Source organism: Otolemur garnettii, unplaced genomic scaffold, assembly GCF_000181295.1.
Source record: "Otolemur garnettii isolate 467f Iridium unplaced genomic scaffold, OtoGar3 scaffold00005, whole genome shotgun sequence".
Lineage (NCBI taxonomy): Eukaryota > Metazoa > Chordata > Mammalia > Primates > Galagidae > Otolemur > Otolemur garnettii.
The window spans coordinates 29,855,423-29,927,511 of NW_003852400.1; the positions used below are offsets into that span (position 1 = coordinate 29,855,423).

The 72,089-nt window shown below is 35.1% G+C and overlaps 1 protein-coding gene and 1 pseudogene across 1 annotated transcript; both read left to right on the forward strand.

Moving 5' to 3' along the window:
• The first annotated feature begins 1,142 nt into the window (after window positions 1-1,142).
• On the forward strand, window positions 1,143-1,603 carry LOC100942346 (annotated as a pseudogene).
• Window positions 1,604-20,153: 18,550 nt separating this feature from the next.
• On the forward strand, window positions 20,154-40,635 carry TMEM106B (transmembrane protein 106B). The gene is made up of 8 exons (XM_003782711.2): window positions 20,154-20,371; window positions 22,809-23,030; window positions 27,562-27,625; window positions 33,358-33,517; window positions 37,595-37,735; window positions 37,985-38,034; window positions 38,784-38,837; window positions 39,566-40,635. The coding sequence occupies exons 2-8, from the start codon at window positions 22,811-22,813 to the stop codon at window positions 39,702-39,704; spliced, it is 828 nt and encodes a 275-aa protein (XP_003782759.1). The 5' UTR covers window positions 20,154-20,371; window positions 22,809-22,810; the 3' UTR covers window positions 39,705-40,635.
• The last annotated feature ends 31,454 nt before the right edge of the window (window positions 40,636-72,089 follow it).

Consider the following 72,089-nt stretch of genomic DNA (forward strand, 5'->3'; position numbering starts at 1 on the left):
AATATACTATGTACTTAAAAGTACTAGGTAAAGAATGATTAAGCAGTAAAAACACATAAAATATCAGTAAGAAGGTAATGAGTACATTCCAAGAAGAAAGCAGAGCAGAATGAACCCCAGAGACAGGAAAAACAAGCCAGGAAAGCAAAAGAACAGGGACTGAAGAATCATGGCCTAGTGTTTGCAGTTGGCTTCCCTAGCCTCGTAGCAAACACTCTGGCCCATATCCCTAAGGTTATATATACACTGTGGGGCTAAAAGCTGCAACAGTGATCACCTGAACAAAAGGGCACACTTAAGCAGAATGAATCCACCCACTCTGCAGGAAACAATTCTCTTTTCTTTTTCCTGGTAGCTGACAGCATTCTCTAACTCCGTCTTTCGATTAAGGTGCAAATGTCACATTGCCATTATCATGTGATATCAATTTTTTTTTTAATTGAGACAGAATCTCACGTTGTGGCACTCTGATTGCTGTGGCGCCATGGCTTACACAACCTCCATCTCTTGGGCTCGAGCTATTCTTTTGCCTCAGCCTCCCCAGTAGCTGGGACTACAGGTACCCGCCACAAGATCCAGCTATCTTTTTGTTGTTGTTTAAGCAGGCCCAGGGCCATGTTCAAACCCACCAGCCCTGGTGCCTGTGGCTGGCACCCTAACCACTGAGCTACAGGTGCCCAGCCTTGTGATGTCTACTCTTTAAGGCTACTGTCAACATTGCCCTTTGGTTCATAGTATGCAGTCTGTGCCTACTGCTTCAACATCTTGCATGTCACATAGACCTATTAACTTTCTTCGTAGTCTCTTTGTCTAACTAGAACTTAAAAATAAATTAGAAAACATGTCTATTGCCCACTTCTTGATGGAGTTGTTTGATTTTTTTTTTCCTTGCTGATTTTCTGAGTTCTTGCAGATTCTGGTTATTAGCCCTTCCCCAGACATATAGCTTGCAAACATTCTATAGCAGTGGTTCTCAACCTTCCCAATGCCGCAATGTATTTTCATTGTTAAAAAGGGGTCGTGGGCATTTCGTGGACGCTGGGTAAGAAGGAGCAAGTGTGGGAGTCCGGCTAGAGGGGAGCCAGAAGCAGGATGATCCATCTGAGCGTGAGGACTTGAGCCTCTGCACTTTAGATTTCGAAATGCATCATGATTCCTGTCCGTTGGACTGTAAGGTTTATGTAGATAATCTTGGAAACAATGGCAATAAGACTGAATTGGAATGGGCTATTATGAACCACTCCAGGCTTTGCTTTTGTTGAAGTTGAAGATCCTCAAGATGCAGCTGATGCTGTCCGAGAGCTAGATGGAAGGACATTGTGCACTGTGTGGCTGCCATGTGAGAGTGGAACTGTCCAATGGTGAAAAGAGAAGTAGAAATCGTGGCCCACCTCCCTCTTGAGGTCATTGCCCTTGAGATGATTATTGTAGGAGTCCTCCACCTTGTCACAGATCTCCAAGGAGAAGCTTCTCTCACAGCCTGAGCAGGTCCCTTTCCAGAGATAGGAGAAGAGAGAGATCACTGTCTTGGGAGAGAAATCATAAGCCCTCCCAATCCTTCTCTAGGTCTCGAAGCCTATCTAGGTCAAATGAAAAGAAATAGAAGATCAGTTTGCAAGAGAAGTGGTGCACAGGAGATAACTTCATTTGACAGGAGTATATACAGAAATTTCAAGTTTTGTTTGAGACTTCATAAGCTTGGTGCATTTTTAAGATGTTTTAGTTGCTCAAATTCGTTTGTCTCTTGAACAGTGACACAAAATGTATAATTCTCTATGGTTTGAAATGGATCATATGAGGCATGTAACGCCAAGAATTGTTACTTTACAATGTTCCCTTAAGCAAAATTGAATTTGCTTTGAATTTTAGTTTTGCATAGACTGATAATAAACCTCTAAATCCTGCCCAGCTAAAGTGTGATTTTTTTTTTTAATACATAGAAACAAAACTGGCAAAAATTCAATGAAGATTTACCTTTCCCCCATGTCTGGGATATTGTATGCAACTTTAGTTGAACAAGCAGTCTTTATAAAGCTGCTGTGAAACAAGCCAGCAGCTACATCATTGTACTAAATTAGAGGTTTATGAAAAATCAACTAGTTTTCACCCTGGGCAGAGATCTAAAGAATCTGATAAATTCTAAGAAAGCTTACCTTTGCTTTAGGTTCATAAGTTCCTTTGTAATAGTTATATATCAAAAACCAATGTCCTCCAAGTTTAAGGGTTCACTATAGAGCCGAACTTTGAGTTACTGTGCAATTTTTTTTTTAATGCTGTCATTTGTAATGTTTTGTGAGAATCCTTCGGATTAAAGTTTTGGTTACAAAAAAAGGGGGGGCTCGTGACCCACAGGTTGAGAACTGCTATTCTATAGGTTGTCTTCTTGTTCTGCTTATTATTTCCTTGGCTGTGTGAAAGATTTTTTAATTTAATCGAGTCCCATTTATTTATTTATTTTTGTTCTTGCTGTGATGACCATTGGGGTCATCATAAATTCTTTGCCTAGGCTGAAGACTTTTTCCAACATCTTCTCCTAGAATTTTTGTGGCTTTATGCCTTATTTTTATGTGTTTTATCTACCTTGAATCGATTTTTGTGAGAAGTAAAAAAAAAAAAAACTAATAGTAAATATAAAAAGAGAATGTAAGTTACAATTGATAACATGCAATTTATAACAAAGGATAACATCCTTTTCCTGAAATTTATTATAAGTATTGGATTTAAGTTTTATCAAAATTATTTATGATTAGATAAGACCAGGTGCTGATGAGGAAATGCATCTATTCAAATATAAGACCAAAGCCTCAAATCCTATTTTTTACTCACCCTCCTTATATTTCATTTACTTTTCATAAAAGTAATTTAAGTCAAATTTATAGAATGCAATATTAACATTTATTACAAAACCAACGTTATCATTCCCGTACTTCATGGAAGAACATTGTGGAGATAGTGCAATTTGTGATAGGGATATATAGACACAAGGAAGTATTTTAAAGTTCACACAGGTACTGAAGGTCAGAAAAGGAAATAGTGCAAAACTTAGGAAAACAATTTGGGCAACAGAGATAAGGGGAAAGAAAGCAGAAAGGCTGGGCAACACAGGCCAAAGGCAAACCTGGTGTACAACAGGATTTTAGAGCCCAACTCTAATCATTAATGGTAATTATAGGAAATCAACAACTAACAGAACCCTGAACTAAAGAACTGGACTTACTTATTATTTGAGAGAAAAAAAGTTTTGACATTTGGAGCCTCAGAAATGAAAAGCCAATACAAATCAGAACCTCCAGCTAGAAGATGATATATATGATGAAGAGATAAAAGCTATTTCTACATAGTACTTTTTCTAAAATTTTTTTAATTTGTATTGAAAATTTTTTTATATAATAAACTACATATCTTAACTGTTAAGTTCAATGAGTTTAGGTAATTGCATAAAACCTGAGAACTAACACCTAAACAAAACAAAGAACATTTACACAATCCTAGAAAGTTCCCACATGTCTGTTGTCAATTTTTACTTAAAATGTGGCGAGTTATTCTCCACCTCCTTGAGGGTGTTATATCCTCATAAATTATCCAGATTTCTTCTATATAGGAAATGGGTCTATTTTTTCTATTTATTTCCTCAGCCATTCATTTATATCTGTATGGACTGAGGAATGCATATAATTTGAGTTATCATTCAATATCTACTATACATAATTGTTCAACATCTACCAGCTTTGGCCACTGGTATCTCTTTTCATTAGCTCCTGCATCCCTTTGACATTCCCTATATCATACTGAGTTTCTGAGATTTGTATGTATGAAATTAGATAACATTTGGTTTTAAAATTTTGTATGTATGATCATGAGGAATATTAGCCTCTAATTTTATTTTCTGATAATGTATTCGTAAAATTTTGATTTCAGGATTATGCTGTGTCATAGAATGAATTGGGATATGTTCCATCCTCTATTTCCAAAAGATTTATTTATTTGAGATTGGTTTTATTTTTCATTTAAAAATATAATTTGATATAATTCATTGGTAAAGCCACCTGAGATTTTTTCTTTGTGAAAAGGTTATGACAAACTCAATATCCTTAATAGATACAGGGTGATAGAAATTTTTCAATTCCTTGTCTACTTCATAAGTTATAACTTTCAAAGAATTCAATCATTTTATTTAAGTTAATGAACTAACAAAAGGGAGTGCATGTCAATGTTGAAATTATTGACATTGGGGCCAGATAGGTCTTTGTTAGGAGGGAATAGTGTGTATTATAGAATGCTTAGCAATATCCTTAGCCTATATCCACAAGATGCTAGTGTTATCACTTCCTTCTGGTTATGGCAACCAAAGCAACCCACATATTGCCAAATATCCCCTGTGGGAAAACTGTCCTCACGTGAGAACCACTGGCATAAAGTTATTCATGACAGCTCCTTATGGCCTTTAATATGTCTGCAATGATATATCATCTTTTATAAATGTATTAGCAATTTGAATATTTTTCCTTATTTAGTTTATCAATATTTTCAAAAAACTTACTTTCAACTTTCTCTGTTTTTACTTCATTAATTTGTGCTATTAGTTATTATTTCCTTTTTTCCTTATAAGTTGGTTTTGTCTTCTCTTTAGATACTTAATATAGTAGCTTAGCTAGTTCACTGCACACCATTCTTCTAGTCATTAACGTTATAAATTTCAATTCTGCTGTGTTTTATCTGAAAATTTTCATACACTGTTTTCTCATTATAGATTTGAAAATATTTCTTAATATATATGTGATTTCTATGACTCAGAGGAATTTAGAAGGAATTATTTAATTTATTTATATTTTAGAATTTTCTAGATTTTTTTGTTATTGATTTCTATTTATGGTAAATAGAATATACAATTCTGATACATGAAATTCATTAAGACTTTATATAATTTCAAAATATTAAGAGGATAGAAATTTTTTGGTTAAATGGATAATTTTTTCTATGTTTAAATCAAGGCTAAAATGGGCCTATCACCTGAATAATGTTCATGGGAGCTGCTAGATACATTTTTAACCCTCCCTTTCTCTCCACCTCCATTTTGATTTCCAATGACTTACTTCTCTCTGGGCCTATGTGTGCCCATCTATTAGTTGCAAATTATTAGAGAATAAATGTGATGTTTGTTTTTCCATTCTTCCATAATGGCCTCCAATTCCATCCATATTGCAGTGGAAAAATTAAATTCATTTATTTTTGTGTCTGAGTAGTATCACATGGTATGTATATATATGTATACACACACACACACACACACACACACACATATATACCATATTTTGTTAATGCATTCAAGAATTGATAGTCACTCGGTTTGATTGCATATTTTGGAATCGTGAATTATGCTTTAATAAACATTTCGGTGCAGATGTCTTTTTGATAAAAGGACTTCTATTCCTTTGGATGAATACCAGTTGTCATGCTGTTGGATCAAATGGTAGGTATACTTTTAGTTCTTTGAGAAATCTCCATGCTATATTCCATAGAGGTTGTGCTAATATGAAGTCCCATCTACAGTGTATAAGCGTTTTTTTCTCTCTGCATCCATTTCATCATTTATTCTTTTGGAACTTTTCAATAATGTCATTCTGCCATGGGTGAGATAACTATGGTTTTAATTTTAATTTACCTGATGATTAGTGACATTGTATATTTTTTCATATGTTTGTTGGCCATTTGTCTGTCTTCATTTCAAAAGCTTCTGTTCATGTTTTTCACCAACTTTTCAACAGGATTCTTTGTTTTATTCTTCTTGATTTGTACGAGTTCTTTCAAGGTTATAGATATTAACCTTTTAAAGGATGCATAGCTTGTGAACACTTTTCCCCATTCTGTAGGTTTTCTATCTGCTCTATTAATTATTTCAATTACTGTTCAGAAACATTTTAATTTAATCAAGGCCCACTTATTTATTTTTGTTTTTGCTGTAATTGACTTTCAGGTCTTAGTCATAAATTATTTGCTTAGGCCAATATCTAGAGGAGTTTTTCTAGATTTTGACAGCTTCATGCTTAAATCTTTTATCTATTATGATTTAATTTTTATGTGTAGTAAGAGATAGAAGTCCTGTTTCCTTCCTCTGCACATGGCTATCCAATTTTCCCCACCCATTTATTGAATATGTCTTCCTTTCACCAGTATATGCTATTGTCTACTTTGACAAAGATTCATTGGTTCTAGGAGTACATACTCTTTGGAACCTATGAGATCATTTCCCTGAGCATGCAGTCCTTGCATGTCTTTGCTTAGTAATCTTTCTGCCCATTATGTATCTTCTCAATAAAAGGACTCTGCGAGAAATGCTCGGGGCTATCCTGAACCTATGGGTAGCCTCACCTCTTGCAGTGTGTACTGTCAATCCGAGTCTCACGTGATCATTTATACAGTGACAACATGGCTTTATATCTGAATCTCTGCTCTATTTCATTAGACTATATCACTATTTTTATACCCATACTTCTTGCTTTGGTTGCTATATCCTTGTACTATACTTTGAAGTCTGGTAATATAATACCTCCAGATTTGCTCATTTTATTTAATATTGCTTTGGCTACTCAGGCTCTTTTTTGGTTTAAACAAACCACAGAATTATTCTTTCTAGATCTGTAAAATATGAGGTTATTATGTTTATAGGGATTTTTTTAAGTCTGTAAGTCCCTTTTGCAGTGTGGACATTTTAACAATGTTGATTCTACCAATCCATGAGCATGATAATCTTTTCTATTCATTTGTGTCACCTTTGTAGTATCTTTTATTAGTGTTTCATAGATCTCCTGGTAGAGATCTTTTACCTCTTTGTTTAGTATATTCCTAAATATTCTATTTTCTTTGCATCTATTATAAATAGAGTCTCTGATTTGACTCTGAGCTTGATTCTTATAGGTACATAGAAATGCTACTGATTTGTGGACATTAATTTTTTAACCTGAACTTTGCTGAATTTATCAATTCTAGGAATCTTCTTTGGAATATTTGGGATTTTCTAGATATAAGCAAAATGCTATTAATCCTGTTTCCCAATATGGATACTTTTCCTTTGTTTCTCTTGTTTGATTGCTCTAGTTGGGACTTCCACCACTATGATGAAGATAAGTGGTGAAGTGGTGACAATGAGAACCTTTGTTTTATTCTAGTCTTTTTGTTTTTTATTAAATCATAAGCACATAGATCACGTATACATTAATGCATTTAAGGGGTACAATGTGCTGATTTCATATAGAATTAGGAATGCTTACATCACTGGTTAATATATCCCTCACCTAATTTACTTAATTATTGTGTTAAGACATTTATACTCTACACTTAATAGATCTGACATGTACCCTTGCATTATGTACCATAGGTGTGATCCCACCATTCACTCTCCCTCAATCCAACCTCACCCTTCCTTCCACAGCCCCCCTCTTTCTTCCTTCATCCTGGGCCATAGTTGTGATCTATTCTTCATAATAGATACTTTAATAATATCTATTAGTACTTTAATAATAGTACTGAATGCAATGGATATTTTTTCTTCCATTCTTGAGATAATTTACCAAGTAGGATATGTTCCAGCTCCATCCATGTAAATGTAAAAGAGATAAAGTCTCCATCTTTTTTAAGGCTACATAATGTTCCATGGTATACATATGGCACAATTTATTAATCCATTCATGGTTCAATGGGCACTTGGGCTTCTTCCATGATTTGGCTATTATGAATTGAGCTGCAATGAATAGTCTGGTACAAATATCTTTGTTACAAAGTGATTTTTGGTCTTTTGGATATACACCTAGCAGATGAATTATAGCATCAAACAGCAGGTCTACTTTTAGATATCTGAGTATTTTCCATACTTCTTTCCAAAAGAGACATATTAGCTTGCATTCCCATCAGCAGTGCAAAAGTGTTCCCTTTTCTCCACATCCACACCAACATCTGTAGTTTTGGGATTTTGTTATGTGACCCACTCTTACTGGAGTTACATGATATCTCAAAGTGGTTTTGATTTGCATTTCTCTGATGATTAAAGATGATGAGCATTTTTTCATGTGTCTGTAGGCCACACGCCTATCTTCTTCAGAGAAGCTTCTGTTCAAGTCCCTTGCCCACAATGAAATCTTAGCCATCTCAATCAGGTAAGAGAAGGTGACCAAGGGTATTCAAATAGGACCAGAGGAAACTTTCACTCTTCACAGATGATATGATTTTATACCTGGAAAATCCCAGGGTCTCAATTACAAAACTCTTAGAAGTGATCAAGGAATACAGTAGCATCTCAGGATACAAAATCAATACTCACAAATCAGTAGCTTTATATATACCAATAACTGTTAAGCTGAAAAAACAGTCAAGGACTCTATTCCTTTTACAGTAGTGCCCAACAAGAGGAAATATTTGGGAATTTACCTACCAAAGGATATGAAAGATCTATATAAACAGATTTATGAAACTCTGAGAAAATAAATAGCTGAAGATGTTAACAAATGGAAAAACATACTATGCTCATGGCTGAGAAGAATCAACTTTGTTAAAATTATTCCAGTCTTGACGGAGCTGCTTTCAACTTTTCCCAATTGAGTATGATATTGGCTGTGTATCTGTCATATACAGATTTTATAATTTTGATGTATGTTCCTTCTATGCCTAATTTGTTGAGGGTTTTTATCATGAAAGGGTGATGAATTTTGTTGAATACTTTTCCTGCATCTGTTGAGTTAATCACCCGATATTTGTTTTTAATTCTGCTTTTGTGTTAAATCACATTTATCAGTTTAGGTATTCTGAACCATTTTTTCATCCCTTGGATAAAGCCTACTGAGTCAGAATTAAATATTTTTTTGATGTGCTATTGAATTTTGTTTATTATTATTTTATTGAGAACTTTTGCATCTATATTCCTGAGGGATACTGGTCTATAGTTTTCTTTTTTGTTGTTGTGTCCTCATGGACCAGCGCAATAGATATACACCAGTGTAAAATCACCCAAAAGACAAAATTTGCAGCTTATACAATAAAAAAGTAGCACAAAGAGAAATCAAAAAAATAATTACTACCCAACATGAAGAAAAGAACAGCATCTCATATATCAATTCTACCTCTCAACATCAATGGTCTGAATGCCCCATTCAAAAGATGTAGGCTGGTTGGCTAAAGGATGAAAAAATATAACTCAGTTATCTTCTGTTTCTAGAAACCACATTCAACCCATAAGAATTCACAAACACTCAAGATGAAGGAATAGAAAAATATATTCCATGCAAACAGAAACCAAAAGATAGAAAGTATCGCCATTCTCATATCAGATAAAATGATTTAAATCAACAATGGCAAAAAAAGAAAAAGATGGTTATTGCATAATGGTAAAGGGGGAGATTCAACAAGAAGACATAATAATCCTAAATACATATACACCTCACACAGGAGCTCCCAGATTCATAAACCATGTTCTACTACATCTAAGCAAAGAGATAAACAGAACCATCATAATCGCCAGGGACTTCAACACCTGACAGCTGAACAGATCATTAAAGAAGAAAATAATGAAACACTGGTCTTAACATTGGACTCCAGAACAAATGGACTTAACCGAAATTTACAATATATTCTCCCCTAAAACTATACGTAGTCCTTGGGTTACAAACAAGATAGGTTTTATAGGTTTATTCTTAAGTTGAATTTGCATATAAGATGGAATAGGTACATTTACCTATAATCTCTGTAATAGTCTTTGTTCAGAAGTGTGATACGTATGTCAATCATAAATTTGTAACTCAGATTTACCATAATAGCCTTCTTTCATAAGTGTAAGTTGTACATAAGTTGGATATTTATAACTTGGGACTGCCTATACTCAATATAGTTTCTTGTCATCAGCATATGGAACATTCTCCAAGATTTATCTTATCTTAGGTCACAAGTCTCAACAATTTCAAAAAGACTAAATCATATCACATACCTTCTCAGATCACAGTGGAATAAAACTAGAAATACATTCCAAGAGAAACACTCAAATCTACACAAAGTCATGGAAATTAAAACACCTGCCACTGAAAAACTATTGGGTCAATTATGAAATTAAGATAGAAATCAAAAGATTACTGTAACTGAAGACAAAGGAGACACAAGCTATCAAAATCTACAGGATTCAGCAAAAACATACCTAAAGAGAAAATTCATAGTCTTAATTGCCTTCATCAAAATGACAGAATGATCACAAATTAACAACCTATATCACAACCATAGGAACCAGAAAAACAAGAGTAAACCAAGTCCAAAATCAGTAGAAGAAAAAAAAGAACTAAGGTAAGAGCAGAACTAAATGAGGTGGGAAACAAATAAACAAAAATAAAAAGGATTCATGAAATAAAAAGTTTGTTATTTGAAAAGATAAACAAAGTTGATAGGCCTCTTGCTAGATTAAACAGATATAGAAAAGTTAAGGACCCAAATCAACTCAATCAGAAATGAAAAAGATATACCACAACTGATACCATAGAAACACAAAATATTATCATGAATACTAAAAACTCTCTACATACATAAACAAGAAAATGTAGAATACATAGACAAATTGCTGGAAATGCACAATCTCCCAAGACTCAATCAGGAAAAAGTACTACTAGACCTCCTAACAGACCAATAATAAGCTGCAAAATTGAAGCAGTAATACAAAATATCCCAACAACAACAAAACAAACCCCACACTAGACAGATTCAGAAGTATTTTAAACCAAAAAAGAAGAGCTGGTTCCTAAATTGCAGAAATTATTCTATGACATTGAGAAGGAGAGCAATTGTTCCCAACTCACTCTACAAAGCAAGTGTCACCTTGAGACTTTCTTATGCGCCAGTGTATGATTGGTCTATTTTGCTAAGTATTTGTTTTACCATTGACAAGAATTTATACTTTTTAGTTTCTGGATATCATATTCTATTATCTCCATCATGTCATGCAGTAGCAAGTGTTATTCATATCTTCTATATTTTCCATGATTTTCTTTTGTTCTATCAGTTACTAATTGTAGATTTGACAATTTCCCCCCAATCCAATTGTAATATTTTCTGAAAGAATGAAGACTTTTATCATTATGAATGTGTATTTCTGGTAATACTTTTTGTCTTGAGGTATTTTTTATGCTACTGATAAGGTAAGCCCATCTTTCTCATGCTTGTTGTTTTCATGATTCATTTCCCCCCATTCTTTAACTTATTTTTAACTTGTTAAAGGTAATTTTCTAATAATAAATTACTCCTTAAAATACATATGAGTACCCTGCAACACTATAATTCTATTTATATTCTCTCCTATACAATGTGGCTGTGTAGCATATCTTTTAATTCTATATCTGTATAAACCCAAATTACATTGTTATTGCATTTGCTTTAGTCAAAAACATTTTAAATATAGATGCAGCTATAAGGAGGCAGGGCTGTGGTATGTACAATACTTATAAAATAAAGACAATAAAGTATTTCCATACATTCGTTTATCAGAGCTTCTATCTGGTATCATTTTTCATTAGACTGAAGAGCTTTTGGAAGTTCTTCTAAAGATATTCTGGACATAAATTTGCTAAGCTTCTATCTAAAAATAGCCTTATTGTGTCAATATTTAAGGGGTTTTGTTGCTAGATATAAAATTCTAATTGATAATTTTATTCTTAGAACATTTTAAAAAGCCATTCCATTTTCTACGACTCCCACTGTTTCTGATATAGAAATTAGTAGTCATTTTTTTTTATTATACCCCAGGATAGTATAACTTTTCTTTGGTTTTAAGGGTTTGTATTTTTTTTCCTAAGCTTTCCTCAACCTGATTTTCTTTGAACTTAGTGGAGTTTCTTTGTTGTTGATTTTTGTTTTTGTTTTTGTTTTTTAGGATTTGCTAAGCATCTTGAATATATGGTTTGATATCTTTAGTCAATTTTGAAGATGTCTCTTTTTTTATTTTTTCAAATATTTCTCTTATCTTCTTTCTCTTTATGCTTTAAATCTCAAGTACTTGAATGCTAGATGATTTTATATTGTCCTACAGATATTACTCTTTTCCATTTGTCCCTGTTTTTGCTCTCTGTATGCTTAGCTTGTACAATTTCTATTGACCTGGCTCAAGTTTGCAGATTTCTTCCTATGCTGTTTCCAGTATGCTGATAATTCTATCAAGTGGACTTTTCAAGTCTAATATTTTATTTAATTTCTAATATTTCAATTCTTTAAACAGTTCCCATTTAATAAGTACCCTGTTTATTCAAGCACATTTTCCACTTTTTCTACAGATCCTACAACATATTTATCATAGTGATTTAAAAGTATGTCAGTTAATACTGAATCTGGGCTAGTTCTGTGGATGCTGCTATTATGTTTCCTGTCATGACATGACTCACATTTTTGTATTCTTTCACGTCTCATAATTTTTATTGTATGCTAGATATGGTATTTTAAAAAAACAGTCAATAGTAGGAACCTTAAAATATATTTTGCCCCTTTTTCTACCAGTCTTCCTACCTGGAATGTTGAGTCAATAAAATCTTTAGATTTTCTGAGACTGGGTTTTGTTCAAGTATTAATTAGATCCAGTTCACCATCTCTTTCTACTTCATAGCTATATCCCTAAACTATCTAATATTTCTTAGCTCAAAAGCCTCATTTCCACTATGTCCATGGGGTTTTCTCCAGTCCTGCCTGACCTTCTATGCTTTAGGAGAATGGTAGCCACTTCAGAGAGTTGCTGCAGTTTACTGGATAAAGGCCTAGAATCTGCAAAGAAATTTTTCTCAGCAATACTACCCTACAGAGTTCCCTTAGCACACCTCTTTGAGCACTTAGTGAAGGCCTTTGGGAAAGAATTAGAAGACGTGTACAGACTCACTCTATGACTGGAGTGCATGAGATTACAATCTGTCCTTCCAGCCTACACACAGCCATTAAATACTTGCCTGGGCTCCCTTTGCCCCACTTACGGTGCATTCCTCCTTTTCCTACCTGTTTTACTTTGTTATTATTCTTTTGAAACAGAGTCTCATCCTGGTTGGAGTGCTGTGGCATCACTGCAGTTCACGGCCACCCTAAACTCTTGGGCTCAAGCAATCTTCTTGTCTCAGCCTCCTTAGTAGCTGGGACTATAGGTGCCTGCCACAATGCCTGGCTAGTTTTTCTATTTTTTCTATTTTAGACAACTATTTTTAATTGCACATGGACTTTATGGACATCCTGAATTTATCTTTACTGTTTTCTGGGTCCAGATTGTCACTATTCTCTTCTGGTCTCTCAGCCTCAAAAGTTCCTCTTATACCACCTCCTATTAATTCTCAACAACAACTCCAGAGTGACCTTTTTGAAATGCAAATATGACCACAGTTATTAACATTAAGTCCTAAATCCTTAATTTAACACACAGGATGCTTTCTGACTAATTTGTTTTCAGGTTTTCAGCCTAATTTCATTTGCTATTTTGCCTTCACATAGAGATAATGCTTCAGTCATACTGATGTTAACAGGGAAATATACGATGCTCTTCCATGGCACAGGGCCTGCACATATGCTCTTTTCTTGCCTGCAAATTCACTTCTCTTACTTTATGATACTTAAAAAAAATAGAAAATATTTTTCTTAACCAATAAGCCTAATTCATATGCTTATTTCTCTATGCTTCTAATGTAAATCCTTACCACGGCACACATCATATTATGCTATGATTGCTGATTTATCCAACTCTCATCTCCAGTAGACTTTAAATAATGTTGATGAATTAAATTTCATCAAAATTAAGAACCACTCTTTGAAAGGCACAGTTAGGAGAATGAAAGGACAGTCAAAGGCTGGGAAAAAAATATTTGCATATCCCACATGTCTGATATAAGCTAGTATCTAAAATATATGTACACAAAGAACTCACATAATTCAGTAAAAGGGAAATAAGAGCAATTAAAAATAGAAAAAATTTTCACTTTGTGAGAGTGAGGCAGGAGGATCCCTTGAGGCCAGGAGTTTGAGACCAGCCTAATGCAGTGAGACCCTGTCTTTACAAAAAAATTAAAAATTAGCCAGGCATAGTGACACATTCTATAACCCTAGCCAGTAGAGAGGCTAAGCAAGGAAGATCACTTGAGCTGGAAGTTGGAGGATGCAGTGAGCTGTGACTGTACTACTCTATTCTAGTCTGGATTCCAGAGCAAGACTCCCTTTCAGAAGGGAGGGTGGGCTGTATTGAAAAGATTCTTATCATCATTAACATTACATTAGGTAAATGTAAATGAAAACTGTAATAAGAAATCACTACCCAACTATTAAGTGGCTAAAATTAGAAAGAATAACCACACCAAGTGTTGGTAGGGTATGGGTCAACAGAAACTCTCAAACTCTGCTTAAAACAATGTAAAAATGATTACAATAACACTGTGAGAAATCATTTGGCAGTCTCTTAAAACTTTAGACATAAACCTACCATACAACTCAGCCATTCTACTGCTATGTACAGTCTCCAAGAAATGAAAGCAATATGTCTTTAAGAAGATTTGTACATTAATGTTTATAGCAGCTTTGCCGAAAAATGGAAACAATCCAGTGTTCATCAAGAGGTGAATGGATAAACATGTTGTGGTATATGAGTACATTATTTGAAAAGACTGCACAGGGAGGCACCTGTAGCTCAAAGGAGTAGGGCGCTGGCCCCATATGCCAGAGGTGGCAGGTTCAAACCCGCCCCTGCCAAAAACTGTCAAAAAAAAACAAGACTACACAACAATAAAGAGATGGGCTATTGGTTCTTGTACAACATGGGTAAATCTCAAAGTAAGCACACTGAATGAATTCAGACAAAGAAGAGTACATAATGCTGGACTTCATTAGTACCGAATTCTAGAACAGCCAATCTAATACATCATGACAGAGGCATGTCAGTTGTAGAGTGGCAAAAGTTCAAGGTTATTAAGAAACACAAGAATATTTTTGTGGGGGTGATGTTCATTATTTTGATGACTGCTATGGTTTCACAAGTATATTAGCATGTTAAGCTTATCAAATAGCATACTTTCAGTTTCTTATCCATACCCAATTCCAATCTCAGATTTAACATCCAAAAACAAAGAGCAATTTCATTTAATTACAGGCTCTAAAGCAATTTTTTAAAACTTTTTTTGAGCTGAGGAGATACTAGGTGTAGAAGTAATGAGATTTCTATATATAGGAGCTCCTTGTAGACTTAACCTTTAAAATTATAATTAATTTGAATTAATGAATTAATAAAACTTATTTTTATATTTAAAAATTATTCATGTTATTAGGGTATTCATTTTTTTTAAAATGGCTATCTATATAACGCCAAACCCGCTTAAACCTCTCCACATCCCTCCTCACATTGGTAGTTACTGAGGCAACTTTGAAGAAACCCTGTAAAAATCAAGAGTGTCCAAGCTTTATGAAATTTCACAAATAAATACTCTTTTAAATATTACACTGCACTTTAAATAATAACACTTTCCTGAGAGGACATGAAAAAACTGCCAAAAACAGGAAGATGAATTCTAGTTTCTGAAAAGATATGTGGGATTAGTGTTGAGATGCCATGGGCAAATCCTACCTCTCTATCTATAATTCATAATTGTTTCCAAAACCACATTTGAAAAGGAAGAAAAATAATTACTAGCTAATACAACATCAGTGTCATAATAATTGAAGTCTAAATATAGCTTTATCTATTGGGGTTTTATAATAAATTTCCTTGCCACATTAATTCTTAGCTATTTTATAGCCAAGGTTCTTAATTTGGACCTCATGGACGACTTCAACTTCAAAGCAATCTGTGAAACCTCTGAGACACTGTGAAAACTTTTTTTTTTTTCATGGTTATTTGTATTTTTTTAGAAAAGACAATCCCACAGATAATATTTTAATTTATTAAATTTTTAGTGACCAAAAAGTTATTAACACTGCTCTGGAATATATTAGAATGAACTCCCATTTGATATATCCTATTATCGCTAAAAGAAAAACTCATGGTAATATCATATCTGAAGTATTAGGCTCAGACTTGAAAACAAAAAGAATACTAAGATCCTTAAGCTTTGAGTAAGAGTATGTGGAAATAGCTATGAGCATACTTGTTTAAGATCCTCGTTCTCTAAGAAGCTTAAAAATTATTCCTGTTGGCTTTATCATTCTCTTCTATAAAAGTCTATAGCAATTTTATTCTTTTCAGTCATTAATATCAAGTATAAATGTTAATTTTAAATTGTTAATATATATCTGGCAGCGGTCATGTAGTTTACCCTTTTTTTTTTCTCCAGACAAAGTCTACTTTTCCCAATTAATTACAGATATTCATACCACAGCAGTTAATACACACAGCTGAGGCTTTGCAATCAAAATGTCTAAGTTTGTATTTTGCCATTTACTAGCTTTTTTTGCTGTAGGCAAGTCATAGTACATTCAATCTTCTACTGGAAAAAAGACAGGAATAATAATAGAACCTAACCCATAGTGGTTCTACACAAATTAAATGATATGATATAAACCACTTCTCCCAATGCCTGGCACAATAAAATCATTCAACAAAACTTTATCAAACTCTTAAATTTACTTTCACTAGAAATCATGATGACAACAACTGCATAAATGATGATATGAACTTAAAGCCATGAGTTTTAAATTTATGTTTGAAAAGAGGATTTTAACACATGGGAATGAGGATTAGCCTCATGTAGTTGTCAAACAATATAGCTGAGATTGAGGAAGCATAGAAGATCCTGCCTGAAAAGGAGAATTCGGAGACAAAATAAGCAAGAAGTTCAGGGAGACACGCTACGTGCAGAATTTAACAAAGGCCAAACCTTTTAAAAAGGAGTTGTGTTGTGTCAGTATAACAGGCGTTTACTGCCAGGTCACTTAGCTACAGGAAATGGTGGTTTTGCTATGTGTGCAGACAGCTATCCCTGAAATCCAACCAGAAAAACCTCAATCCTTTAAACCCCAGTTTCCTATCTGGTCTGAAAGTGGAAGGAGGTAGGCCAAAAGGGACTTGCATATTAACACTCAACAAATTGCAAAGCTCAGAAAAATTAAGACAGCAAAATAATTATAAATTACTTGCCTACTTATAATTTTAAACATCACATTTCTAATAAAGTAATTTCTGCAACATGGTTTGACTGTCATCAGGATTTGGGTGATTTACTATCAAAGGAGATTAAAGACAGAAATGGAATGAGAGACAAGACTTTTCAAGATTTAATTTTACATGGAGAAATCTCTTACCTTTAGCATCTGTGCTGAAGAATGGTTATCATTAAGAAGAATTGGTCTACTGGAAGTTATCCCGGATTGTAAAAATCATTGCTTCTATATCTGAAGTGTTAGGGTGCAGTAAGGGGAAGAGGACACCTCAATAAGGAGATGGGTTAAGGACAGAATTCCCTTCACCCAGCAATGGTCAGTTAAGCAAGACTGAACAAACAAGTCCTTGGGATTAAACAATTTTTTAAAAAAGAGGGATTGCTCACAACAATGGGCAATTGTTGCCCATTGGCAATTGGTTAAGGGACTTTCCTCTGCACAAAGCATAAGCACTCATAGAAGTCAATTAAGCAAGATTAAACAAACAAGCCCTTGGAATCAAACAATTTTTAAAGAAGAGTAATTCATCACAACAATGGGAAATTGTGGTTAAGGGACTTTCCTCTGCACAAAGCATAAGCACTCATAGAGGGTGGCTGAAAGTAACCTTTTTAGGTGGCCATATCATTATAATCTCATCTACCCTCAGTGAGTTTTCAAGAGGATTAAGGGAAGCTATGATGCAAGGAGCAGTCTCTACCCCAGAAGATACAACTCACCCATCCATAGGAAAATAAAAAGAGCCAACCTTGTATTCCACAGGGTCGTCCTGACTCACAGAGACAGACCTATCCTTTCTCCAGGACGTGCTTTTATTTTGCAACATAAAACTACTTGTGTGACTTGTGGGTCCGTGACTTACTAACTGTTCTATCTACTGTTCCTCTGGCTATGATTCTTCAGGTTGGAGGTTAAGAATAGTCATCGCCCTCATAGTAGCACATAGACTAGTACTGGCCTCAGAACTCAAGAAATCATTGTTAGATAATTAAAACCTTTCAGGAATTCTTCCTTTCAAAATTTTTTTACTAATAAAAAATCAGGCTATAGGAGCAAATACACTAATCATTTAGCATCTATCTTTAAAATACTTCATTGTTATGGGGACAACAAACAGGGCTTACTAACATTTAATATTTACTGAGTGCCCTGCAAGTCTAAGCTCCCAGCTACAACTCTTTCAGGTAGGAATTATCTTTATTGTATAAATAATAAAAATTAGGGATAAAGAGCATTAAGTGTTTTGTCCACTGTTACATAGACTTTGTATATTCCTTGCCCATCCTCAGGCAATCTCACGTCTAAGGCTGTGATCCTAACCATGCCACTAAACCCCTCCTTACAACGATATTCTCAAATAAAGAGTCACTATTGGATCAATCCCAGTAGTCTGGATAAGGACTGTGCTATACCAATATGGCTTAAGTTAAGTAAGGCTAATTGAGAGAATACTGGCTAAATTCTTCCTTGAGAACTATTTTAAGAAACATTTGCTAATTCAAGAATACATATCATATATATATATATATACACAAAATAAAGAAAAAACAGTTAACTGTTTTTATAAATATATTTCTTTCCACTTCAAGGCAGATATATAATATTAATTTATTTCATTATGTTCTAAATGCAAATATATTTTACATACTGTTGTAATACTTCATATCTTGTCCATTAGATATTGATTTTATTTAATGTTATATTATCACTCCTCATGCAACAAAGCATCTGCATAGCATGATTTTTACTGCCTTTTGAAAAACTCATAAAATGGCTATGAGGAGAGACCCAATTTTAAATCTATACAAGTAGACTGTTAGAATAAATTTATGAATTTTTTTCTCCCACGACTCTTATTTCAAACAATGTTAATGGAGGGGGATCCCTGGCCAACCCTTTGGAAAATCTGGGCTAAATAAAAGTGGCTGAAAATGATTTAATCAATTTCCCATTATTGGACATTTAGTTTATTTAAATGGACACACGTTGTGTACAAGCACACACAAATCTTTTTAGAGTTCTTATCAGGTTTAGGATAAATTTCAAAAAGTGAAATTGTTGGGCTACATGATGAGACCATTTTTAACAATACTGATACACATTGCCTACCTTCTAGAAAATTTAAGAGTTTTTATCTTCAACAACAGTGTTGAGAAGGCTCACTAACACATGGATATGTATAGTGATCATTTTAAACATTAAACTGTATACTGTTTTGATATGCAATTCTTACTCTGACATATCTTCATACTCCATTGGCAAAACGCGCCGATCCTGTCAGAAGAGAGAAATAAATTACCATCACCTCTTTCCTTAGTTACTATGTTATTGGGGTCTCTAATTACGACTACCGAGTTAAATTCTCCACAGGCAGCGTCTCGTCCGCTCCTGATAGTTACTAGAAGCATCTGGTTGAACCCTCAAAACAACTCTGTATTGTTATTCTTGTTTTCTAAGTGAGATAACCGAGGCTATGAGATGATGGGGGAAGAGTTGCCCCATTCTACAGAGATGAGTTGAAGTACTGAGATTTAAGCTGAGGTCTCATCTCACACACCTGTTAACTAGCTACTGAGTTAAGGGAGGGGGCGAGGCAGCAAGTGCGAAGCATAACAAAGCAAAACACAGGGGCCCTTACTGCTTTCAGTTTCCCCTTCTAGTTGGTAAAAATTTCTGAATTAAAATAGAAGCGAGTTTTCTGCTGTCCCAAGCTTGTTTACAAACCGGTTCGTCCTACTCCTAAGAGCACGTCTACGACGACTCAACAGAGTGTGACCCAGGAGGCTGCTCAGGTGAAAGCTGAGTCAAATGGAGCACATTTTTTCTCTTTGCAAAAGGAATGGTTGCATAAGGGAAAGGGGGAAATTCTTAAACCATCCATAGATAGAGCGGCCAAATTTTACTTTAATATCTAGGAACGCAAGGAAAAAAGAAACCTAAACCCACCACAACAGGATGTGGGTTTCAGACTTTCAGGTCAGCGGAAGAAAGACGCATGCGCCCTACGCGCTCCGCCGGCATCCCCGCCCCTCCGGGAGCGCTCTGCGCAGGCGCGCGTGAGGTTTGCGGTAGGCCTCAGCTGATCCTGCCCTTGTCCCGCCCCTCCCCCTTCCCAACTCAGCAGCTGCCCGGCGCGCCGGGCCGGTCTTTCCATCCCCCCTCCACCTGGGACTGCGGACTCCGGGACCTTGTCCTAGGGCCTGTCTGCGCCGAAGGAGCCGGGGACTCCGCAGCGCCCCGCGTGCCGGTGAGCGACCCCAGTACTTGCAGACCCCAGCTCCCTTTCCAAAGCTGGGCTGAGCGCGGCGCCCCGGGATAAGCCGGGCCTGAATAGAGGTGGAGGAGGGGAAGCCGCTGGGGAGCAGGTCTGCTGCCAGACGGGGTCTACTCACGGGCTCGAGATGGGGGTGTTGTCACGTTTTCTTCCCCTGATTCAGCCTCCTACCAAGGAGCCCCGCTTTGGCCCAAGTCCGGCCCTCGGGTGTGATTCTAGGCCCCCCCTCCAATACCTTGTGCGTCAGGTGGCCCTTGGTTTTGCCATTTCTTGAATTCTTTTGCACTGTTGCCTGGATCTTTTAATCTTTTACTTTTACTTTTAATCTTTACAGAGTAGGCTTTTTGCTGGGTTTTGTTTATGGAGGTTTGGAAGGGCTCAGGTTTTCGAGCCCTTTTATAACTTAAACCAGCGTCGCACAGATGATCGCGGCCCATTTAAACTGGATGGTACTAAACGTGTGTGTGTGTGTGTGTGTGTTATAAACACATAGACACACATATGTATACAACAGATGTGTGTATATGTATGAATACATACTCGTGTATGTGTATATTTACTCCCTCCTCAGACGAATCAGAGATCCGTGTTTGTTGACAAATTAAGAGACTGGTATGAAAACGTTGCGCACAGGGATGAGGAAAGAGGTCTAGCACCCCTTTTTAAATTAATGAGTTTCCAAGATTAAAAGTGATTAAACTTGTCAGTTCTCTGAAGAAATCTAGTAGGGACAATCTAGTATCTAGTATCTGACAATCTGGCACTTGTCCAAACACCTGCCTAAGGCAGAGTCACAGACGGTAACTGTTAGATTACAACAGAAAACTGGCCCAGACCAAGGGGATGCACCTTCTACCCCAGCTATTTTGAGTGAGATCCCAAGGATGCTCCTGAAACCTTGCTGCTGAGGCCCAGTGATCCACACAGACCCCCCCCAAATCACAGTGTGTGGGGTCAGTGATGTTAATTCATATTTGAATCACCTGTTAGCTAGCAAGGGTTTGTTTGGCTCAAACACTATCACCGAGTCATAGTAAGATAATACTTTTTTAGAAGTCGGAAGTGATATTGTATATATGCATTATACATACAAATGTGTTTTTCAATTTACGTGGACAGTATTTGCAGAGGCCTTTTCTTAAATAGTGAAATAACGAAAAAAAACTTAATTTCTCATTTTACACTTTGAAGTTTGTATACTAGATATATAGTTTTTATTCTGCTCTTCACGCTATGTTTGGCCAAGAAGTGGGTTGCATGCCAATTTTAAATAACACATTTTTCTTCCCATTATAGGATGAATTGTGTTATATAGAGTGTCAGTTTTCCTTATTCGAATAAATGAGAATTTTTAAAAGAAATATTTGTATGAAAGTCTACAATCTATTTTTAGGAACTGATAATAGATACATGATCAGATTTAAAAAGTAAAATTATGTTATTTTTAAATTTCACCTTTTTATTAACTTTTCCAGAGAATATCAGCAGGTTGGATTATGTGACTGTTAAATTCTTTTCAGCCTTAAAATTGTATGACCTTAATTGCAATGTTACTACATAACCTAACTACAGAGGTTATTTTTGTATTAGTATTAGTACTAATTACATATTCTTACTTGGATTTTAAATTTATATTTAATGTTACCTAGGTTGTTTTTGATACTGTTATCCTAAAATTTTAAAGTTAATGTTTTAACTTTACTTGCTCTATGTTGGTAAGTTATACTTAATATTTTGGAATATTAGTTTCTTAATTTTAACTCTGCCATCTGTTGAATAAGAGAAAAATCTGCATGATTTGGGATTTTTGAAGTATTTTGTTGTTGCAAGTGTTTAAATGTTTAAAAAGCAAGAAAGTTCAGTAGGGAAGTGAAGGATTCCAGGATGAGAAGGATTGTGGATTTTATTTATTACAAAGAGTTATAAGTTTCTAAAATCTGTAAAGTACTGCTTTGAAATTACCTGGTTATACACCTGATATCTAATTTTTCATATGGCCAAAGCATTTTTTTCCCTTTATTGCTAATTGGCTTACAAGTAGAATATATTTTTGTTTTGTTTTTAAATGAAGCCTGCTTGTTTCTTTATAAAGAATCCCTAGGTGTAGACTTTCATGAAATTTTAATGTTTGGAAGCCCATGCTCATCAGAACCCTCATAGGATATCATTTCATATTTTCCTCAGAAGCACTTCTGAACTAGTAAATGACACCCTTCTCTCAGACATTATTTAGATTGAATAGAATTCCAATCTAAAAATTGTGTGGGCCCTCTCTTGAAGTCCATTCTAATTAGATTACCATATATGTCATGTAGAGTTCTGGATTATACTTTCTCCCCTGACATTTATAAGATTTGTCTTGTCTTTTCTTTGTCTTTTTTCTTTCTTTCTCTCTTTCTTTTTTTTTTAGACATGGGAAAGTCTCTTTCTCATTTGCCTTTGCATTCAAGTAAAGAAGATGCTTATGATGGAGTCACATCTTCTGACAACATGAGGAATGGATTGGTTAGTGGTGAAGTCCATAATGAAGATGGAAGAAATGGAGATGTCTCTCAGTTTCCATATGTGGAATTTACAGGAAGAGATAGTGTCACTTGCCCCACTTGTCAGGGAACAGGAAGAATTCCCAGAGGTATGTTGCCATTGCATTTTTTTTCCTTTAAAGAATGACTTTAGGTGGTTGCACAAATATTATAAAACCTATGAGTCTAAGCAGCCTGCTGTTTTAAAAGATTTTTAGAATTAAAGTAAAAACTTCCTATTAGCTATCTTCAATTAAAAAGCATAGAAAAATACAAACATAAAAATATTAAGACCAGCCTGAGCAAGGGTGAGACCCTGTCTCTAAAAAAAATAGCCAGGCATTGTGATGGGCGCCTATAGTCCCAGCTACTCAGGAGGCTGAAGTAAGAGAATCACATAACCCAAAGACTTTGAGGTTGTTGTAAGCTATGACGCCATGGCTCTCTATCAAGTATAACAAAGTGAGACTCTGTCTCAAAAAAAAAAAAAAATTAAAGTTCCTAAAGCAGTAATGAGAACCACCTCACTACCTTTAATGTTTTTTCTTTCCCACCTTTTAAAGCAAATATACATTGTCTCTTGACTAAAAACTTGGTCCTATTTGGCATCTACAGAAGCCATACCACAGTTGTTTTGCTATCTTAGATGTCAGAAGCAACTTAAGTAAATTGGTGACCTAATATCTTTAATTCATTATCTAAATAATAGTATAAGCAGACCATGCCCTAATCACTTATTTCTAAAAGGAACTACATGCAGAGAGATGCTGTATGAACATGAGTTGGAAAAGAGTCTGTGGTTTATCATAGGGGAAGTCCGCAGGAAATAATTCCTTACGTGCTGTTTGTGGTTTACTTTAGTAACAGTAGCAATAAGTAGAAACTATAATGTTACCTTTGCTATTCTCATTCTAAAAGCTGATACATGACCCTGGAGAGAACTTAAAGCAGTGTTTCTCAAACTCTTTGTCTCGAGGCATACTTGAACCTATAGTCAAACTCCTGTGGCACCCTTAATTATGTTGATCAAAAAAGAATGAAAAAGAGTATACTTACTGTGCTTTGAACTTCTTTTGAAAATAATTAATGATCTTTAAAAATTTTCATGGGACACCTGAGATCCTTTCACAGCGCACCAGTTGAAAATCACTACCCTAAAGTAACAGTATAATGTATATAAGGCACCATTGTCTCTGAGCAGGGTTTGGCCTTGGGGATAGTTTACATTTGTGATGGCCTTTGAATGTGATGGTTTTATCTTTGCAGAGATAGTAACTTTTTGAAAATAAAATAATTATTGCAATTGAAAGGATTGATGTACCAGGTTGAGGTAGAAAGCTAGTTATATTTTTTAAGTTTGACTAATAGGCTTTTTTGGCGGTCGGAACATGGATTGTGGAAAGTAGGAAATCAAGGATAGTTCCTGAGTTAATTTTTTTACTTGTTTTTGTTTGTTTAGCTGAGCAACTAAAGAATGGAGCAGCATTCTTCATATTAAAATGAAGAAAAGATGATTTGAGTGTCTGTGTCAGGGGAGAGATCAGGAGCTCAATTTTAGACATATGTTTGGAGATGCCTATTTGAGATGGAAGTGAATGTGTTCAGTAGGCACTTAGTTATAGTAAAGGTCTGAAATTCAAGTGCAAGTCCTAGCCTGGAGGCATCAATGTATAGATGATACTTAATGCTGAGCTGGATGAGGACAGCAAGCTAGTCAGTGCAGATAGGAAAATGATAGCCTAGCACTGATCCCTGGAACACTGAAGCATTTTGAGGTCAGTGACATGAGAAAAATCTAGCAAAAAGGTACAGCAAGAGGGGCAGGAGGAGATCACAGTGTCTGGTGTGCTGGGAGATAAGTGAAGAAAGGGTGCCATGTAAGAAATAGTGGTCAGCTGCAGATGCTCCCAGTAGGTGAAGTACTGTGAAAACTGAGAACTGATCACTGGATTTGGTGACACAGGGGCCACTGGAGATCTTTAATAGAGCAGTTTTGGTAGCCTGTTAGGTCACATGTAGCATGTATAGAGTAAGCTTAAGAACACATAGGAGGGGATGATTTATATAGATAGAAATGAGCTCATCTGAGGAGTCTGGCTCTGAAGAAGAGGGGAGAAGAAAGGCGGTTACTAGAAGGGGCTATAAGATGAGGAGAGAGTTTTTTTTAAAGATATAGTAAGTAGTAGATGTTTGTATGGTGATGAGAATTATGTTAGAAAATATTAGTAATGTAGGAGTGGGCAGAATTATGGGAGCAATGTCCTCAAATAGGCAAAAGAGGACATGATGCAGTGCCCCAGTGCAGAGGACATGAGCACAGGTAGTTTAATAATAAAAGAAAGTAGAGTGTACGGACACAGAAGCAGATAGCTGGCTAAATGTGATGGTGAGAGCTTGTAGAAGTTCTCCTCAGTTTATCACATGAACTAAGAATGAGGAAAGAAGAGAAGATATAGAAAATTTGAAAAAACAGTTGAAAGTTATGAAATTGTGGTCTTGGAGAGTCAGATTGAGAGGGTGAACTTGGGAAATACAGTGATCTAAAATAAGATTGTTGAGTGTAGTTGTTTTTCTCTAGCCATATTTAGCAGTGTAAATACAGATATATGCATAGTAGCCAGTTTGGTTTTAATCAAGATTGTAGTTTAACCTAAGTAATACCTCTTAATGAGACAGCATTTGTAAACCTGCAGATACACACACACACACGTACACATATACACAGGCAAACCCTGAGCTACAAACATCCAACTTACGTAAAATTTGCACTTATGAACAGAGGCTATTATAGGTAATAGGTAAATGTACCTGTACCAACTTACGTACAGATTCAACTTAACAAATCTACAGAGTCTATTTTGCTAGTAACCCAAGGACATACATATGTGTGTATATGTATACATATGATATTTCTATAATTTTATGTGAGTGTAATGAGGGAACACACCTGCAGGGAGAATAATAGAATCATTATAGAAAGTTTTTAAAGAGAATTTTTGACTATTTGGTAATTTAGTAGTAGTTAATGGGAAGAGCCAACCTCTGATAAGATTAGAAAATTGGCATTTTTAAAGTTCCATTTATCTGCTAAAGCTTCTGGATATAGGTCAACCCAAAAAAGAAATCGTGGATTTTGAAGTAACTTAAATGTGGTTTGAGGCGTGAACTGAAAGGGCTCTGGAAGTTCATTATGGAGGGATTCTTCAAGGGTTGTTAGACTTAGTAATTGTGAGTTTCGGTTTTCTATGGGTGTTGCCGTAAGGGTCTCACGGAAAAGTGATGTCTCGAAGAAAAAGCACACTTATTGAAGTTGTGTTTTAAATAAAGGTGACCATCTGCTTGCTCAGCCTTCTTTATTTGCTGTTGGTTTATATAGGGAATCTTGTGCATGTGCACTATGCACCAGTGACCTCATTAACATTCATTACAATCCCTCTGCACATGCGCATTGGACATCAATGACTTCATTAATCCATTTAAACATCTTATGACCACCTGCCCTGTAAGTAGCTCCTCCCTAGTAATCTAATAATCCACCCAACATACACCTTTAAGCATAATCCTTTTAACATAACCAGTTTTAGCATAACTTAATGAAGAACATGTTGTCAGTTATTACTTTCTTTGTTCTTATCTGATGATGCCTGAGGCTACTGGGGAAAAGAGACAAATTGAATGTCTGTTCTACTGACCTTGCCATTTGGAGGCAGTTGCTTTGAATCTTTAAGTAAAGCATAGAGAAACTTCTTGGACATACAGGAATTTGTGTGCAAACCTCTGCACCCATGTAGAACTTAAGTCAGGGGGTTTTTGCTAGACCCTTTTATAAGGAATTCTCAGGCTGGACTTCTCAAAAGTCTTTTATGAGCCCAGGTTTCATCTGTGCCATTAGATACGTGTATGCATTGGGTAAATTCCTCGTCTCTTGAGGTCCCCTAGCACATTTCCATTCCTGGACCCATCAGCAAGCGACCTTCGTCACTAACCATAGATCAGGAAAGGTTACCTATGGGTATCTGGCCAGTTTTCCAAAGGGCTTTTTCATTGGCCTTATAAAGTCAACCTTAATTCCTTAACACATTCTGGAAATGCTATTCCAGCCAAAGCCTTGGTCATGTTAGGCCCACAACTAACTTGGCCACATGGGATTCTGTCTCAGTTTCTCACAAGTATGCCTGCACAAAGTCTTCACTGCTCTCTCTCAAACAGCTTTTTTGGCCAGAGGCATTTAGGTGTTTCACCTATATATGGGGCAGTGTAAGAACCTCTGCAATGATTGAGTTTCAGGAAAGGGAGAGAGCGGTGTTTCTCCTGATGTCATGACCAAATCAGAGTCTTAAAGGACAACAGTGGAGTTGAAAGAAGGCCTAATAAATTCAGATCTTCTCAAAGCTGGGAATTTTAGAATTTTTTCACTGGAAGAAAGAGTAATGGAGCCCTTATTTATGATGCCATTTTTTATTAGCTAAACATCTAATTCTGACAAAACAGTTACTTCTCTATAAGTCAACTTTTGTTGGATAATTTTTGGAAGACGTAGCAATTTACTAAAGGAATGACATGGTCTTTGCAACTCAGGTTATGATAGTTCTTCACTATATTCTTAATCAGGCATGTTAATAAATTTCTTTTCACATTTAGGGCAAGAAAACCAACTGGTGGCATTGATTCCATATAGCGATCAGAGATTAAGGCCAAGAAGAACGTAAGTAATTATAAGAAACTGGCATGGTTTCAGGTTTTATTTTCATTTTTTTGTATTTTTTTCCAAATTATGTATAAACAATTACTCAGTTAAAACTACTAATAGGAAAAATGCTGTTAGGTTATTGAGTTAGGTCATCATATAGTTTGTGTCATTAAACAAAACAAGGATTCCTGATTGGGGTAGAGTCTTGAAAGCAGCATGGTATCTGTATATTCTCAAATCGGTGTATTAAAACAAATCTGGAATAGCAGTAGGCAGCATACACACACATGTCATTTTTATAAGAAATGGGCAATGAGCTATTCCAAACAAACCCAGAATAAAAATGAGTATTCAAACATGATGACAAGTTTGAGCAAGACTCAAACATGCTTAGCAGATACATGGGGTTTGTGAAAGGAAGCAAAAACAGGAGTTCTTGAGACTCTTAAGAACCCTGATACACAAATAAATACCCTGTCTGGAAAGAAGAGGACCCCATCAAAGTACTCCTGGCAAATACTTCTAAAAATAACCTGCTAAAATGGGAAGACTCTGCATGCTCCATCTGGAGAGTGGAAAAAGGCCACAGAGAGCCACTAAGGGCCTTGAGACGATCAAAAGGAATTGGACCATCTACTGTCCTCAGAGACCTGAAGAAACCTCAACAAAACAAAACCCACAAAACGCTTGCAAAAGAACACAGACATGGGGGTGGGGGGGAGGTATTAGGTAGAATCCAATTTGTACAGAGCAGGAGTTAGGATTAAAGGAGAGAACCAGTTCATAGTAGGGAGATAATCACAGAACTATGGAGGTGAATATACATAGACGTCTTCTTTTTTAATACTTTGCATAAAAATAGAGGGTAGAGCCCATGAAACCTTTACCTGAAAGTACAAAAACTCTTCTCATTTAAGCATGACCAACAGGAAAACATTACAATAAACCATCATACAAAGATACTTTTTTTAAAAAAGAAAGTGAACTGAGCAGAATGCTGACAGATGATAAAAGCATATGAGAAAAGCAGATGAAAACTTTAATATTGGAGAACCTATGACAAAACAGAAGATAGAAATTGGAAACTCAGACGTGAGATAACTGAGCAGTGGGAGATGGTGAAAAGAGAGTTTACAGACCTCTGGAAAGAATTAGGAAAAAAATGTCCACAAAACTGGAAGAACACAGGTATGAATACAGACCCTGCAAAGTCCAAGAGGGGAAACAGGATAAAGAGGAGGAACAACAACATAACACACACAAATTACTGAAAAAGATTTAGGGGAAAACCATACAGAAGACAAAAAATGAAACTTGAACATGTACATCATTTGAGCTCTTAAAGAAGAAAATTGAAGGAGTAGAACTGACAAATTCTAAACATTAATTCAAGAACTTCCTAAAGTAAAAGAAGGCGTGAGTCTATATGTGTATAGTGAAAAGACATACTATACTGTGATCCTGAAAGAAAGAAACCAGTTCTTGGACTTTAATGGTTAAAAAACAAAACAACAAAAAAGGCTTGCACACCCACGTAAAAGAATCAATCTGTAAGAAATATGAAATAGAAAATAAAATTGACATACTACTTAACCATAAACAAGTGAGAAATAAAGTAACATATTTAGTAATCATGGAAATAAAATGAATCAAAGATTTTACAAACAGTTGGTCTGACTTTTTATTATGAGATGTATAAACAGATATGATACGGCAGCCTTTTACAACCTGCTAGTTGGAAGGTATGACTTAGAATCCAGAAGTAATAAAAGGAAAAAAAAAAAAAACAGATAAATTTGACAAATACAAACTTTTATAGATGAAAACATGACCATAATTGAAGTTAGAATACCATGATAAGCTGGAAAGTAATGTTTACAAATTATATCACAGACAAAGACTCAATATCCCAACTCTATAAAGAGCTTAAATTTTTAGAAGAAAAAGGCCAACGACCAAGGAAAATAGACGCTATGAACAGCTTAGTTCACAAAAAGGAAATGCAAATGACCTTTAAACATCTGAAAGGATGTTCAATCTTGCTCATGAAAGAAATATAAATTAAATCTACTTGGAGATAATTTCTATCAAATTGGCAAAAATCCAAGCTTTTGATAACATATTTTGTTAGCAATACTGAGTGAAAACAAGCGTATACCTGCCTTGCTAGTGTATGGGGATTTGGCATTAGCTAGCAAAATTACATATACATGTACTTTTGGCTCAGGAGTTCTACTTTGAAAAATCTATTCTAAGGACAGTTGTCAAAGATAGTAAATGGCATTTGTAGAAATTATACATTGCGCCAGTGTTTGTGATAGCAAACAACTAGAAACCATGTGAATAAGCAATAGTAAAGGATTGGTAGAATAAATTATGCTACGTGTACACAACAGTAAAATAGAATGAGGAAGAACTGTATTTTAGTGCAGTGTAATATTCCAAACAGATTTATATTTGAGAACAGACATCATACACACACATACATCCCATCAGTGGAATAATAAACAAAAACCAATAGAATGGATTACTGTCAGAGTTTGGGAGGGAACTTGTAAGAAGGAATAGAGAAGCAAGTAGAAATCTGTGTGTATGTGTGTGCATTCTTTGGGTTTAGAACCATGTACTTTTTTATGTAATTAAAAGATCAAAAGTAAAAAAAAAAAAACATGTAGCTGGTAAAAACTGAAACAAAAGGGAATAGATGATTCTAACTGTATTACCAAGTTGGTGACATAAACACAGTTGAAGGAATTACCTTAAGTGACTTGAAAACATTGTGTTTTAACTATTAATATCAAGTAAGATATGTTCTAAATGGTAAGGAGAACCAGAACAAATCTTAAGTTGCCCTCAATATCTGCATTATTATGAGTGCTGTTCATGTAGTTGTAAAATTTTATATGTAAAGCAAATAAGTAATTATGGAAATGCCATTAAGGAGTAAGATTTTCAGCTTAAGAACAAAGAGTACAAAATCAAGTAAATGGGATTCTCTACTTCCAACCAAGATGTCATAGCAGACACTAGATACACCCTCCCTCCTGAAATAACTAAAAAAACTGGACAAGTACGTGAAACTATATATTCTGACACTGGCCATGAGGCAGCATAGGACAGTGTTCCTGAGAAAGGGAAGACAGAGGAGATCAGCCCTGTGATTGTACCAGATAACTGTGTAGAGAAAGGTTCAAGCCTACACAGTGCAAGGGAGGGAACCAGGCAGAACCCAGCAGTCCGTCTTAATTGAAGAAATAGAGCTGGGAATCTAGGAAATCAGATGACTAGAGTACCAGTGGGTAAAGAGCTGCAGAGGGTGATGAGTCTGAGTCCTGAAAAATATATGTGTGTAGGGAAAGTACCTGAGACTATGCACAGACCATGGGAGCAAAGGGCCTAGGCCTCTGAGCTCACACAAGGCCAGGAGTAATTTGTTGTTTCTCAATTTGCAGTAAAATTATAATATTTGGGGAATAATTCTGAGTCTTTTAATTTTTTACAAATGGGGGAGTTGTGATGAGAAAGTTAGAAAATATTTATTAATTGCTTTGTCTATAAACTTCAGCTATGTCATTTAATCCTCAAACGTAGGGATTTTAAAGTGGAAGAAGTGCCTTAATTACTGCAGGTAGGAAATGGGAGAAATACAATTCTGACTTGACTCCAAATATACCTTACAACCTTCATAACTTCATCAGGATCTTGTAACTCTCAAGATTCAGTTAATGTTCCTAGAGCCATAAAAAAAAAAAATATATATATATATATATGTTATACATATATATGTACATATGTATGTATATTATACATACATATATACATATATATACATATATATGTTATACATATATACATATATTAACATATATGTTAATAATGTTATATATAATGTTATATAATATATAATGTTATACATATATATATAATATACATATATATATATATATAATGATTTATTTTGTAATGAAGATCCATATACTTTGTCAATAAACTAACCGATTTTTCAACTTTGGATGAAATGTTGCATAGAATATTATTACCCGGTTGGGTTCAATAATATTTGTTATGACTGTAAACTGGCTGTGCAGAGAAATTTAGAACACTGACTCATATAGTCACAACTAGGATTGAGTTGTAGGCTCTAAGCCCTAAAAGATTATGGTGAGCTCACCTGCCCATAAGTAATTAAAAATAAAACAACACTAAAGTATAGAAACTCCATTTTTATTGTGATGATTTTTAAACTCCTTATATCTTTTTGGGTGTTTTGATATACTTCAGGTGTTGTAAATATTTGTTTAAACTACCATACTGGGTAATTGAGTAGCAGTCACAGACCTACTCAGGTTGAGAGAAAGTCCATAGTGAGTAAGTGGGAACTACTTCTTTGCCCAAGACGACAGTATGGACTTAGGAGCAGTAATGTACCAATTTTTTTTGTTTTTATTGTGTTTTTTGGTAAACCATTTTGCACTCTTTTCTTTTTTTTTCTTTTTTTTTTTTTTTTTTTGAGATAGAGCCTCAAGCTGTCTCCCTGGGTAGAGTACTGTGACATTACAGCTCACAGCAACCTCCAACTCCTAGGCTCAAGCGAGTCTCCTGCCTCAGCCTCCCAAGTAGCTGGGACCACAGGAGCCCACCACAACACCCGGCTATTTTTTGGTTGCAGCTGTCATTGTGCAGCCGGCCCGGGCTGGCTTCGAACCAGCCACCTTGGGTGTATGTGGCTGGCCCCTTAGCCACTTGAGCCACAGGTGCCGAGTCTTGCAGTCTTTTCTTAGGCAACCTAAATCCATCAGTGCATTTAGAAGGGAGTTAGTGGGAAGGAAAGAGTAGAAGAAAAAATAAAATGAATTTTTTTCCATTACTGGAATATTACAAAAAGAGGGAAGTAAGTGACATATAAGACTTAGAAACAAAAAAGCATTCTGTAAGTTTCAGTAGAGGCTGTATAGTAGAGAGATCAGAAAATAGTTTTCAGGAAACTCTAGTCTTGAGGTTAATCTTGAAGAAAATTTTTATCTATGGAGATTGGAAAGGAGAGCAAGAGATGGAAGGGAGTAAGTTTCACAGTAGTTAGAAGAATGACAAAGGCATGTAGGGTTTATTTTTTTCCTTGTTTTGTATCTGCATTTAGTTATCTCTTTTCTTGATTTAAAAAATACAACAGTGTAAGACTACCTTTAAAGTAGAGTTGATCCATGTAAATAATATTTTTAAAAGCATACTTAAGTACTTTGAGATGAGGAACTTCAGAAAGGACTGGTCACAGTGAGAATAGTTGACACAGCATGTAGTTATGTCATTATTAATTTTAAGAGCTTCTCCGGCAGTTCTGATGAGCAGTCACTTTACCAGCATTGTATAAAAGTCAACTCACATGTGAAAATTCTACTTCAGTGAATTCAGAAGGAATCTTGAAATTTGTATTTGTATAAAATTTCTTGCTTTGATTATATTATGAGCCTGATTTGGGAATCACTACAGTAAATTAGTCTATCACTTATAAGCCTAAAATCCCAGCAAGTCTCCAAAACAGTGAATTAATCTTTTAAGGAAAATATTTTAGCACTTAATAGACCCAGAACTAACTTTAACCTATACTTTTAGAATGGAAAAATTTGGTAAAATTAATACATTTTGTACATGTTGTTCATATATTAGGGGAAAAACTTCTATAGAAAATATCCTTTTTAAATGCTGCATTATGTGCTTGTTAATAAACACATATTTTCTTTCCTTTTCAGAAAGCTGTATGTGATGGCCTCTGTGTTTGTCTGTCTGCTCCTTTCGGGATTGGCTGTGTTTTTCCTTTTCCCTCGCTCTATCGACGTGAAATACATTGGCGTAAAATCAGCATATGTCAGTTATGATCCTCAAAAGCGTAGAATATATTTAAATATCACAGTAAGTACAGATTTTTATGAAAAATATTTGAGAGCTTCTCCTTATCCTGTTAAGCAGTACCTTTGTCCCTGTCGAGAGGATGTTTGGTTTGTGTATACCTTTGCTATATTGACCTCTACCATTTCTGGTTCTGCTTAAAAAGACAACTAATAAATGCTGGCAATTCTGTATGTACAGAATCATTTAGCATTTTAAGATGGTTGTGGGGGGGGGTAAAATAAACTAAAAAGTTAATCTCCAGCAAAGAAGAGAAATATTACAATTTATTTTTCAACATATAACTCTGAATAGCTCCTAACAAAGTATTAACAGTTGATTTGGTAAATGCTGTAAATGTAACATTTTTATTTCCTTGTATTTTTTGAAATAAATTTTTTTCCATGTTTGGCAGACCATTTCTTACTGTGTTTAAAGATAAAATATAAGTGACTGATCTTTTTTGTGCAAACTAATATGCATAAAATTGCCCTCTGTGTTTCTCAAGGCAATACTTTTTAGAAGGGCTGTGTAACCTCTCCAATCTCGAAATGAGAACACAAGCAGGACCCAAGAAAAGGTCTTCTCCCTGTTTTCTATGTTAACATTTGTTTGAAAAGAAAGAAAAGAGGAAAATATTTATCAGTCACACCATTGGCAATCATTTATGGCCTCAGGCCTGAGTGGTATCTCTGTGACAGTGACCTGTTTGGAAGAGTGATACTGGACTTAGTTGGTTTTTTGTACACAGTTGGATGATAAGGTTAAGGTTAAGTGAGAGATGTCTGTGGTTTGGGATGGGAAGAAAGAGTTCTAGAGGGACAGAATGACATGTTAAAGTAAATCACTGCTAAATGACAGGAACAAAAGAGCTCCATGGATCCATTTATCTTTATTGCTTACTATCAAAAGTTACCAGTCTAAGAGCTTTTAAAAAAGAGAACAATATGGAAAGAGTATATATGAAAACATTCATAACACAGTGCCCATTGTAACTTGTTTCATATGACCAGGGAATTATCATTGGATATTGTCCTACTTTAAAAGCCTTTTAGAATAAGGAACATATTTTCCTCTTTCTGCAATATTTAGAACAGTGGCTGGATTTTTTTGTTCTGCCTCCAAAACTTGTCAGTATCACATACTGTAAATATGTAATAATAAATAATAAAAGGAATTTGATACTATCTTTTAAATACCTGAAGGTGTAGACAGAACATTAAATAAGGGATAAGATCGTTATTTAGATAAATATTAAGTTTAACTAGATGACAGTAAGAGCCTGAATTGCCTGTAGGTTCTCTATGATTATTTAAAAAAACAGAATTATATTGCTTTTGTTTCTTTAAATAAGTGGTATATAGTAGTACTACTTATTCTTTTTTAGTAACATCTCTCCACTTTATCATTAAAGACACTTGAAAACTCCTGTAATGTATAAAGGCTTTTATTTCCGCTTCCTAGACCAATGTGTGTATATATTCTAACAATGTATGTATACATTTATATACATGTATATGTGTATGTATGTATATATGTTTTTACAAATGTAATCAAAGGTTCTCATGTATGTGTAAAGGATACACAGACTCACGTTCATGTACATAAACACATGGTAACTGAGACCATACAACCTTTTTCCATATTGAATGGTCACATGTAGTCTGTTACATGACTGTAAAAATATAATTTACTCAAACCTAGTGGATCTTTAGGTCTCCTATTAGAAATATTCAGAAAATGTCTTTTGCTTAAACTTTGTTTCTATTTTAGATTATTTCTTCAGGATAAATTCCTGATAGTAAATTTGAGAATTAAAGATTATGATATTTTTAGGTGTTTTGTAATAAATCATCATTATTTTAAAGCTTATGATTGTGCTCCTTTTTTGACTTATAAATAAAATGGATTCTTATTACTCTTAGCAATAAAATCCCTGACCTTTAGTACAAAATTGTTACTCTATTTTTTCTTTGTCTTTCTTAGTATTTATCTTGATGCTTTCTTTCAATATATCTGTTTTTATTCTCATAGGCATTTTTGTTCTCAACCTGTTCACTTTATTGATCTCTTTAACATTCTAATGAAAGTTATGAACACTTCAGAAAAAGACATATATCAACAGTTATTTGCATATACAGGGGGTTATAAGATTCTCATAAATTCCACTCCTTGGCCTGCATCAGAAGATCAGTTGACCTCAAATTAACAATTTCTTTCCTATTATGTCTAGAAATTGACATGCATATTAAAAACCCAATATATAAAGGTGATTTCTACTATGCTACAGAATTTTTCTAAATATTTCTTTATATTTATAACAATAATGTAAATAATTAATAAGTGTGTATTTAAGTGTGACCCTATAATTGCTGATCTCTAGTATGTCTTTTTTACCCCTTTATACTAAAACTGTTTTCTTTCCTTCCCACTCATCCCATATTACATCCTTTTGTGTTTTTCTATATTCATATTAACTTATATAGATACACATGTGTTCAAGTTTATAAAAATCAGTATTTTCAAAAAGACAACAGTTTATACGTATTTTTGCATTTTGAGTTTCCCATTTGTTAATACCTTTGTATTAAGGTAGAAGCCTTTCCTCATTATTTGGCTTAAAAGTTAATAACATTCTTTTTGATGGCTACATAATATTCTCTATAAAGACTTAATATAATTTGTTCTGTCATCCTGTTTATGGTAAGCATTTATTTTATTTGCACGGCGTATTTTTTGCTACTACAAAGAATACTTTCATTAATATTTGAATGTATCTATTTCTGTGAAATAGATGCTCAGAAGTAGAATTGCTAGGTCAAAAGCTATCATATTTTTATTTTAGTGTATGCCCTAAGATACTTTTCAGAATGGTTGTGAAACTTCACGTATTTGCCAGCAATGTAAAAAAGTATACCCTTTACCAACATCCCTGCCAGTAATAGAATTTCTTTGCTTTCTACAAATTTTACTAGCTTGAGGGATATAAAGCAATATTGCATTTTTACAAATTAACTTTTTCCAGACTATAAATAAATTGAAGAATTCAAAAATATTTCCCAGCCATTTATATTTGCACTTTATTTGCTCATGCATATCCTTTGCTTTTTATGTCGTTTCCTATTTGCACTTGTCTTTTTTACACTCTTCTGTTTGTAAGGGGTTTTTTGTATATTATACAGAGGATGCCCCCAGAAAATGTATGCACATGTTAAGAAGGAAAAAACTCAATTAAAATTATAATAATATATACCAATAACAAAAGATGAATACAAGTCACATTGAGCACTTCTTATAATTGCAGAAGTCAAATGTATTACAATTTTAATAGTTTTTCCTTTCTTACAATGTGTATACATTTTTTAGCACCCTTTATAGATGCTGTAAATGATAGCCATTGCTATTTGCCTTACAAATATTTCTTCTGTATTTATCACTTAGTGTCCATTTATTTTATATCATTTGCTGTTTTTTTTATTTCTAGTTTAATACTTTCATTATGTTTTTATTGACTATTTTCTAAAGTAATATGAGGCAATAGTGAATTAGAAATGCAAAAGCCGACCCCAGCTGTTACTTAAGTGTAGCAATGATGTAACCACATTTCTGTCCAAACAGACAGACATTAATCTGTCTCATTTCTTTTCCATTGTGACCTGGTGTAAATGTCTGCTACTATATAAGTTAAAATACCAATTACCTTTAAGCAAAAAGCTTATTTTGAGTAGTATTTAACTAGGAAACAGCTTACTAGCATAGCTTATGAAGATTTATGTTAAGGGTTAGTAAAAATTTAGATAACATGTTAAAATTATTTTTATTAAATTCTTACTAAGACCACAAATACATTTTCTGGCATTATTTTTCCATATTCTGCATATTTTCTGTTTTTTATATTTTGAATTGTTTATTATAAACATATACATAGTTCTCAAGCATACACCCAAATAATTGGCTCATTTAATGTTGACATTTTGGGAATATTTTTATTCTTCTTAAATGAAGCATTAAGTATAATAGCTGAAGTGCTTTTCTTTATTAATTATAAATATATGTTTGTATGCATATTTTTAGCTAACCCTGTACATTTTTCTTTTATAGAATACACTAAATATTACAAACAATAACTATTATTCCGTTGAAGTTGAAAACATCACTGCTCAAGTTCAATTTTCCAAAACAGTTATTGGAAAGGCACGCTTAAACAACATAACCAATATTGGTCCACTTGACATGAAGCAAGTAAGTCTCAATCACGATATACTTTGGAGGAGTAAAATGAGTCTCAACTTTGCATATCATGTAACTTATGAAAGCATGGGATGTTTCCTCAAAAACTTAATTTTGAAATGTGTCCCTATATACAGAAGATGAAATCTTAGAATCAGACTTCTAAAGGAAGAGTTTTCTAACTCTTTGAAGTTATGAAGTATATCTGAAATAGTTGATGTTTTGATCTTATTCTCAGTTGTCCTTTTTATTGTCTTTCAGATTGATTACACAGTACCTACTGTTATAGCAGAGGAAATGAGTTACATGTTGTAAGTTCTAATTTTTAATAACTTTTTATAAATAATGAAGTATATAAAGTATGAAGACTATTTTTTACATTTCCATAATCTCATCCATCAGAACTACATTATGGAATATTCCTTTTGGCCCCAGTCATCCCTTTTTATTGTCTTCTTCTTTCCTGTTCAGCATATTGAACATTTATGTGCATAAACCTGTACACATTAAATTTTTTTTTTACTTTTCAGAATTAGGATCATATATACTATATCAATTTTTTTTAATTACTATACTTATAAGAAGCATATTCTCATATATACTTGTATTTGCTGCTGTTTTAGTATAGGATGACTAAAGTGCTAATAATGTTACTACCATATTTGTTTGAAGGTCTGAAGGTTTTAAATTGGGTCTAGGTGATTATTAACTCTGAACAGGTTAAAATAACTAAGTTTTCATCATCTTTTAATATTAGCCTGGGTATAGAACTTTTGGATAACTAACAAACCAGTTACCAGAATTTCAAAAGGGGAGTAAAATGTATAAGTAGTCCACAGCCCATATTGAAGTAGCTCTGCATCTGCAGAGGTATGAAGGCGTATATATTTTTAGAATAAGAAGTTATGAATATGTCAGTCATTATTTGAAGTCTAGAAAATGCTCAATAAATGCTTGTGTATCATGTATTCTTAATAGTGTCTAGTAGCTTTAATGTAGGAAGAATTTTAAATTAATAATTTATAACTTATATTCCTTCTCATTTTAATTTTCTTAACAGCGATTTCTGTACACTGGTATCCATCAAAGTACATAACATAGTAGTCATGATGCAGTAAGTATGAATTTTTTTTGAAAGAGCTATTTCTTATTAAGAATCTTAGATTTATATCATTGTCAGATAGCATCTGTTACATCTTTACAGGTGCCATCTCAGTAGGATTTTAAGCTTTCCAAGAGTGTTATAAAAGATCAAGTAAATATTATCCCATTTCACAAATTAGGAAATGGTTGTCCAGCGAAGTAGTACAGGATTTTGTGCCTGCTAAATAGTTAACGTGGACATGACAAGAGCTCAGGAAAACGGCAAGGATTGAAATAGAGAGCCCTGAGCACAACATTCAATGTCTAGCTGCCTTTGTAAACAACCACAGACAGTAGCTAGAAGTAATGTTACTGGTTTGTAAATTGGATGTTTTCCATGCCAATGAAACATTGTTGATTATAGCTTTGATATTTTGGATATTGGCTCCTTAACCTCTTTTCTATGATGAGAGAACTGTATGGTTATTTTTTAAGCACATAATGAACTTTATGTTTTTAACTAAAGATAAATTTAAAAAAAAAAAGTATGTTTATTGTATGTAATTATTTGGATAGGACTTGCTCATGTAGCATTTTTGTTGTCTGTTTGAGAATCTTCCCCTGGAGACCTGTGTCCATACATCAAGTTATCATTAATCAAATAATCTCTCTCTGGAGAGAATTTTGATGTTTAAACATAGTCTCACTCCAGAACATATTGAACATAGCTCCATTTCTCCCTGTTTATTTTGTCTTTAGAGTTACCGTGACAACCACGTACTTTGGCCACTCTGAACAGACATCGCAGGAGAGGTACCAGTATGTCGACTGTGGAAGGAACACCACGTACCAGTTGGGGCAGTCCGAGTACCTAAATGTGCTTCAGCCACAACAGTAAAAACTGAAAGAGATACATCCAGAGAAGGACAAGTATCTACTGCTATTTTCCATACTCCTAAAAAGGAGGTATTTCCTAACAGGATATCTTAAATTGAACAAACCTAAAGTTTACACTTCTATTTTAAGAATACAGTTAAAAGTACGTGGACTTGCAATTATTGCAAACTCTCCACTCTGTGTTAATGATATATTTGTACCAGAACCTTTTACTTGAATCTAAATTTACTGATTGATTTTCTTGTACCCCTGCATTCTAAAAGGGAAAGACCAAGACTTTCCCTATAGTATAATAATAATTATCTGAAAATCATAGTCCTTACCACTACTGAAAACATAATTTTAGTTTTGAACATAATTAGAGAAACTGAATTTCTGAATGTTTTTCTAGAAAATTACTGAAAGCCCTGTCGTTCATGGAAGACTTTTAAAGAATAGCCTTTTATCCCTGTTTTATAAATTGCCATTGTTACATGGTAGTTTTTCAACTACATGATATTTTAGCTTTTAGCTAAATGTTTTTAGCTTTTCATTTATTGAAATTCTACTTATTTGCATGTGTTTGTCAGTCTTATTTCAAACTAGTAGTTGCATAACACTTATAACCAAAATAATCTTTGAAAAATTCCCTACTCAAATTTCATTAAAGTCCTTCAATAATGTGTTTCATGTTTTTCCGTAGTAGTTATAGTTTGGTGAAAGTTTTGTGTGATCTTCAATCAGTCACTCAGTGTATAATATTGTAAATAAATAAACTGTGCATGGCCTTTATACAGCTTCAATAAATGTCAAAGTGGTATAGATTCAGAATTAGAGCAAGTTGCTCATAAAAATAAATACAGTGGAAACAGAGACCCATAGAATCAGAATAAGTTCCACTTACATGTTGGATCTGGCATAAAACAGATTAGAAATAAAATATTTTGATGCTCAATTTTTTTATGTTGCTTTTCATACTGAATAATGGTATGAAACTAACAACTGTTACATATACACCTATCAATTTTATAAATGTTTAAGAGGAGGAAAGTATTTCGTTAATAGAATAATTCAAGAAATTTTGTCATTAAATGGTGATGGCTATGTCACAGTAAAACCTATATAAAAATGCTATCACTTTGCACATCACATGGATTTGATGCCTCTAGCACTGAGATCCCCAACCCCTAGGGACCTGGTTGGCCTGTTAGGAAATGAGTGGCAGGTGAATCTGTATTTATAGCCACACCCAAGCACTTGTATCACTGCCTAAACTCCACTCCCACAACAACACACCCCTCTACTGCTGTGGAACAATTGTATTCCATGAAACCAGTCTCTGGTGTCAAAAAGATTGGGGACCTCTGCATCTAACAGTTACATTTTTAGAGTCTTCTAGTTTTGTTTTTAATTTTATTTAAAATTATTTTCAAGCGTGGATTATTGACTTACTTTGCTGTTTTATATTTTCAATTTCATTTTCCATTTTTGTTCTTTAACACTTTTCATTTATCAAGCTCTAAGGACCTTTTAAATATATACCATAAAGTATAGGGGCCGAGTATGATACCAAAAATTGAAGTGGGTTGAGATTAATTTCTGTCTGTTAATGACAGAAATCAGGTTTCCCATTCCCCACCCCCAAGTGCCTAACTTAGTTCTGAAACATAGTCTGTTTAAATTGACTCTTTCCAGTATAAAGCAGAATCTTTATTTCATCATTCAATTCTGCCTTTAAACACACTCAAGTCTTTTTAGCTTTTATGTTATTTTCTCCAAATTTTCCTGAGTAAACATCTTAAATTTAACTTTTTTGTTTATTAGTCTTCCCTTAATCCGTTGCTAACTTAGACATCCTTACTGTTGAACCCAAATCACCCTTTAAACTTATTATGGACTTTTTTGTCAAAACCAATCTTTATTTTTTTCCTCTGCTATGTTGTCTAACTATGACCATTCTCATTCAAACTGGATTCTTCAATATTACATAATTTTGCTTGTGTTTTTCCAGTCATTTTTATTTCTGTTCCTATCATTTTCTCATTTCGACATTAGCCATGTCTCTATATGATTTAGGCCCCCATTTGTCCCAAATTTTCTCATCCTATGACTTCAAAAATCACCTGTATCTATAGTAAGGCTTCCAAATTTGTTTCTCCATAACTGACCAATCACCTATCTAGTTTATTTGGCTAGCAAGCTAGAAATACATATAATACTTCAGTGATACATCTATAATACTTCTGTGTGACACATCTTACCACATCCCTCTTGTTTTGTACCTACCCTGCCGTGTCATGTTTAATTCAAAATCATTCATTTCTTCAAAAGCATCCTTTAGATATGCCTCATACAAAAATCAGTCCTTATTTATAACGCTTTTCCTTCTTTGTGTCTTTAACCTTGTAAAATTACCTTGTACAAATTAAATAGCTTTTTCTGATAATTTGTGGCTCTTATATCACATTGAAAAGTGGAGGGAACATGTGGTTTTAGTGACTTAATTTTGAATTTTTTTTCTTCATCCTTTAAGAACCCTTTATTATATCTAGTTTAATGCAGTGTGAGTCAGAAAAATATAAAATTTAAAACAAAGAAATAGTAGAGGAAAAATAAGCATTGCCTGTGAGTATCAGAGAAAGATAAGTAACTGCCAGAGTGAACTTGGAACAAAACAGGCTGTAAATCAATAAAACTGTAAAAACCCATTCAGGTATAGCCAAAGTACAACCGTAAACAGTCTGGGAAGAATGAATGAGGCTTTTAGCCTTCTTTAGGTCAGTGCCCAAGGTGGTTTCTTACATGGTAATAGGATAGGTATCAGTGCATTTTTTTTTTAATTGCTCTCAGACTTTATTCAGAGGAGATGGTAAAGATATTTTTTAAAGTTTTTATTCTGGTTACTTCCTGGAATGACTTTCTCTTAAGTTATACCTTTATACCCTGGTCATTCTAACCAAATCCAGTACTATAATAGGCTTCTGTGTGTTGATACTACATATATCTTATGTTGGGCCTTTATACAGTTCTTTCATGCTTTACTTACATGATTTTTCACAAAGGAGAGTAATAGGATTTTCATCTTTGAGAAGAGCAAGGGAAGGCCTGGAGAAGTTGAGGGCCTGGAGAAGAAGATCACATATTGAGTAAACAGTTGAATTGGAACCAGGCCCAGTTTTTCTGTCTCCGATATTTCGGCTTAAAATGTCCATTGAAAAGCCCAACTCAGGCTGATGTGATTAAAAATTGAAAGAAATAATTTCATAGTTAATTGTGACAATCAAAACAGTTCTGATAGACTAAGACTTTAAGCAGGGTTAAGTTGCTTCTGAAATATTTTAAATGGGGAGGAAATACTTTGGAACATCGTCTATAGCTTAATGTTTCTGCTAAAATTTAGTACTCCTCGATGATTCCAATAAAGATAAGACTGATAAATTGTCACATTAAATTACTTATGTATAATATAGATATGTTTGAGATTTGAAATAAGAATAGTATGACAATATTAGATAGCAGATAAATAGCTTGAAATTGTTAAATTACCATCTTTATTATAACATTTAAATGACTTGTGTGCGGTGTTTCTGTGTCTCTTTTGTTTAGGCCAATAAGGTAAGCATTTTCTCTAAGAAATTTATGACAGGAAAATATAACTCACTTCAAATTTTCTGATCGTTTGGAAAGGACAGTGCAGTGTTCAGATCCATAAGAGATGACCAGATGACTGTCAAAACACAACAGTAACATATTAGTAAAATTGAAATTTTACCCTAATAAATCCTTTGTGGTTCTGAGCCAATAATTCTGGCTATTTCATTGTAGGACATGTTCCCAACTCTCACACACTCTCTCATTTTATGTTTGTTTTTTAAAGTTCTTAGAATAAACAATTCTTTATATACTAACTGTACTTTATTTAAGAAAATCGTTTGTTAGGCACTTTTTAAAAGACGTAAATTTTTAAATTTACAAATATAAGTATTCTTTGATAAGCAATATAAATTAAATTTCAAGTTACTAGGTTACAAGACAAAGGTTACTTACCCTAATGTCATCAGGTAATGGTTTTTAGCGAACTACATCTGGAAGCAGCAACTGTTTGGCACAAGTACATTTAAAAGTAATTTTATTTCTCTCTTTTTTGGTAAAATCAGATTTTAAATGAGATGTTTATTTTAAACTATTTTAAGGAAAAAAAATATGTGTTTCAGATGGTGGGGTAAAAAGACTTTAAACTTTATTTCTTTAAAAATTTATTTTTACATTAAAACAAAATATATTTGTGATGTGCTCAGATCAAAAATTAACTTCCCTATCCCAAATCCACTTATTTCAAAGTAAAAAATTTCACTTGTCAGCTGAAATTTCTGGTTAGAACTAAAATTTATGTATTTTTGTGCTTAGTCAGAATATAAATTTCACCTTGGATTTTTTTTGATATTTACACTTAATTTGGATAAAAGTGTTATAAAGTTAAAATGATAAAATGGTAATTGCCATTTTTAAAACTCATGTGATTATGTTTGCAGCGCCTTTTATAAGCGTTTAACATGGGCTCTCAGTTGAAGAATAAACAGGGTGTCCCAAAGGTCGCCATACCTACATGCATAGAGAAAAAGAGAAAAATTGTAGCTAAATGTTCCTTTATTTACAAACTATTCATGACAGAATTTTACAAAATATTTCTCTGTGTTGATACATAAATATGAAAATATTTAAAATAACAATATAAAAATAAAATATAATATGAGCTTATTAATTTTCATGTGTATAGCGACCTTTGAGACACCCTGTAGTATAATCTGTATTTAACCCCAAAAATAATCTATAAATTAATTTAACAAGTATATGGCAAAGTTTTCATAACAAAACTAACTCTTCTAGAAGGAAGTTGTTGCCTTCTGTTTAATTACATTAATTTAAATGTGTTTAAGAGAAATGTTTTCAGCGTATTTTGTATACTAAAAACAAAAAGGATTAGTATTGGGCCAATGGCCAAAAGGTAATATTACTACCTTGTAGACTGTTAACAGTTCAAACTGTCCCACTTCCCCCAGAATTTTAGAAACTAGAAGTCTGGGAGATACTATAGCAGCTGTAGTTGGGTGATTATAAGTGCTGTCAGTACTTTCATCTTTTAATTATTATATGAGATGGAACAAATGCCAAGTTGCAAAAGACGCAGATTTTGTTTTGTAATGGTTGGTTTTAGGCATAAAATACCAAGCTGGCCTTGCCAAATGTGTTTTGTCTTATGTTTTATTTCAGAACTAAACTCAAAAATATTTTAGAAAATGATTGGCAATGCTTGCTCCCTTGACCCACTTGTCAGATATCTGAATGATGGTGTGACTACATTCTAACCCTTAATTCTAATTGTAGAATAAAGAATAATGTAGAACAGGAGAATATGTTTTGGGACTTAATCCTTGTTTATGTTACATAGTGGCCTCCATCATGACCATTGGTTAAACTTATGAGCTAAGCAGTTCTGTAATTGTAACCATGATTGCTATTTATGTAACAAAACATGCTTATGATAGTAGCAAATAGAAATGCCCCCAAATGCTATTTTTTTAATTCAGTTATACTGTTAACTCTTGTAATTGTGTATGACACAATAAAATTTGTAAAAATTTTAGCATGACAAATAAAATTTGTATCACTCATGTATTTTCAGTATACTGTTGAAATTCTCTTGACATGAATTGGTGGAGATACTGAAAGTCTTAGCTTTAAGCTTAGTCCTTATAGTCCTTGCCTGAACCCCACATTAGTATCATCTTTGATTTCTCATCATCTAATCAGTTCTAAAATTGCATACATCAACCTCTGTGTAATTTACCTCTCTGGCATTTACATCTTTGGAATCTATTTGATACTTGAAATCTCTTGCTATTCCAGGTGCACATTACAGATATTGTAGGTTTGGTTCTAGACATCAATAAAGTGAATATTGCAATAAATCAAGTCACTTTTTTTGTATTCCCAGTGTGTATAAAGTTATATTTAGATCATACCATACATACCTCAGCCTTCTTAATTGTTTTGGAAGGCTGAGGAGGGGCAATTGGTTTAGGCCAGGAGTTTAAGACCAACCTGTGCAACACAGTAAGACCCTGTCTCAAAAAAAAAAAAAAAAAACACATCCCTATAAACATAGTTGAGAGGCTGAGGCAAGAAGAACCATGTGAGCTCAGAAATTTAAAGTTAGAGTGAGCTATGATCCACCACGCCACACCAACTTGGGTCACAGACTCTGTCTCTAAAAAAAATGTTTAATATTGCTGAAAATGCTGATGATCCTCTGAGGCTTCAGTGGATTATAGTCTTTTTACTGATGAAGGATCTATCTCTACGTTGATGGCTGCTGATCGATTGGGTAGATGGTTGCTAAAGATTGGGATAGCTGTTGGCAATTTCTTAAGGCAATGAGTTTTGCTGTGTGGATTCGCTCTTCCTTTCATGTAAGACTCTCACAATAGAACTTTTTTCAAATTAGAGTCAACTCTTGGAAAACGTGCCACTGCTTAATCAACTACATTTATTCTCAATCCTTTGTTGTCATTTCAACAATGGTCACAGCATCTTCAGGAGTGCATTCTCTCTCAAAAACCACTTTCTTGCTCATCTATAAGAAGCATCAGTTTAAGTTTTATTGTAAGATTGCAGTAATTCAGTCAAATCTTCAGGCTCCACTTCTAATTCTCATTTTCTTCCTCTAATGAAATCTTGAACCTTTCAAAGTCATGCATGAAGGCTAGAGTCAACTTCTTCCAAACTCCTGTTGGTATTTAGATTTTCATGTACTCCCACACATCATAGGTATTCTTAACGGCATCTGAAATGGTAAATCATTTCCAGAAAGTTTTCAATTTACTAGTCCCAGATCCATCAGAAGAAACACTATCTATGGCAGCTATAGAAATAATACATTTCTTAATAAGACTTGAAAGTTGTAATTACCCGATAGGCTAAATGCCGGCATGAAAAAAGAGTTAATCTCCCTGTATGTCTGTATCAGAGCTCTTGGGCGACCAGGTTCATGTTCAATGATCTGTAATATTTTGAAAGAAATATTTTCTTCTAAGCTGTAAGTTTCAACAGTGGGCTTAAAATATTTGGAAAACCACGCTACAGATGTGCTGTCATCCAGGCTTTGTTCCAGTTATAGAGCACAGACAGAAGAGATTCAGCATAATTTCTAAGGGTCCTAGAATTTTAAGAATGGTAATGAGCCCTTGTTTCAATTTACAGTCCTCAGCTGCATTAGCCTGTTACAAGAGAGTCAGCCTGTCCTCTGAAGCCTCGAAGCCTTGTAAATAAGGCGTTGACTTTTCTAGCTATGAAAGTCCTTCTTTCAATGTAAGGTGGTTTTATCTACATTGAAAAATCTTTGTTTAGTGTAGTCACCTCCGTCAATTATCTTCACTGGATCTTCTGGATAACTTGCTGCAGCTTCTACATCACCACTTGCTGCTTCTTTCCCTTTTATATTTTGGATACAGCTTCTCTTAAATGTCACAAACCAACCAACCAGCCTTCCCCCTTTTTTTTTCTATAGCTTCCTCACCTTTCTCAGCCTTACATATTGAAGAAACTTAGGGCCTTGCTCTGAATGAGACAATGGCTCACGGAAATTTTTGTGGCTTGTGTGTACTTCTATACAGACCCCTAAAACGTCCTTATCAGCATTAAGCTGTTTCGCTTTATCTTTCGCGTGTTCACTAGAGTGACTTTTAATTTTCCTCAATATTTTTTCTTTGCTTTCAGAACTGGCTGTTGGATGGAGAGACCTAGCTTTCAGCCTATCTCAGCTTTTATCATGCCTTCCGCCTAATCATAATCCCTTCTTATTTTTGACTGAACATGAATGGCATGGGACTCTTCCTTTCACTTAACCACTTAGCCTCTAAGTAGTTAAGAAAGTAGCCTCTACTATAGATTTATTAATTTATCTAATTGTAATATTATTTATCTCAGGAAATAAGGAGGAATGGTGGGGGTGGGGGACAGCCAGTCAGTGGAGCAGTCAGAACATACACAACATTTATCTATTAAGTTCACTACCTTATATGGGTGCAGTTTGTGGCACCCTCAAATAATTACTACAGCAACATCAAAGACAGCTAACTACAGATTATTGCAACAGATGTAATAATAATGAAAAGGCTTGAAATACTGCTAAAAGTACCAAAATAAGACACAGAGAAGTGGACACATGCTGGAAGATGGCACCATGGACTTGCTGGATGCAGGGTTGACACTGACTTTCAATATGATAAAGCATCTATAAAGCACAATAAAGTGATGCTTGAGGAAACGACGCTGCCTGTGCTAAACCTGGTTTTGACTGAAAAAAGTCCAAGTTTTTTCTCTGGTGTCAAGAACCTTTCATTACCTGGCTACAACTTAAATTCACAACCTTATTTCTTCTTATAGTACCTCAAATTATATCCCAGCCAAACTGAGATATTTCTCATCCCTTAGAAACAGTTTCCTTTTACCGTTTTTTGCTTATTATGTTTTTTTTTCCTCAGAGAAATATTTGACCATTTCTTTTATCCCCCCAATCCTATATTTTTCGATCCCCAGCTCAAGTTTTGTACCTCTCTGTCCCTGTATCCCTCCATATATACTCAAACACCTGCTAACCTTTTTATGCATGTTTACTTTTAAAGATAATATCCAATTACAAAAAAAAATATTTTTTTTTCATTTTTGAACTCAAGACATTTTGTTTTTATTATCATTATTATTAAGTCATAGCTGTGTACATTAATACTATCATGGGGTACAGTGGGTTGTTTCCATATACAATTTGGAATATTTTCATCCAACTGATTAACATAGCCTTCATGTCATTTTCCTAGTTGTTGTGTTAAGACATTTATATTCTACTTTAGTAAGATTCACATGTACCCTTATAGGATAAATCATAGGCGTAATCCCACCAATCACCCTCCCTCCACCCATCCTCCCCCCTCCCCTCTCCATTTCCCCTTTCCCCATATGCTTGGGCTAAAATTGGGTTATAGTTTTCCTATGATAGCTATAAATTAGTTTCATAATAGGGTTGAGTACATTGGATACTTTTTCTTCCATTCTTGAACTACTTTGCTAAGAAGAATATTTTCCAGCTCCATCCGTGTAAACATCAAGGAGGTAAACATCTTTCTTTATGGCTGCATAGTATTCCATGGTGTACATATACCACAATTTATTGATCCATTCATGAGTTGATGGACACTTGGGCTTCTTCCATGACCTAGCAATTATGAATTGGGCTGCAATGAACATTCCTTCCATTCTGGTAAGGACATTTTGTTTTTAACTGAACTTAAAACTTGTTTTAAACTTTTGTTTTAATCAACATTAATTCAAACGACTTTTGTCAACTTAGTGTTTTAATTACTGCTTTAAAAATGTTGCATCAAGTAGCATAATTAGAATGAATGGAATATAGCCCAAAATATGTTTGTAGAATAATAGGGAAAAAGAAAAACTAAGTGTGTGTCACCTAGCCAGTTTCTCAGTGAAGAATCATTAGTGAATTTATAAGGCCTTTTCTGGTAGAGTTATGTTTCCTTGATCAGTGGCTTTCAGAATTTTTTTAAAGCTGTAAAAAAATGTATTTTTAAACAGATGCTTATATATCAGCCCAGTATGTGATAAAATGTAGATGTTTTGATTTAGTGGGAGCAGGAGACCTCCAGCCCTCACTGCTCATCTTTTCACAGACCCCTGAGCCAGTGGTTTTGAGTGACATGTGCAATCACTACTTTAATGATAACTGAGTATGATTTACCAAACTGCTTTGGTTTATGACCAAAACATTGTTTATAACTGAACAAATACAAGCTTCCCTCTTCAGTTTTACAGGTTCACAGATGGACAGGAATTGTGTCCATGAATTTATGTTATTTCAGCCATGTGTATCTTTCAGTTCCAGTGTGATTGACATAGTCATGATGACTTAACTTTGTAATTGCTTTTGATTACTTTGATAATTGATGCAAATTTACTATATAAACCGTCTCTATTTTGCATAAAACTATTTAGGTAGCTTAAACTTAGGTTCTGCAATCAGTTTTCTTTTATTCAATGCAATATAGTACATACAACATTCCTATTATAAAATTTATTTTCCAGTTGAAAGAAGTTTACTGTTCTCCATATTAATGAGTGATTTTGATGAAGCAAGAATCTTATATATCTTGGCTAGGCAAATAAAGATTATGAAAATCAAGTTGATATGCCCTGGTCAATTTTATTTTTCCAGTTTTTGACTAGGGCTGGGTTTGAACACGCCACCTCTGGCACGTGGGGCTGGGGCCCTACTCCTTTGAGCCACAGGCACTGCCCTTGCCTTGTCAATTTTTACATGAAATGTACTTGTTAAAATAAATGTATCATTCATAAATTATATATAAACAATGTAATGTAGGTGAATTGTACTACTATGATTTTTTCATAGAAAGTAGGAAGCAAGGCCATTGATTATACTACTATGATTTTTTCATAGTTATAGAAGTAGGAAGCAAGGCCATTGATTGACAGGAAGGAGATTTGAGAAGAGTTTTTAAGAAGATGCTTCTTAAACTTAATTACAGCATGCACAAGGGTATTCTATAGTCTGGGTAAAACTCAGATTCTTATTCAGCAGGTCTAAGACGGGGTCTGAGAGGCTACATTTCCCCGAAGTAATTCCAATGCTGCTGACGCATGGACCTCACTTAAAGTAGCAAAGTTCCAAGAAAAATGAGAAAGTTGAATGAAACAAGAAAGTACTGTGTGAGTGTCCAACAGCAATCAGCACCTTCTTGGTTTTATTGTTATTAACTAAAAGTGAAACAGATCCACGCGTTCGTACCTTTTGTTCCAGCCACATTCAGTCCCATGTATGTAAGCCTAGAGCAGGTGGAAAACAGATTTAATCATAAACTTGGCTTTGTAAAGTGAAAATGACAATGGAAGAGAGATGTAAGAATCAAGTGTGTATACATTGAAGAGATTATAATCATTAAATTTAAATGGGATTAAGAGAGGGAAGTATTATGGTGTGAATGTTTGTATCCCACTCAAACTCACACGTCAAAGCCCTAACTCCCAGCTGATGGTATTTGGAAGTGGGGCCTTAGAGAGGTTATTGGAATTAGGTGAGACCATGAGGATGGAACCCTTATGATGACATGAGTGGCCTTATAAAAAGAAGAAGAGAGTTCTCTCTCTCCTTTGGTGTGCACCAAGAAAAGATCACATGACGATCCAACCAGAAGGCAGCTAATCTCAAGCCAGGAAGAGAGCCCTCACCACAAACCCAACTGGCTGGTACCTTGACCTTGGACTTTCAAACTGTGGAACTATAGAAAAATAAATGTCTGTTGTTGAAACCACCCCTGCCTATGGTATTTTTTTTTATGGCAGCCCAAGCAAACTAATACAGAAAGACAGAGAACAAGAAGGTGAGGGTCAATAAAAAAAAATTTTGAGGATGATATTGAAATTTTAGGTATGAGGAGACTAGATATAAAGATTATAGAGGCGGCACAAGAGAAAAACTCAATTCAAGTTGGGGTGGGGGGGAGGCAGAGGGGGAATAGGAGAGGAGGGAGGGGAAATGGTGTGCACCCACCTAATTGGCATAGTGTAAGGGTCATGGCACACCTCCTGTGTACAGGACACAACTACAACAGGGACCTTACCCAACAAAGGCAAACATTGTAACCTAATCGTTGGTACGCTCATATTAATCTGAAATTTAAAAAAAAAATTATAATGATGGAGGGGCCTCATATTGATAATGTCAGTGTCTCTATCTAAGGTGTGATTGTGGAAATGAGTAGCTGAATTACGGTGAAGAGAAAGATTTTGGGAAGAGAAGAGTTCAAGAAACTGAGAGTCTCATGGTTGACAGGTACGATTTATGTTCTCATCAATGACTGGAATAGAGTTGGAGAAAGTGACAGTAAGTCAGGGGCTAAAAATGATAGTGGTTAATGTAACTAATGATACATCCAAAGAGGCAAGTTTTAGAAGAACAGGTAATGGCAATCGTGGCAGCGATAACAACAGTAGATACCTTTTCCGGAACGCCTGCCAAGTACAGGCTAAGTACTCTGTGTACACTGTGTTTATTAATTCTTCCCCTAGCAGAAACGCAGAGGTTCTCATCACCATTTACGAATAAAGAATCTGCAGCTCAGAGATGTTAAGTTAACTTTCCTAACGTCCCAAAACTAGCAAGTAGATGTACTAAGGTTTCAGCACCAGTCAGTGTGAATCTAGGATAGGCTGCTTATTTTAGTTGTCTTTTTCTTAATTTTTTTATGCATTCACACACAGAAGCACAGAAACATTTTCAGCAGCTTTGTCTTCTAAAAAATAAACAGAAACTGGAGCTTGAGCAACAAGCCTCTTTCTCTTATCTTTTTATTCTAAGCAGACGGCCTCTTCCCACTACCACACCTACTTCAGTCTGGGAAATGATACGTAGTAGGATTTTCCAACTTTAGGCCTTAATTTCCCACCTTCGTGTTTATCATCATTTCCACCTACTCCCTAAATGCAGATTCTACTTGCTTTGGCTTTTTCCTAAGCTGAGATTTCTATTATGTAATATCACGGTTTTGTGGGAAAACTAGATTTTTTTTTTTAATTCAGAGAAATGCATCATAGTTAAAATATTTTTATGTACAGGGAAAATTCAAGTCCTGTTTAACTGGTGACAAGCACATCACATTTGGGGAAATTGAGAAATGGGGTTATGCTATTGGGCTAGAAGTCACAAGGCCAGAGTTTAGGGACTAGCACTGCCACTTAGGAAACTATGCTCTCAATTCAGGCACATAGTACATTTTTTAGTAAATGATAGCAAATACACCATTAACTTTCATGTCATCCCCTTATCATGTTTTATCCCTCAAGTAGTTTGCCTCTTCTTAGTATCTTTGGAAGGAGAGGAAGAGGCCTTTCAACTGGAGGTTTTCTAAAAGCAGGGTGAGCACTATTTCTGCTATGCTTCCTGAAATAGATAATGTCTAGTAACTCAAAGGAGACAATCCTAGGAAAAATGAGTTAATTTTATAAGCCTGAGTTGTGATTCTCAGACATGGAATATTAAAAAGCCAACACTTTTTGCAAGAGCCATTCAGGACTCCAGGGGAAACTTGATCTGTCAGAATAATAATAAACTATTATGATAATAGCCAAGTGCACCTCACAGCGGTACTAAGTTTTAATGACTCAATATTCGTGGAACCCTTTGAGCACCTCTGAAGTTATGTAAGCATAAATGAATAAGTAGGGACATTACATACCATTGTTATTTCTGTATTAAATCTCTCCTGATAATTTCTTATAATATGTTATAAAGTAGGCACTGTATGAAACTAATATATGAACAAAGTTATGGAAGAAATAAAATATAAAATACTATATAGTAATGCTTTCCAGTGAAATAATTATACTCTCATATTAGTGGGAAAGAATGGAGTCATTAATTGCACCTCTAAAAAGTCATTCCTGGTAGCAAAGAAGGAAAATGGGAATCTGGTATAGATACTTGAGATATAAAAGGCTGTAAAAAGTTTTAAAAAATACTTGGTAATTTTTTTTTTCTATAGAGGAGACAGCTAAGTTTTTAAATGTATCTTTTCATACTAAAGAAATGTTAATGATTTTTCACTGTTTAGAATTTGATAAACATTTTATGCATTATTTATACATACATTTTTTATCCTGCCTTTCCATTCTCTCCTCTTTCACTGTGTATTAGGAGAGTGCTCTTAATATTCTAAGTTAAAAAGGAACCCTCACAACTGTATTTATTATAGTCATATGTTGCAAAACACACCATTGTGTTTGTGATACTGTCCTGAATTTCAACTGAGGCAGCTAAAAATAAAATACAATGGCCCAAATCTCTTCCATGCTTTGCTGTAATACCTGGATCTCCACCAATGGAAGATTCATTTCTGTCAGCAAATATCGTCCCTTCAAATGAAACATCCTCTGAGAGAACGCATCCTGTTGAGGAGATGCTGTTCTCATTCTTGCCTTTTCCCTTTTACCATCGTTTCCCTTGACATCATTTCCCTCAAGACAAAAGGGAATATCTAAGGGTGAGAAAGAGAGGGAAACAATCTGGTCACCGCTTATGAGGAGACTAACTCTGGGAGGGACAACTCTGTACCCAGTGTATTGGTGGTGGTGGTGTTGTTTTAGTTGTTACGGAAAGAATCCTGCTCTGTCCCCGAGGCTGGACTCAATCAGAAGTTGGCTGGCTGGCAGGCCAGTTCAACCTCCTGAGTAGCTGGGACTACAGGGATGCACCACCACCTGCAGCTAATTTTTATTTTATTTATTTATTTATTTATTTTGTAGAGCTGGGGTCTACAACTCCTGGCATCAAGCCATCCTCCCACCTTGCATAGGCCTCCCAAAGTGATGAGATTATAGGCATGAGCCCAGCCTGTATCGCATTTCAATCAGATTTCACTTCCTGAGAGAGGACAGGGAATGAAAAGGGCATCAATAGCAAATCCACGTGCTTCACATTCTTTCCCTGACCAGATGTGATCGCCAAGAAGAAGCAGCAACATATACCGCTTGTAGTACCAAGATCATATTTTCCATTCACTGAATATTCTCCTCAGTATTCTGCTTTCTATTTAGGACACTAATCTTTTGAGCACAGTTTTTTGTGTTTTGAACACCCTAAATTTTATCACTCCAGTAGCATTATGATCAATACAACTATTAGAGCTGATCAAGAAGGCCTCTACCTCAGCAGGTGCTTAGAGCTGCCCTTGACCATGCTCTTCCCATAGGCCAAGGGCATGTGGCTACCCAGAGCCTGTGCTCCAACTTGTAGATCATGCCATGGGTCCCTGAAACTCTACCAGTGGTTCTCAACCTTCTTAATGCTGCGACCCACAGGTTAAGAACCGCTGCATGGTCTAGAGTCTCTAGACTGTCTATTTGTGAGCCCCAAGCCCACTTCTCAGCCCTGTGGGGCTCTTTCCTAGAGTAGCTCGTCTGCTGACTTGCCTGCCAGGGGCATTCACAGCTGTTAGGAGAGCTGTCCACTGGAAGTGCCTCAAATGTAGGAGAATGTTGGGGTCAGAAAGGGAAGAGAAGTTGGTGAAGTGAAGAGAGTTGCAAGCAGGGAACCAGCTTCCTCCATCACTGTATTCAGTTGCACAGTAGAGTCCCTAAAATTCTAAATTAGAACCTGGCCTTCTGGGCTCAAGCTCCTTCCAAAACATTTAAAGAAGAGCCCAGGATGTGGGATCACTAAGTGGGAGTCTATCTTTTCCCACAGACTGTCTTTTCTGTCTTTGGCAGAAAATTATTTTTGAAATTGTGCTGTTGATGTCACTGTTTGTTTACACTTATTTAAAATTTTGTCCCTATGAAGTTATGTTTGTTGTTATAAAGGTATAATCTACTTAATAGTTTGTTGGCTTATCACATTTTTAAATTTAGACAAGCTGCTTATGTAATAGGCACTCATGACTTTCCTGGATACAAGTTTGGTATAAGGGTGAGAGGAAATTACTGATTCAAATGAATATTTTCATATTTTCACCCTATCATGCATAAAAGAGGGATATTCTGCAGACTATGAAGTTTTCCTGAAGTCATACTTTAACAGCATATATCAAACTAGCTTTCATTTTCCTATTGTAAGCAAAGCACTGATCTATACATAAAATGGAAAAATGATTAAACTTATAATAAGAAGTCTGCATAGATAAGTGGCTATTATGTAGAAACCCATATTATAGTACATTGAAAAATCATTGTGGAACTTTATCTTAGGCAACAGAATGGAAGAATTTTAGAAGTAACCCTTTATGTTATATATATCAGAAAATTGAGACCAGATCTTCAAATAAGGCCCAATTATTTCACCATATTTCTAACTTAAGGAATTTTTGCTATAATCCCTCCACAAACAGCTGATCTGTCATTAAGACAAAATACACAAGCTATTATACTTAATATTAGCTATGGCTCTCCAACAAAAGACTACATATCCTTAAATCAGGCATAAATATCCCCTGATCCCACAGCTCTAGATTCCTGGTTTATTATCTAACAATTGCTAATAATTGCTTGTTATGTGATTACTGTTTAGTAGCTTACTTGGAATTTGTTGATTATTCTTAATCAAATATTCTGTGAACCTAGGGAAAGTGTATGTATAGCGTTAACTGGGTAATAATGGTCCATAGCTCTCAATTTAAGGACTTCTCAGCTATATAATGAAGGGACCTCTGAACAGGATATTTTCATTTGGCAGTGTGATTCATTTGAAGCCTTTATTTGGCCTAAACATTGTGTTTGCTTTGGATCTTGTATCACCATTACTAATGGAAACAGCCCCACTTTTCAATTTTTTACCAAAACATTAACGTGTAACTAGTCCTATATATACTTGGCAATAGTTTGATTCAATTTTTTAAATCAGAAACTATTTTTTAAAAAGCTTAACATTATTATTATGCAAATTACAATAGCACTTAAATTTTAAAGAAAATACATTCTTTTTGAAGATTATGTTTATATTTTGTCTACACAACACAACTAAAAATTGACGGTGTGGGGAGGAAAGATTTCAGCCCTACATTGATTTCATTTGCAAGACAAAAGAGAACTACATTTTTTAAAAAATTGAAATAGAACTTATATAAAATAAAGTACCCAAATCTTAAATATACAACTTGATAAATTTTCATGTTGAATCACTTACATAACCACCATTCTAATCAGGATATAGAACATTCCAACTCCTTCCCTAAAGATTCTCCTATGTATTCACACTCATATGATTCTGCCTTTGTTTTTATTTTATTTTATTTGTTGTTGTTGCAGTTTTGGCCAGGGCTGGGTTTGAACCCTCCACCCTTGGTATATGAGGCTGTCGCCCTACTCACTGAGCCACAGGTGCCACCCACAATTCTGCCTTTGATCACCACACACCACATAAGCTTTTTTGTGTGTCTGGCTCATTTCACTCAATGTTAAGTCTGCCAGGTTCATGCACATTGTTGTATGTATCAGTGACTGGTTCATTTTCACTGCTGTACAAGAACTGGTAGGTCAAAGTGTATAATATTAGTAGGGAATACTAAACATTTTTCTAAACTGATGATAACAGTAACAGTTTCAGTTATTCCACATTCTCCCCTAGTCCTGATATGTTTGGTCTTTTTCATTTTAGCCATTCTGGTAGATACAGAGTGGCTTTAAATTGCATTTTTCTAATAATTAATATTTTGAAGATCTTTTTATATATTTATTGCATATTTTACTATTTTCTCTTAGGAAATGTTTAAATCTCTTACTAATCATTGAAAATCATTTCTTTTTTCTTTTTTTCTTTTTTTTTTTTTTTGGTAGTTTTTGGCCAGGGCTGTTTTGAACCCACCACCTCTGGCATATGGGGCTGGTGCCCTACTCCTTTGAGCCACAGGCACCACCCTGTTTCTTATTTAATAGAAAAATTTCTTTATATGTTATGTTTATGAACCTGTTATTTTGCATATTCATATTGCAAATATCTTCTCTCAGTTTTGGCTTACCATTCATTTCTCTTAATAATTTGTTTTAATGAATTTAAATTCTTATTTTAATAAATGTCAGTAATTTTATGTTTACTTCATAGGTAATTTGTACTATTTTTTTTTTGAAGAGCCTGATTGTTTTAATTTTCACATATGAGTCTATGCTCCATTGTCATGTAATCTTTTCATATGTTATAAAGGATCCATGTTCTCTTTTTAAAAAATATGTGTAATCCAAATGACCAGTCACCATTCTTGAGAAGATTATTACATCTCCTTGCAGTATAGTTGAGTTTTTATCCTAAATTAGGTGACCATTTTGTATGGGGCTATTTATAGACTTCCTATTCTTTGGTTTATTTGACTGACCTTGCACCAACATTACACTGTCTTACTGTTCTTTTAATAGTTCTTTGTATCTATTAATGTACATTTTCCAACTTTGTTCTTCTTTAATATTGAGGGATCTTCTAATTCCTTTGTATTTTCATATACATTTTAGAATCATCTCAACTTCCTCTAAAAATCTACAGAATATTTGGGTGTGGGGACTTTTACTGAATCTATAGATCAATTTAAGAAGTAGTCACATGTTTAAATATTTTCTTCTAATCTAGAATATCTTCATATCTCTGCTCCTTAGGTCTTTAATTTCTGTCAGTAGTGTTTGCAGTTTTGAAAATTAACCAGGGCTTTTCTAACTCAGATTTTCAAACTGTCAGCTCTACTGACGTTGTGGGTTGGATAATTCTTTGTTGTATGTAGAACAGGGAAGAAGGTCAAGGGTGCTGTCTTGTTCATTGTAAGGTATTTAGCAGTATCCCTGGCTTTTGCTGACTAGATGGCAGTGCACCCCACAACAAATTGGGTCAACCAAAAATGTCTTCATACGCTGCCAAACATCACAAGGTAAAGAACATTCCACTTGAGAATTTATTGTATTTGTCATTAGATTTATTTCTAGATACTTTCTTTCTTTAATGGCATTATTTCTGTTTCATAACATTTCATGATCTAATGTTAACATAAAGAGTTATATTAACAAAGCAGACTCATGCACAACTTACCCAACATCAAACTTAACTAATGATCTATAAGACATATGCAAGAACCAAGTGCAGATATGCCATTTAATTTGAAGGAGACTAAATTTCTCAAATGTAGCTTCTGAAAAATATTTGTTAGATATTAGCATACATTTTAGTTTTGAATTAATAGAGAAATTATAACAAATATATGCAAATAGGTAAAGATTATTTTAAAAATTATACAGAGGCTGGACTGTAATCCTAGCACTCTGAAAGGCTGAGACAGGTGGATTGCTTGAGCTTAGGAGTTTGAGATAGTAGGCTAAGTGTGCCTATCCTCAGGCCTCTGAGAGGAGCTCACAGATGCTCCAGTAGTGGATGGGGGAGGGTGATCTCCAGGCTCCTAACATATGAGGCCACTGGGTTAGGTAGTGCCAGAACAGATGGGCCTATCCTCAGGTCCCCTCAAGGTATGCATGGGCAAAGGCTGTGGTCGGCAAGGTGGAGAGTTTCCCAGGCCTCCTAGTGAGGTGCTGTGGTGGCTACAGCACTGGTAGTGGAGACCCTACCTTCAGGATTGCTGTCAGTGACAACAGCTACAGGCAGATGGGTCTCAAGCTTTGGGGTAGGGGGCAGGTGTGCATTGGCCCCAGCTGTGGCAATGGCAGCAGTGGGGTGAGTGTTCTCAGTGTGTATACAAGTATGTGGTGGCCCTGCTGCTGGAAGGCTGGAGAGTCATTGCCATGGTGCATGCTATAGGCCCTGGCAGCATCTGCAGGTGGGGAGAGCCAATCTTCAAGGTATGTGCAAATGCACTGCAGCACGACTGCTGGCGGGGTGGGGTTGCTGGCATTGACAATGGCCCTGAGCAGGCAGGTTTCAGGCTCTGAAGAGTATGAGAGTTATGGCTTCTTGGCGGCTGCCTTTATGGTGTACTGTACCATCTATTTCCTGGGCACAGAACACTGTGTGTGCTAGAGTGTTCAAGACCTTGCCATTTCATGGGTTCAACCACCATCTTTCCACTGTAGCCTACTAGGTGGATGTAGAGGGGATATCAGTGGGGGGCCAGGGATGTGAAGCTATAGGAGATATTAGGCCCAAGGACAGAATGCAGCCTTGTGGGGCTAGGTTCTCAAAATGGTGCCATGCTACAGCTGTCTGGAACTTGAATCATGTGTGGGGCCCAGCATGAGCCTCTCCCTGGAGCAACGCCATCAAACCTTCTCCAGGAAACTTCTGATACTAACTTTAGGGCCTGCAAGGGGGGTTGGCCTCTCCCACGGCAAGAGTTGCAAGAGTCTTTGGTAGAAATGTGGATTGCTGGGGGTCTCCCATGTACCCTTTTTTTGCACTGAGGATCCTCTCCAGCCTCCCAAACAATCCTGGCTGAGCTGGCTGCTTCATTTCTCTCTCCTATAGTACCTGCAGTATTTCCTGTAATTTCTCTGTTGAATTCCAAAGTTCTCTCTTAGATTCTCTGAAGTGTGATTATCTACTCACTTTTGGTTCTTTGGGAAGAAAAGAATGCTGGATGCTTTTATTCAGCCATCTTGAAGTCCCTCTCCCTCCTGTATAGCAATGTTGATGTTTAGCTTTTGCTAAGGACTTTTGATCCATTTTTAAAAATGTTTTAAAGTTTAGCAGGTAATGTCTTAAACTGACTTGCTTTTGTTCAGTGTAACAAAATATGAATCACTGTATATTAAAAAATAATAGCATTAAATTATTTTAAGGGACTTGATTCTTTTCCAAAGTAAATCACTGAATATTTTTATTACATCTAAGCTTTTATTACTAAACCACAAAAATTAACAGCCTGTTGACTACAAAATTTAATTTTATTTCTTATGCTCATAAAATGGTATAAAAATTTATCACACAAAAGATTCTTATTTTATTTTTAATTAGGCATCAAAACATTTAAACTAGAGAGAGAAATGCCTTTACAAGTCATTAAAGAGCATTTAATTTTCAGGGCTTTACACAATTTGATAAATTAGTTTAAAACTTTTTAAAGGAAAAAACAAATGACAAAATATAACCTATATTAGAGAACATGCCTATTTCTTTTTTTTTTTTTTTTTCTGTTTTTTGGCTGGGGCTGGGTTTGAACCCACCACCTCCAGCATATGGGGCTGGTGCCCTACTCCTTGGAGCCATAGGAGCCGCCCAAACATGTGTATTTCTAAGATTGGAAGTGTGATTAAAGCAAATCTTAAAAGTGACTTTTAAAAATAGGGGGAAAAAGTGTTCTGTCAGTAAAAAAGGCATATCAGGCATCAATCTCAGATTCACAGTTAAGGAGTGGTGTCTAAGGCAATTAAGTGTAGTTGTTATACAGTTACACATTCTAAATTAATTTATTGACTTTTGTAACTTGTAGGTTTTTAGGGTAGGGGAAATATAGCAATTATATTAGTCATTATCAGTCAAGGTCCTGGTAAGGAATATCTCTGCACTCAAGTTTGGTTATAAAGGGAAGTTTAGAAAAATGACTCTTTACAATGGTGAGAACATAGTTTAGAAAAAGCATTGAGGGATGATGACCTGCTCCTGTGTAACTAACAACAGGCCACCATCACCAGCCCTGGGTATAGGAAGCTAAGGGAGATAGCAATTATGAGATGCAGGGGAAGGAAGCCACAATGATCAGGTTTCCTGACAACAGACCAGACAAGACAGAAGGGAGCATGGAGGAACATGAAGGAGTGAAAACCTTGACATTGCTCACTTCCCATTCTTCAGTCTCCTGGCTCAGTCCAACTGGCCAAAGCCAGAGTCTGTGAGCAAAGATTCTTCTTGAGGTCATCCTTCTGGGACATAGGACAGGGCAGAGAAAGATAGTCAGGGTCTCTATAAGAGCATGCAGAAGGTGTTAGGCATAGCAGTGGAAACAAAACGAAAATTACTATCTCAAAAGGCGCCCTCTCGCAGAAGCAAATTCATTAGAACTCTTAAAATATAATGTAAAGTAGTGGTCTAAATGAGATTTCACTTGGGTTTCATTTACTTTATCACATTATCTCTGATATGTCCCACAACTTTTTAAATAATATCATCTAAAAGTTTAATCAGAAACATGAAAATCATTTAGAAAAAAATCAATCTTCTTAATGACTGTGCAATAAGCCAATAGACTTTAAAATGCTACTGCATGGTAACTGGCTTGGTATGATTGTCCAAGCCCTGCGGGGTTCAATATGAGTGCTATGAAGTGGAATGAAAAGATATGGGAAAACAGAGTTTCTCAATAGATTTTAATAACCTTTGAAATTAGAAATAGATATTCTCTGACAAATAGCTTAACCTTAATTTTCAGTGGAAGTTTTATTGCACTGTAGCTTTTCAAGCAAGTTATGGTATTAAAGAAAAGTGGATTTTGTATTTACAGCTTTATTTCTTGTTAATTATACATCATAGATAACCAATTTTCTAATTAAAAAATCATATTCCATTATGATAATCATACTGAAAAATACTGAGGATGGTTAAGATTCTTTCAATTTGCAATTGCATTTGGAAACTTTATTTTCAGTATCTTAAAATTATTTACAATAATCCAGCATCATAATGCTGAGTTGTTTCCTCATCTATGTAAGAACTGTGTATATTTTATACTATTTTATTTTATTTTAAGACAGAGCCTCAAGCTGTCACCCTGTGTAGAGTGCCATGGCATCACATCTCACTGCAACCTCCAACTCCTGGGCTGAAGTGAGTCTCCTGCCTCCGCCTCCCAAGTAGCTAGGACTACAGGCACCCACCATAATGCCTGGCTATTTTTTGGTTGCAGCCATCATTGTTGTTTGGTGGGCCCAGGCTGGATTCAAACTTGCCAGCTCAGGTGTATGTGGCTGGCATCTTAGCTGCTTGAGCCACAGGCGCCGAGCCATGTGTATGTTTTATTATTAAAATGGTTTACTATAACTTTGTACCTACACAGTATGAAGTAGTGATTTGTATCTAATTAGTAATAATTGCATTAACTATATGTGTAATTATATCATTATATAGTTACATAGATATCATTCTATTATTCATTTTGAATTATCATTTATTACAATTAATTGCTCTTACAAAGTGGGTCTTCTGACAATTAAATAATGGTCACTTCATGCTAAGTATAAGTGATTACCTATGCAAATTTATTTCTGTACTAAATACTATTAGTTGCCTACTCAATGTTTATTTTTCTTGTCTTTTTACTAACAAAACCATTTGTTTTTGGTGGCAGCGTTTCCAACTACATGACACTACTCTGGAGTTGTTTGCAGCTTACAAACATAAGACGGAAGTAGGTTTCTTGGAACACTTTTGCTTTCCTAGTGGACACACGACCTTGTCCTCCTTTTTTCTTCCTGCCTGAAACATGGATGTGAGCCTGGATGTGATCAATTATATTGTGGGATTGTGGGTCAGCAGGGATGAGAATGGCAAACAAATGCTTAGATAGCAGAGTGGAAAGAGAAAGAGCCCAGGCCACTGGTTATATCATGGAACTACAGTGTCATATTCAAACTTTCAGTGCCTGGAATTGTTGCTATGTCAGAAAAATTAATCCCTATTCACTAAACTGCAGTTATTAGGTTGTCTGCTATCACCATGTGAATGCAATTTTAACATTGCCCCTTTAATATTATATATATTATACATATATATACATATATGTGTGTGTATATATACACATGTATATATGTATTATCATATATATGTGTGTATATATGTATATTAACATAATATGGTAATTATAATAACATATGTTATTATGTTAACATTAATATATAATGTTAATATTAATTCATATTATATATATAATCTCCAGGTCTTTCATGCTTTCCAAAATCTGTGCATTTGAAATGCCTCTTGTTGGGAATGCAGAATCCTGGAAATGGTGTTGTCAAGTTCTCTTACTATTACTAAAAATGCTGATTATGGTTTAGTGTCTTTGGCAGGACCTAGGATTCTGCATTTCTTTCTTTTTTTATTGTTTCAGGTTCATTGAAGGTACAAAGAGTTAGGATACACTGTTTCCATTTGTTAGGTAAAGTCCCTCTTATAATTGTGTCCCACCACAAGAAGTGTGCCATGCACTATAACCTCTCCTCCCCCTCCCTCCTTGACTCTCCCTGCTCCCTCATTCCCCTGCCCCCACTTTGAATTGACTTGAGGTTTTTGTAGATTCTAGTCAGCAACCCTTTGTCAGATTTGTAACATGAAAATATCTTTTCCAATTCTGAACGTTGTCTATTTGTCTTAATTGTTGTATCCTTAGCTGTGCAGAAGCTTTTCGGTTTAATTAAATGTCATTTGTTTATTATTGTTGTTGCAATTGCTACTGAAATCTTCTTCCTAAAATATTTCCCCAGGGTGACATGCTCAAGACTTTTTTGTACATTTTCTACTGAAATGTGTGGTTCCAGTTTCAGTCTTTTACATGTGGTTATCCAATTCTCCTAGCACCCTTGTTGAATAGGGATTTTTTCCCCCAATGGGTGCTTTTTGTTTGGATTATCAAAGATCCGATGGCTATACAAGATTAGTTTCATGTCTTCATTTTCTCTTGAGTTCCATATGTCTGTATCTCTATTTTTATGCCAATACTATGCTGTTTTGATCACTGTGGACTTACAACATGAAGTCTGGTAGATGATACCTTTGGCTTTATTACTAAGAATAGCCTTGGCTATACAGACTTTTCTATTTTTCCCATTTCTAATTTTTCCATTTCTTTAAAGTTGTCTTCTTTCTTCTTCCTTCTCCTCCTCCTCCTCCTCTTCTTCTTCTTCTTCTTATTCTTCTTCTTCTCTTTCATTTCTTAGTTCTACATAATTCACTTTGTAGAGGTCCTTTGCCTCATTTCTTATACATATTCTTAGGTATTTCTTCTTCTTCTTCTTCCTCCTCCTCCTCCTTCTTCTTTTTTCTTTCTTTCTTCTTTCTTCTTCTTCCTCCTCCTCCTTCTTCTTTTTTCTTTCTTTCTTCTTTCTTCTTCTTCCTCCTCCTCCTCCTCCTTCTTTTTTGAAGCTACTGTGAAAGGAATTGTGTCCTTGATTTGCTTCTCAATTTGGCTGTTACCAGCATATACAAAGGCTACTAATATGTGGACATTGATTTTATACCCTGAGACATTACTTTATTTCTTGATCACTTCCAGGAGTATTGTGGTTGAATCTCTGGAGTACTCCAAGTATAAAATCATATCATGAGCAAAGAGTGAGAGTTTGACCTCCTCTGCCTCCATTTGAATGCCTTCTTCTCTTGCCTGATTGTACTGGTTAGAACTTCTAGCACTATGTTGAATAGTAGTGGTGATAGAGGACATCCTTTGCTGGTTTCAGTTCTAAGTGGAAAGCTTTCAGTTTTACTCTATTCAGTATGATATTTTCTGTGGATTTGTAACAGATGCTTCAATCAGTTTAAGAAATGTGCCACCAATGCCGCCTATATTCTAAATGTTCATGATAGGAAAGGATGCTGAATTTTGACAAATGCTTTTTCTGCATCTATTGAGAGGTCATATAGTCTTTGTTGTTGCTTCTATTTATATGGTGAATTACATTTATGGATTTGCATATATTAAGCCAACTGTATATCTCTGGGATAAAGCCTATTTGATCATGGTGTACAATTATTTTAATGTGTAGCTGTAATCTATTTGCTAAGATTTTGTTATTTTTGCATCTATATGCATTAGTGAAGTTGGTCTGTAGTTCTTTTTCTAGTTGAATCCTATTCTAATTTTGGGATCAAAGTGATGTTTGCTTCATAGAACATGTTGGGGAAGATTCCTTCCTTATCAATATTTTGGACTAGTTTCTGTGGTATAGGTAAAATTCCTTTATTAAAAGTTTGATAGAATTCTAGTGTGAAGCCATCTAGTCCAGGGCTTTTTTTGTTTGAGGCTTTTTTATTATTTATTCAATTTCTGTGCTCAATATTGATCTGTTCAAGAGATCCATTTCTTTCTGATTAAGTCTAGGGAGATGGTGTGATTTCAGATATTGGTCCAATTAGTCCATGTCCTCTACATTGTCAAATTTCTGGGCATAGAATTTCTTGCAGTAGTCAGAGATAATATATTATATGACTATTACATCTTTTATTTCCTCTTTTTCATTTCTGATTTATGGTATTACAGATCTTTACTATTTCTGGTTAGTTTGGCCAAAGATTTATCAATTTTGTTTATTTTTTCAAAGAATCAACTCTTTGTTCTAGTAATTTCTTGAATGATTCTCTTGTTTTCAATTTAATCCATTTCTGATTTAATTGTGGTTATTTCTTCTCTTCTGCTAGCTTTGAGATTAGAGTGCTCTTCTGTTTCCATTTTCTTAAGATGATTAAGTTGTTGATGTGCTCTATTTCTAGTTTTTGAATGTAGGCATCTAAGGTGATGAATTTCATTCATAAGGCTGCTTTTTCAGTATCCCACAGGTTTTGGTAGCTTGCAGCTTCATTGTTATTATGTTTGAAGAATTTAATAATTTCCTCCTTTATCTTTTCCTTGAACCAACTATTCAGCATAACGTTGTTTAATTTCCATGCCTTTGTGTGGCATGAAGATTTATACTGAAGTTGAGTTCCATCTTTATTGTCTTGTAGTGTGAATAGATATCAGGCATAATTTTAATTATTTTAATTTTGTTTAGTTTTGATTTGTGTACTAGAATATGTTCTATTTTGGAGTATGTTTCCTGGTCTATTCCTTAAATAGGGAATAGACTATTCACTATTTGGGATAGTGTGTTCTGTATATGTCTATTAAGCCAAATTGTTCTAGGGTCACATTTATGTCCCTTGCTTCTTTATTTAGTTTCTGTTTAGAGGATCTGTCCAGTTGAGCCGAAGGGATATTAAAGCCTTCAGGTATTATGGTGGTGTAGGATATCATATTGCTCAGATCAATTATGGTCTGTTTCATAATCTAGGAGCATTTAAATGGGGTGCATAAATATTTAGAATTGATATGTCTTCCTATTGTATCATTTCCTTGACCAGTATGAAGTTCTCATCTTTGTCTTTCCTAACTTTAGTTGCTGTAAATCCACCTGTATCTTAAAACAAGATTGTGACTCCTCCTTTCTTCTGATTTCTATTTGTCTGAAATATTGTACTCTAACCCTTCACCCTGAGTCTTGTTTTATTCTTCAAGGTGAGGCGTGTTTCCAGGAGACAGCATATAGATGTCTGGTCCTTTTTTATTCAATCAGTTAGTCTGTGCATCTTCACTGGGGAACTCCAGCCATTTACATTGAGAGAATTGATAAATACAATAGAGTTCTATTTATTTTATTTTGTGAAAATTTGTTGCTTTGTTTTATCTTTTGCACCATTGTGGAAGCTAGGTTTTGTCTTTTAGTTTCTGGGTGTTTACTTTGCTGGTGGTCCAGTATGTTTGTCAGTGTGGAGAACAGGTATGAGTATTTCCTATAGAGCTGGTCTTGTGGCAAATTTCCTCCATGTTTTCATGTCAGTAAAAGACTTGATTTCTCCATCAAATTTGAAGCTTAGTTTAGCAAGATACACGATTCCAAGCTGAAAATTGCTTAATTTAAGAAGGTTAAAGGTAGATGTGCACAGTACTCTGGCTTGAAAAATATTAGCTGACTTCTGCTGTCACTGTAATGGATCTGCCCCATCTATGTCAGTTGGTCCTTATTCCTAGCTGCTTGCAGAATTTTCTCTTTTGTCTTGAATTTGGAAAAATTCATTACAATGTGTCTTGGAGAGGCTCTATTTGTGTCAAGACAATTCAGAGTTCGATATCCCTCAAAAGGAATACATTGGAATCTTTGATGATGCTAGAATTTTCATTTGTGATATCCTCCAGTAGGCCTTCATTCCTTGGGTTAATTCATATGTTTGAATCCTTTATGAAGTTCCATAATTCTCTCTGTTTTTTCTTTCTTCTCTTCTGTCTCTTTATCTTCTAGTTAAAGAGAGCTTTATCTTCTAGTTCTGAGATTCTTTCTTATCCATGGTCTAATCTGTTATTGATACTTTCTAGTGCATCTTAATGTTCCCTGATTGACTTCTTTAATTACTTAAGATTCTATATATCCTTTCTAATTTCTTCATGTCTTTCATTGATTATTTGGGTGAAATTTTGGATTTCATTTTTGTTATTTTCACTTTCCTTTCAAATCCCTTCATTGTTTTGCCATCCATATTTTAAACTCCTTTTCTGTCATTTCATATTTTCTTCATAGGTGTAAGATCCCTTATAGGGGTTGATTTGTGCTGGTTTTTCATGTTCCCAGAACTTTTCTATTAGTTCCTACTCATGTGTGTTTTCTTCTTGTTCACTTCCTTCCCCTACTTTTCCCTCTCATTTCCTCCTTCTCTTTAAATGAGCTCATTTCTGTGCTTAGGTTTTGAAGTGTCCTTTTGGCATTAAGGCCAAAAGAAAGAGAAAAGAGTGAGAAGGGAGATAAGAAAGAAAAAGGGGAGGTGCTAAAGGAAAAAAATGTAACAATGAAAAGAAGAAGGACAGAAAGAGAGAGATGGGAGTAATAGTGGTATTCAGCAGGGTGCTTCTACCCACATCCACAATTCCAGGACTCTGGGGTCAGTATGGGTGGCTCCATCAAGGTCAGGAGCTCCTTAACAGCCTAAGTTAAAGCAAGACCCACCTTTGCCAAAAACAGAAAAGAATAAGTAGTATGATGCAGTGGGGACCTACCAATACTATCCTTCCAAAGGCCAAAGCTAGAAGGACATCTTTGACCAGAAGCGGAAAGAATGCCAATGCCTTGTCACCCCAGCCCAAGCCTCAGAGGTAAGGATCTGTTCCATAAATAGATTACATAGTGAGAGGAAAAAAATATTAAAAATATGTAAAATTATTAAAAACAAAACTATATAAGATGTAAAAAAGAGATATCTTAGTTGTTTTTTCCTGTCTTCTTGGAGCATGCACTGATGTCTAGAAAACTATTGCAATATGTATACCTTTTTTTATATGTATGTGGGAAAGATGAGAGAAGAAGCAAAATCTCTACAAAAAGACAGAAAAGAGGAAAGAAATAGAAAAGAAACAAAGAATAAAGTGGGCAGAAAACCCACAACAAAGCACTTGAAGTAAGTTAAAGTGAAAATATAAAATACATCAAAACAAAACAAAAACAAGGAAAAATTGAAAAAAGTATACATATTGTAATAGTTCACTGGATATCAGTGGGTGCTCCAAGAAGATAGGAAAAAAAGAGAGAAAAGATATAAAATGCAATTATTGCCTGGACATCAGGTGGCACTCTTGGGTTAGGAGATGCAGAGCATGCATTCTGATTCTGCTGCCTTGGATGGAGGCTGGAAGCCACTGTCTAGTTGCCAGGGAGACCTGGTTCCATCTTTCTGATATTTGCCCTCAGTCAGAGCTTGGTTGCTTTGCTAGTATTCATTCTAGGTGGGATTGGAAGCCTGGAGCTCTTGCTATACTACTCAGGAGATATGCCTCAACCTTCCAGACAGTGCCCCTTGGTCACAAAGTAGCTTTCCCTGGGGGAGCAGGAGCCAACCAACTCACCTCAAGGGTGACTGTCCAAGCTCCGCAAGTATGCCAGATTTGGCCATGCACAAGGACCCTGTTCACTATTCCTTGGGGGTGGTCCTCCTACAATGGTGGCCCCTATTGGCAGCTAAACTGATGAGAGCTTCATCTTGTCCAGTGGTTCAATTCCAGTCGCCAGATGCTGTTCAAGTTCACTCCCTTGCTTAAGCCCTCCCAAGGTAGCTCCTGCAAGCAGTCAAGTCCAAAAAAAAAACAAAAACAAAACCCTGCAGAATAGGGCTTCCTAGTCTCTAGCCCTCTGCTAGAGGGCCAATTTGCCTATGCCTGCCCCCAGGCACTTGTCTTCTGTGCCAACCTTCCACTGCTCTTGACCTCCTCATTGGCTCCTATTGTCTCCTGCTGTTTCACTGAGCCCCTAGAGTGATGTTTCTAGGCAGGACCCCAGCCAGAGGTGGATGGAGTCCTCTCCCCCTGGTTTCACCATTAGTGGCTGCTAAGGGGATGTCTTTAGTCCATGAGCTTACTCATGACTTTCAGTTTTAAAGTATATACTGCATATTGAAGGATAGCATGTCAACTCCCCACCTCAGGCCAAAGCTGGACACTTAAGAGGCCATTTCAGAATTTTATCAGCTTTACAGCTATTAAGTTATGAGATACATAGTAGGACCAGTGGAGTCCATGGTCTCATGCCATTTTTCTTATGCCATAAAATGAGTCCTTAGAATCAGTCACAGCTCAACCCTATGTAAAACGGTTCTTGAAAATTCTCAGTATTTTTTTTCCCTGAGAATGCAGTTCTCTGGATATGCACGAGAGATCTATGGGAGATCAGAATATACCATCCCATAAAATGAAGGATTGTTGAGCTGAAGACAACAGAGAAGCAGATGCAGAAAACCTTCTGCCCTCCCACTGTTTAGCTAAACACAGAACATGGATTTATAGAGACAAAAGGTATCCAGCAATCCCACTTCTCCCACGGAGAAAATAGTTTTAGACCCTTACCTTCTGGAGAAGTTACCAGACAAATCTACATAAACAAGCTTTCCTAACTAGCCTTTAGGGTTTGTTTTTTGTTTTGTTTTGTTTTGCCTTCTCACAAGTTGCTAAAGACTCAAAGTTCTTTTCCTTTGTCTTGTCATTTCTCTAAAAATTTACTGTTCTTGGGCGGTGCCTGTGGCTCAGAGGAGTAGGTCCCAGCCCCATATGCCAGAGGTGGCAGGTTCAAACCCAGCCCTGGCCAAAAAAAAAACTGCAAAAAAAAAAAAAAAAAAAAAAATTACTGTTCTTTGTTGAAGATGCAATAGAAGCTGGAATGTAAAGCCATTTCTTTGAATTCTACTCATTCTCTGAATGCCTCCCATTGTATATATGAAATACACATGTTAATACAATTTTATTTTTCTCTTACTAATCTGTCTTTTGATAAAGGAATTTATTTTAATTAAGAACTTATAGGAGCTAAAGAAAAAATATTTTGTCTGTCTAGGGACAGATAGGGAATTACCTACTATCACTTCTTGGCGTTACAGGGTTCTTCATTGTTGGCACCAGGGATCTCTTCCAATTGGGAATGAAAATGGTTTGGGTCTAGAAACTGAGCATGTATTAATTTCTCCATTGTAGAAGCTGACTTCAGCTTTCTAGTTACCTGCTAGAGCCACTCTATTTATTATATTAGTTCTACTTTTAATTGTCAACTGTGCTTTTTGGGGGGGTCAGAAATGTTCTTTGAAATACCAGAGAATCAATGTCTGCCTTCCAGCTTCATAAAAAAAAAAATCTCTTATTCCTCAAATAATGACTGGTAGGAGTTTGTAGATAAATGCCACTGCCCCCTCAGATTTTAGGGAACTATGTTTGAGGTGTGAGTCCAATACTGTGCCTGAGACAAAGCCCCAGTGGACAACAGTGGTAAATTTCTTATTTCATGTCCTTTCCTTCTATGGCTTTTTTTCTTACTATCCTGTAATTGCTAACCTAAGATTAACATACAATAAAATACTATTTCAGAATCTATTTAGGATGGGAGAATTGCAATTAAACAGTTCATGCCAAAAGTAAATTCCTGATATGAGATAATGGAATTATCAGCTAAATGCCAACTCACCAGCTAAATGCCAACAGAGTTCCATTGTTGGTGACAAATAAAATCTGATAATCCTTGAGATTCTGTGACATCTCTAAGATCTTCATTTGTTGAAAATGGGGATGGCTTACAGGTAGAAAGTGATGCATAGGCTCGTATAATATCATGGGCACTTGAGAGATACAGGATATGATATAAGGATCATGTAATTCATTGGTCAGTATTAATTGCCATTAAGGTATAGAAAGAAGAAAATAACTGCTGTTGGCACTGAAATCAGTGTACAGTGGAGAAAGTATCTGAAAAGAAGTTTTCCTCCTACAAGTTCACTGTGCTATTTCTTTCCATTTTAGTACTGGAAAAGCTCTGGAAAATACTGGTAAATACCACTTTAAAATATTAAAGTTCTGTTGATGCATTTGTACAAGTCAATAGCATTCAGAAGTAAAGATTGCATATCAATAATTATGGCTTGGATATCAATTTTAATATACAAAATAATAGATTTTTTTCAAATATAGACTCAATTTTGTACAAATAAAAATATTTGTAGATTTTTGTAGATTCTCTTTGCAATGGTCTATTCCTACATAACTCAGATGTAAAAAGTTTACATATAACTAAAAACAAAGGTCAGTTTCCACTGATTGGCATTAGAATGTTGTATATATAAATTGCTGGAGTTTAAATTACATACCCTCTAAGGAATTATTTCTAAGTCACAGTGAGAACATCAGTCTTGCAAAGTGACTCGTAATTTGGTCTCAGAGGCTCTTTATGACAAAAGCCCTTAACAATTTATCCTGGGCAACTGACTGAGTCTAGCTTCTTTTTTCAAACTTTAGAACAGCAATTGAAACAGAAAATGTTAGCATTGGAATCATGTATCACCCATGTTAAAATGGAATGTTAGCATTGGAATCACCCATGCCATGAATTTCCCAATATTTATTTTCTCATATGAAACAATATATTTGTAAGTCTATGTCACATAATTACTAATACACACAGAGTGGAGAAAACATTTGCTTTTTTTTGAGACACAGTCTCACTATGTCACCCTCCGTAAAGGTGGGTGACAGCTCACAGCAACCTCAAACTCTTGGGCTTAAGTGATTCTCTTGCCTCAGCCTCCCAAGTAGCTGGGACTACAGGCACCCACTACAATGCCTGGCTTTTTTTTTTTTTTTTTTTTTTG

Excerpts from the sequence above, each read along its gene's own strand:
- TMEM106B (XM_003782711.2), top strand. The coding sequence starts at position 22,811 with ATGGGAAAGTCTCTTTCTCATTTGCCTTTGCATTCAAGTAAAGAAGAT. Across the intron at positions 23,031-27,561 it reads AACAGGAAGAATTCCCAGAG|GGCAAGAAAACCAACTGGTG; the intron begins GTATGTTGCCAT and ends TTTCACATTTAG. Across the intron at positions 27,626-33,357 it reads AGATTAAGGCCAAGAAGAAC|AAAGCTGTATGTGATGGCCT; the intron begins GTAAGTAATTAT and ends TTTCCTTTTCAG.